We start from the raw sequence: 64553 nt of genomic DNA, 5'->3' as shown, positions 1-64553 counted from the left end.
GTCCATTTTATCATTCATTTGGCTTATAACCACAGACAGGAAGCCGTCCTTGAGCCGGGGGGTTCGCGCTTTAAGGCTTTTGTATCTCTTCCCCGATGTGGGAGCGGATTTGCAGCGAGGATGTCCAGGTTGTGAGGGTCTTTGAGTACGTGGCCAGCTTTTCCGAGGGAGGGGGAGTGTAGGGAGAGTCCATGGAGTGGAGGCTTGTTTCTCTGACGTTCACTGCTCTCCAAAGTTCTCTGCAGTTCCTTGCAGTCATGGGCAGAGCAGTAGCCATACCAAGGCGTGAAGTATCGACAAGAAGCTCAGAGACCTCGGCCTTCACCCTGCCTTGTGTAGCTGGATCCTGGATTTCCTGTCAGATAGCCGGCAGGTGGTAAGTGTGGGCTCTCTCACCTCTCTCTTTCTCTCTCTCTCTCTCTCTCTCTCTCTCTCTCTGACCCTCAGCACACATACCCCACAGGGTTGCCTTCTTCCTCCCTCCTTTACTCTGTGCAACCATGAGTTGTGTCGCCACCCACAGCTCCAATCTGCTAATTAAATTTGCTGACGGCACTACACTGACTGGCCTAATCTCACATAATAACGAGGCAGCCGACAGAGAAGAAGTCATCACTCCGACACAGTGGTGTCAAGAAAACAACCTCTCCCTCATTGTGACAAAAACACAGGAGCTGGTTGTGGATTACAGGAGGAATGGAGACAGGGACCAAATCCAACATTTCCATGTCTGTTATTGAGACAAAATGCACATTTTAATATTTGTCATGACACAATGTATTTTATACATCGCTAATGACTTAAAACATATTTACAGATTGTTACTGACAGAGAATCGTATAACTTATGTTCCGTGTGTTATCTGAATGTACTTGCCTGTGATGCTGCCACAAGACAGTGTTTCTCTGTACCTGTACCTTCCCGTATTGGTGCACTTGTCAATAAACTCAACAGGACCTGAGAAATCTCAGTGAGATTTGATTAGTGATGATCATCTTGGCAGCTCGGTAGGTCGAATGTATGCGACAGTACACTGTTAAATGCAAAACCCTGAACAGTGTTGATGATCAGAGGGATCTCAGACTCCAAGGAGGCGGGACTATGACGTCAGTCACAGGCTGACAGCGCTGACTGTGGACTGAACCATAAGAGAGAGAGAGAGCGATCTGCAGACAGGCAGTCGGCCAGTCTAAAGAGAGAGAGAGAGAGAGGGAAAAGCTGATCGCTTCAGTTAGTCGCAGCTGAGGATTGGAACTCTCCTCTGCCCACAAGAGTGGGTTGATCATCGGTACACGGAACCACAAAGAACGTCTGTGGCTGTCACTTCGTATAATCAATAGGAGTGGGTTGTGGAATATCTTGTGTTAACCCTTGCCTGGGCATGTTGTGTGGCAACCCCTGGAAAACGGTATTCCTGTGACAGGTCACTTTCGCTGATAACTCGTATGTGGACGGATTCAACGGATAAGAACTTCGACGGCGATTATTTTGAAGTAATGGCCTTTTCTCTACGTTTCACCCTGGATCACAAATATCTCTGTCCCATCATTCCGTGTATTACTGAACATTCCTACTTTACCATCTCAGGAATCTAAGCTTTGTCCCCTCAGGCTCGATAGTCTGGGAATTATATTTACACATATATACACTTAACACTGTCAACTTTCCTTTATTTCATTAAGTTACTATACACTAATAAAGAGAATGGTTTTAACATCAAAACCAGACTCCGCTGTGAACTCTATTGCTGCTGGTTCGTTTCTAAAACGTTGCAGCTCGTAACACAGTTTTACAAAACTAGTTAGACCACATCTGGAGTGTTTCATACAGTTCTGGTCTCCCCCATTCTCGGAAGGATGTCGGGGCTTTGGAGAGGGCGCAGAAGAGGTTTACCAGGACACTGCCTGGATTAGAGGGCATGAGCTATAACGAGAGGCTGGACAAACGTGTTGTTTTCTCCAGAGCGGCGCAGGCTGGGGTGAGACTGGATTGACGTTTATAAGATGAGGAGAGGAATAGATAGAGTGGACAGACGATATATTTTTCCTGGGGGTTGAAATGTCTAATACATTTAAGGTGAGAGGAGATGTGAGCGGCAAGTTTGCTTCTTTCCACAGACTAATGAGTAGTTGGAGTCTCTGCCTGGGGGGGGGGGGGGGGGGGGGGGCGGAGGGGTGTCACCAATCCCGACACGTGATCCCGTTTGCCCCACCCATTTAACCGCAGATGCCGCGCGTCTGTTTCAGAGGCCCCGCCTCCCGATGATGTAACAATCTCTTCGCGCATGTTCACAGTCTCCGGCTGGACGGTGTTATCCTCTCCGCTCAGAGCTGAAGTAGGTCGGCTGTGTTATCGGGAAAGACTTTCGTCTCTTCCGTCGGGATCACTATCTGCGGGCCGAAGATATCACTTTCCCATCGGTGAGTATTGAGACCGATCCCGAGCGGGGAGATCCGATGTTGGCCGTGAGCCCCGAACTGAGGGCCAGGAATTCATTTGTTTCCCAACTATCTGGGCTCGTCAGAAATGTGTCAACTCCACTTAATCTGCATTGAACGATCCAAACCAGGAGCCCAGGCTGTCTGTTTCTGCAGAATTTAAATGTAAGTCCCGCCGACAGGTCACGTGAGACTGTGTGCCGCAGATTCGCCCCGCCCTCCACTTTGTGATGCAAGGTCACGTGGTGTGATTTTGGCCACCGAGTCCCATCAACTTCCCGAACTCGCCCCGCTTCCAGAGGCTCCTCGCATTTGTCCTGGAGCTTTCTGGCTGTTGTGTCTTCTCCCGGACTGTGCTGGGTGAGAAAGGAGAACGTCCCAGGTTGTGGGAATCTTTGATTTCACTGCCTGCTTTACCGAGGACTGATCTGGATCCAAAGGACTGTGCAGATCCTCGCAGTTACCATGCAAAGCGTGAAGTGTCCGGATGGGAAATTCTCTATAGTGTGTTGATAAAAATTTGGTGAGGATCAAAGTATATATAACAAAGTGCTTGTTGTTTCTTCTATCTTTGTCATTTTTGTATAATTAATTCAGTAGCTGCGGTGTGTTCTGACGTCTCTGGACCGGCTTTTCCGTGTTTACAACAGTAGAAATAGACCCGTGAGTCTGGTGTTCAAACTGTCACCAGTTTGTCACTCGGTGGAAATCAGGCAGAATCTCAAGTTGCACTAAAAACTAAATGTTTGAAGTCATTCTGACGAAACGTCATTAACCTGAATTGTAAAGTTTGTTCCCCTCCCCGCAGCTGTTCCTTACCTGCTGAGTGTTTCTGGTAATTCCACTTTCTTTTTATTACATTTAACCTGGAAATGGAAATGACTCGATCTGTGATAGTAGATCAGTAAAGAAAGCAGAACTTTTCCCTATCAATTATCCTGGTACCAGTTTGTCTGTTATTGCTGGGAATGTGTTCAGTACAGTTGTTGCTAACGAGGTTCACATGAATAATCTCAGGAGTGATCGGCTTTATGTATGAGGAGCATTTGATGGTTCTGGACCTGTGCTGGATGGAGTTCAGAGGGACGGTGGGGTTTGTGGAGGCGAGCTTTGGTTAAGTAAATCTACCGAATGCTGAGCAGCCTGGATACAGTGGACATGGAGAGGATGTTTCCATTAGACGGAGAGTCTGTGATCTGACAGCACAGTCTCAGAATAAAGATGCTTCTCGTTAAAATTCAGTTGCAAATTTTTTTTTGCCATTAGGTGTCCGAAGTGTGGAATTTGTTTCCACAGAGGTTGGTTGAGGCTGCGATTTGGGTATATTTATGACAGAGATTAATATATTCATGATTGCTAAGTGGCTTCAGGGTTACAGGAGGAAGGCAGGAATATGGTGTTGGAATAAAAAATCAGCCCTGGTTAAATGGTGGGACAGACCAGATGGATCAAATCACCTAATTCTGTACCTTATGTCTTACCATGACTGAATGATGGCTCCTTTTTATCCCATATTCTTTTGTATCATGTGAGGGACAATAAAAGATTCTTCACTGAGATCATTATATCTGCCTTCAACGTTTAAATTTCAGTGAGTTTTGTTCTTAGTAACATTAAGCAGAAATGTTTGGTTCTGCTTTTTATTGTTAATGTACTTCATTATCTTTCATGTTAACGTTAGACCTGCAGTGAGAGATTTATTGGAAGAAAACCCACGACTGAAGATGAGGGAACAGCAACATGTGAACCAGCCCGAGGATTGAGAGCATCAACTGGAGAGGACCCATCTGACTCGGAGATTCCAGTGATTCAGTCAGGAGAAAGTTGTGTGAGTCTCATTCATTCAAACACTGGTCCTTTAGACATTACATACCTGTACAAGAGAAGGTAGGAAACAGCTGGAGTGAGACTGAAGGCCTCTGTCAGACCCAGTTGCAATCATTGCAGGTCTGGTACTGTTCTTCCAGCAGCCCAGCCGTTTGAAACCAATCCCATTCTGTGGAAGTCAAATCCGGAGAGAGTCACTCAGAGACTGTATTAGTACAAACTCTTTATTCTAAGTACCCGGGGCTTACTCAGTTAGCCACTCCAACAGGAATTCCCACCCAATCCACTAACTGACTAACAATTCCCCTTCACCACAGATATATCCATCCAGATACTCCGCACACAAGACAGGCTGGAACCAAAGTTATTTACTACATGACAGGCTGGAGCCCCTAAAGACAAATTACAAAATAGTCATAATGGCTTACACACGCAGAACAGACTGACGCTGTCCTATCTCTGCGCATGAACACACAAGGAGATAAGCATCCTGAAACCATAGCTAGCTACCCTGAAGAAGAAATATGGCTCAGCATGGCTTAGTACATCTATTGATCATCAGCAGTTTCTTTCAGAAAAACAGGCTGCTATTTTTTAATGAAGTGTTAAACCATACTTCATCATTCCCTCCTTTTTGATCATTACATGAGCAACAAAACAGTAATTTTTTTACAGAGAAAGCAACCAAGTACAGCTTTGACTTCTCAGTGAGAAAAACTGCATTCAACAGTAACTATAACAATGATATGTACAACTATTAGGACGTAATGCAATATCATGCCCCACATATTACAAACAGGCCTTTGAAGATCACCATTTCGACCCTTCCGTGAACCCGTGTAAATCCTGCCCTACTTTCTTGATGCTGTCAATCTCCTAGGCAGTGTGCTCGGAGAGAGATGTAGTGTTATTAGACACATCAGGGATAAAGGTGCAGCATTCTGTGTCAATAATAGCACAGGTTCCCCCTTTCTCAGCTGGGATGAAATCTAAAGCCGTACGATTCTGTAGGACTGTTTGCCGGATTGCAATCATTTCAGTGGGTATTTCTGTTACTTGGGCCTGTGTTTCTGTTAGGGCCCCTGCAGTATTGTGGCCAGCTCCTCAAGTGCTGTAGCCAAATTGACTGTCTCTTGTGAATTCCCGGCCACTCCATAGGAGAGAAAAACTATCATCAAAGATCGCTCAGTTTCAGTTATTCCTCTCCGCTGCTGGGCACCTGCAAGTACAGCCACGATGCATGTTTCCCAGTGTAGGAAATTCTGTTTGGTGGGGGCCTGAGATACACCTGTCAAAACACTGTGTCTGTCAGGGCCCCTAGTTCTACCCATTTGGCATAAGTGTGACAGAGACAGAAAAATCTTAACTGGATGCTGGGGTGAGCCCTCTCAAAGACATAAACACTAACACCACTATTACGCACCGGTAATGGTTTAAATGAACCAGCAGCTGTAGACAACACCTGGAGTCTAGTTTTGATGTTAAAAGCGCTGTCTTTATTAGTATCTACTTGTATAACAACTTAAGCAAAATAATCTAAAGTTAAAAGTGATATGAGTACACATATGTGTAAATATAACTCCCAAACCACTGAGCTCAGGGAATACCAAGCTTAAAGTCTTGAGATGGTGAAGCATAAAAGTTCAGTTAAGCCATGGAGTAAATGACGAGAGGGATATTTTTAATCCAAGGTGAATGTCGAGAGAAGGCAACTACATTGAATTCCTCAAATTCCATGGTGGTAAAACAGGATAACAGTCACTGTAGGTCTTGTCCATCATTGCTCTAAATCCACATACAAAATATCACCAAAATTAGCTTATCACAGGGATAAGTCTTCAAAGGGTATGACCACCCAAGCAAGGGTTAACGCACAGCTAGATTCCTCAAGGTACTCCCAATCCAGATCCAACACACAAAGTATTACCGACAGTGATTACCACAGAATATCCCTTCTCACAAGTGTTTACCACAGAACACACCCAAATCCTGCTAAGGGTTAACAAAAGTGGTAGCCGCGAGATACTCCAACAAATCCCCATTTGGATTATACGAATTATCACCAGCAGTGATTGATCACAGGGGTATCCTCTTCAGGTGAATTACCACACCCAGGCAAGGGCTAGCACGAGTGGTCCTCACAGGATACTCCCAAACCAACAGATCCACTCCAAAGGATCAAACAAAGTGACAATCCCACATTCGGTATACAATGGATGAATAATCCTTGCTTCAATGAAACAAACTGGGAAGTGTAAACACGCTGCGTGGTCAAATAGTTCCAGCGTGCGTTCGTGTTCTCTCTCTCCCCCCCTCTCTCCCCCCTCTCTCTCTCCCCCCTCTCTCTCTCCCCCCTCTCTCTCTCCCCCCTCTCTCTCTCCCCCCTCTCTCTCTCCCCCCTCTCTCTCTCCCCCCTCTCTCTCTCCCCCCTCTCTCTCTCCCCCCTCTCTCTCTCCCCCCTCTCTCTCTCCCCCCTCTCTCTCTCCCCCCTCTCTCTCTCCCCCCCAGAAAGCTGCCGGCTGACGTCACTCAGGCACTATCTCTTAAAATGACAATCCACGGCAAGAAACCTAGAGGTTCATCACTCTCCACTATCAACCAATACAATTTCCTTTAGTCTGAGAGAGTCCTTCTACTTAGTTCCTTCAGTAACATCTTTGCAGTCTCTTCAATGTATTGCCCCTCCAGTTTCACGGTCATCGGAGTGGTCAGTAACACTTCATATGGTCCTCTCCACCGAGGTCCAACTTTCCCTCAGTCCCAGTTCCTGATCAGGATAAATTCCCAGGTTCTATGGTGGGATAGTCACTCCTCTCTGCTGGGTAGTTCTCTTCCTTGTAAGCCTGTCATACCTGTGAATGTAACGCTTGGAAAATTTTGGTTAGTTGGCATATTTATTTCCCCATCTCTTCCAATATCTAATTTTGCTGGTAGGCTTTCTGGGAGCAATGGTGCACAAGGTCTTGGTCCCCAGGATATCCTCATGGGCCATCCATGAATGTTTTGAACAGGTGACAACCCCGCTTTCCCCTATGGGGTAACCCTCGTGGAATCGGGCTAACGGTAGGCCCTTCAACCAAGTGAGTCCAGCCTCCGCCGTTAGTTTGGCCGATTTACTCTTCAGAGTGTCTTTGGCTCTTTCCACTCTGCCAGCGGCCCGTGGGTGGTGTACACAGTGGAATTGTTGCTTGATAGCTAGTTCGTTACATACCCCTTCGTTTACTTTCACCACAGAGTGTGGGCCATTGGTAATTCAATAAAATCAATTTGTAGACAGAAAAACGTCCACCTGTCAAGGGACTCGTACCCGCTGTGCAGGGTGCAGGCTACCAACCATTCCCTCCTTTCCCAGGGGTGGTAAATCATGTATATAATCAGCCAATATTGGTAAAAACTGTGTAGGAACACAAACCTGTCCCGCTGGGGTAATCCAAAAAGCTAGGTCTTGGTCTTTCTGGCATCCCATCTGTGACCACAGTTTGCGCTCTTCCTCAGAGGCGTCCCCCTGAAAATTATTTACCTCCCACATGTCTGGCAAACCCATTCTGCTTTAGTCATGGAGGGTTGCTTGACGGGGAACCCGAGGAAGCTACAACTACTGAGGATAGTGCCGCACTTTTCACTGTTTGATCTGCTGGAGCATTGTGTTTAGTGACACAGTCGGACAAGCGAGTGTGGGCTGCACATTTCATAATAGCCAAAACTCGAGGTAGCTGTACAGCGGTGTGTAAGTTGTTTACAAAGGTGGCATTACTAATGGGGTGGCCAGAGGAAGTCAGGAATCTCAATGTTCCCAGAGAGCCCCGTAGTCATGTACAATCCCAAATGCATAACGGGAATCTGTGTAAACGTTCCCAGCAACAGAGCACGAGTCAGAGCAAACAGCTCAGCCTTCTGGGCGGAGTCAGATGCTTCAAAAGAAGCTTGCTGAACAATTTCACTGTCTGTCACTATCGCATAGCAAGAATATCGTTTCCCTGCTGGATCTACAAAAGAGTTTCCATCCTCATAAAATTGCTTCGGGCTAGAGGGGGTATTGCAGAATGGATGGGAGAGTCTGTCCTTCTTTCACTGTGATCCGGACGGGCTAGAGGGGGTATTGCAGAATGGATGGGAGAGTCTGTCCTTCTTTCACAGTGATCTGGATAGGGGGACAGTTGGTGCGACCGACTTCATGGCCTGAATTTGCTCAGAGATGTGGTACAGCATCTTGGGATCGGTCAATATTAAAAGAATGTCTTACCAGATGTCCCGTTTTCACCTCAGACTCCTTCCAGTATCGGAGTTGGACCACAGCCAAGTCTTGCCAGTCTCCCTCGGTGCTGGAGGCTTGTTTCAGCAAGGTGTAGGCAATGAAATCTGGGCTCTTTGGCTTGAACCCAGGGCAAACACTAACAGCGGTATGGGGAACCACCAGTTCTGTCTGTCGCCAAAGGAAATCCGGAAATTCGGCCAGTAATGCACTGCCCACTTCTCCTTTAACCTCTCCAATCACCATGACTGGGAACTTCTGTCCCTCGAGGGGTGCATAACATTGGCTTTCCTCAGCTGAGCACCCCGTAGGGTCATAGCACAGAGTCACGTAGGGGTCGACCACTGGCAGAAGGGGTTCAAATGCAGTGGAGTCCAGATTAGGTGCCCACAACAAGGGGGGTCGGAAATTGGGGAAGCTGTCAGTTGTTCACCTGTCACAGGGTGACACCATTGCCTGTGCAGGGAATCTCGACTTCCAACAGACAGAGCAAGTCTCACCCTGCTGGATTACACCCCCGACTGCGGGGTGCTGACTGTAAATGAAACCTCACAATGGTTCCCGTGGAATTCCACCTCCAGTGGCTGGTTATGTGAATACGTACATTCCATGCCTTCAAACCCAGACAGAGTGAATGTTGCGTCTGAGAACTGCAATCCCTTTTCCGATACTATTTCCCGATTGAGAGTGGTTGTAGGTGCCCCCATATGAATCATATACGGAACTGGAATAGCAGCAACTGTCAATATTACATTGGGCTCTTCCTGAGGTGTGGTACTCACGGTAGGAAGCATCCTTGCTTGTCAATTTCTAAATGGTTTGTTGTCCCCACCTGTCCCGTGGAAGGTGGTTGTTCCCATTTCTGTTCCGCAGATATAGCCTGCTCACATCCTTCTTCCCACTGAACATATTCACCTTTAATATTCTTTTCATATCTTTTTATTATTATTATTATTCAAAAATAGCACAAGAGCATTGAAGTAACAACACTTACAATGCCTCATAAAAGAGGAAATTATCTTAAGGATTGAAAATTTTGTAAATTAAAAGAAAGAAAAGTGAGGGGGAAAAAAAGAAACCCATTGGAGGTACAACCCCGGAGCCGTGCGTCATACAAAAAGCTTCTAAAAATAAACATCAAACCGCCAAAAAGAAAGAAAAGATATATCAAAAAAATTTACATTTAGATCGTGGAGGAAATCTATCAGTTAACTGAAATGATAATAATGAACAGATGAGCCCCATCTGTTCTCAAAATCAAATAAAAGTACAAAGGTTCGACTTCTAATTTTCTCCAAGACACAGCATCACCTGAGAGAGCCATTGTGACAAAGTAGGAGCTGATATATCCTTCCATTTCAACAAGGTGGCCCTCCTAGCTGTCAATGTAACAAACACCATGGATATTTTGAGGAATTATTCCAAAAAGCATAGTCAATTTATTAGGTTGTAAGTTGATTCTGAGTGCTTTAGAAATTGTCGAAAAGACTGACTTCCAAAACTGATTTAATATTGAACTTCACCAGAACACATGTGTCAGTGTGGCTATCTCATTTTTACATCTATCCCAATACTTGTCAACATTGGGAAATATTTTCGGAAGTCTCTCCTTCGTCAAATGGTAATAATGGACAATTTTAAATTGAATCAGTGAATGACTAGCACAGATCGAAGAAGAGTTAACCAGCTTCAGAATCCATGTCCAATTCTGCCATATAAAAGAGAAATTGAGTTCCTTCTCCCAGTCCCGTTTAATCTGAAGTAAAGGACGCTTATCCCTTTGTAATAATAAATTATAAATTCTTCCAACAGAACCGTTCAACGAGGGGTTCATATTCATAATAGTATCTAACAAATCAGCCTCCAATATGTAAGGAAAATTATTTAAATATTTTTGTAAAATATGTCGAACTTGAAGATATTGTAAAAAATGTGAATATAAGAGAGAATACTTATCGACAAATTGTTCAAAAGACCTCAATCTGCCTTCTTTAAATAAATCCAAAAACAAATTAATACCTTTATTTTTCCAAAGTAAAAAAAAAATTGCAACACTCCAAGAAGGTTTAAAAAAGTAATTATGATAAATTATACTACAAAGTTTAACCTTTTTAAGATTAAAAAAATTGCGGAACTGGATCCAAATTTGTAAAGAGTGCTTAACCACAGGATATAGGTTTAAATTAGCAACGTTAGCTAATTGTATAGGTAACTCCGAATAACGAAGTTAAATAAAACTGTTTCACAGCTCTCGGTTCCTGGTCTACCCATATTGGCTGTTCATTCCTATCAACCCAATGTAATCAGAAGGACATACACCGCGTTAACAGCCCAATAATACATTCATAGATTAGGCAAAGTGAGACCACCATCCTTTTTCAACTTTTGCAAATGACATTTACCAATTCTTGGTCTTTTATTATCCCAAATAAAAGATAGAATAATAGAACCAATCCGATCAAAAAAACTTCTTAGTAAACAAAAACAGGAATATTCTGAAATAAATATAAAAATTTTGTTGGGCGGAAGCAGACATTTTGCGTGCTTCTTCTGGAATAATCCCAAAAATTGCTGTAAGTGGATTAGGTTGAACATCCACATCTATAACTTTAGATAATATTCCAAACACATCCCTCCAAAAATTGTTTAAACTTGCACCTGACCAAAACATAAGAGTAGCTATTTCTTCAGTACATCTGTCACAAATAGGGCTTATATTAGAAAAAATATGAGCCAATTTATCTTTGGACATATGGGCCCTGTGTACTATCTTAAACTGAATTTAGATATGGCATGTGGAGATAGGTGAATTATTGACTAAATAATAAATTTTACTCCACTGATTATCTGAAAGTGAATGTTGAAGTTGTACTTCCCAGGTGCGTTGAACCCTATCATTAGGCGACATGCGAGCATTCATTAACTGTTTATAAAGGATTACTATTAATTGTTTTTGACAAGGTTTAAACTGAAAAATAGCATAAGCCAAATTTAAAGAGCAGGCCAAGGGGTAAATTGGTTAAAAAATCACGTAAAAAATTCCCAACCTGTAAATATCTGAAAAATGTGTATTAGAGATATCATATTTGTCCATTAACTGTGAAAAAGACATTAAACAGTCTTGTAAAAACAAATCTAAAAAAATCCACTAAAGGAGGAAAATTGGCTTTATAAAGATCCTGATATTTTTTAGTAATTATAACCCCTAAATATCTAAAAGAATCCATAACTTTAAAAGGAATATTATCATATATAGAGACAGATTCATTTAAAGGAAGTAATTCACTTCTACTAAAATTTATTTTGTATCCTGAAAGGTCTCCGATTTAGTCATATAATTTTAGCAAAGCAGGAATAGATTATTCAGGCTTGGATATCTATACCAATAGATCATCAGTGTAAAGAGAGATCTTGTGCATGGTCTCATTCACAAAAATCCCATGAATATTTTCGGCTTCACAAAGAGCAATAGCAAGGGGCTCGAATCTTAATTTACATAACAAAGGACTTAATGGACAAGCTTGGCTTGTCCCCCGTGATAGCTGAAAATAGGAGACCTACAGTTATTAGTGATAACAACAGCAATAGGAGCTTTATATATCATTTTTATCCAATTATTAAAATTAATACCAAAACCATTTTTTTCTAAAGTATTAAATAAATATTTCCATTCAATTTAATCAAATACTTTTTCAGCATCCAAAGATATAAGGCATTGTGGAGTTTTAGAAGAAGGTGAATGTATAATGTTATATAATCTCCGAATATTTGAGAAAGAATAATGACCCTTTATAAAGCCTGTTTGATCTTTAAAAATGATTTTACCCAAAATACTCTCCAACAGATTGGCCATTATCTTTAAGTGAATATTAGTATCAACATTCAATAATGAAATAGGTCTGTATGAGGCACAATCAGAAGGATCTTTATTCTTTTTGAGAATTAAAGAAATAGAAGTTTCATAAAAAGTAGAGGGTAAATCACTTTTCACAAAAGATTCTTTAAACATCTCCAACATATACGGAGAAAGCAATTTTCCAAATTTTTTATAAAATTCTACAGGATAACCGGCAAGTCCCAGGGCCTTACCAGATTGCCTTGAGAAAATAGCTTCATGAATTCTGGATTCAGTAATTTAGGCATCCAGAGTTTTTTGATCCTCAACAGAAATTTTAGGGAAAGCAATCATTTGTAAAAAAACACAACATTCATTTCAGAAGAGTCCACTGGACATTGAGATTTATAAAGTTCATTATAAAAGTCTTGAAAAATCTTATAAATTTCTTCATAATCCCGAGCCAGGGTACCATCTTTTCTACGAATTTTCAAAATTTGCCTCTTGGCTCCAGCTGATTTTAATTGAGATGCAAGTAGTTTATTATTTTTATCTCCAAACATATAAAATTGGGTCTTTAACTTAAATAGATCAACTTCAATTGAATGCGTTAATAATAGGTTATATTATGATTGAAGTTCCACCCTTTTTTTAAATGTCAATATTAGGGTAAGTCACATAGATATTATCTAAATCTTTAATTTGTTTTGAAATTTTATCTAATTTTGCTTCAGTCTGTTTTTTAAGTTTAGTTGAATAAGAAATAATCTGACCACCTAAAAATGCTTTGAATGTATCCAATATAATTAATTTAGACATACCACTTACATCATTAAAAAGTAAAAAATTCTTTAATCTGGCTTTTGATAAAACGGATAAAGTCAGAGCTTTGCAATAAAGTCTGAGACATGTGCCATGGTGGACGGCCAAAAATGTCATCATCAAATTCAAAGGACAAACTCAAAGGCGCATGCTCAGGTATAGCAATAGCGTCATATTCACAGTTTTTAACATTAGGCAAAAGACAGGGATCAACTATAATATAATCAATCCTTGAATATATTTTATAAACATGGAAAGAAAAACAATATTCTCTGTTATCAGGGTGTAAATGCCTCCATAATTCGATCAACACAAAATTGGTCAAAAAAGAGTTAATAACTGATGCAAAATGATTTGGAAGTCATTGATTAGTTGAGCTCTTATCAGTCATAGGATTTAAGCAACAGTTAAAATCCCCACCCACTAACAACATATACTCATTTAAATCTGGCAGTAAAGCAGATATTTTTTTTTTAAAAAAGCAGGATCATCTAAATTAGGACCATACAAATTAACCAAAACAACCATTCTATTACAAGTCACTCCTTTAACAATTAAAAATCTACCATTAGAATCTGACCTAATGAGGACCATTATCCTCTTGAGTAAATATATTAGATTTAATAAAGATAGACACACCCTTACTTTTGCTCTGAGAAGTAGCATGGAGCTGTTTTCCATTCCACCAGCGAAAAAATCTATTTTGATCTCCTGCCTTGTTATGCGTCTCCTGAGCAAAAATTATATCAGTTTGGAACCGATTAATAATTTTAAGTCTTTTTTGTTTAATAGGATAATTCCAACCACGTATATTCCAAATGATTACATGAATCCATTTAACTGCCATACTATAATTTTATTCTAATTTACTTTATACATGTGCAGAACACATACCAATACGGGATTATCAAAGATGGCAGTGATGAAGAATAAAGCCAGATAGAAAACACGCATGCTCTGGAACCACCCAATGGGGAAAAAAAAAACTCCTAACTTTAAACCCACCCACCCTCCCAAAAGCCTGAAAAAAAGGCAAGTGAACTAAGATAGATGCAAAGACATGGGCCACTCTGTTGTTCTCATCTCTGCCTCCCCCCAGCCAGTACATAAAATAAATAAAATGACCTTGCAAGAAAGACAGTAAAGTCTCAACAAAGGAGAGTGTTTACATTCTATCATGTGTTAAACAGTAAAAGAACCAAAATAACATAATCTCTTATAGAGAATAGCCAGCCCCATCTTAAGTTTAGCTTTAAATCCCTAAGAAAACTTTAAATTCAGTTATAGGGCGCTATAATAAAACAGATGAAAAAAAGTTAATAGTATACTTAACTGATCTAAATTGATGGAAATATTAATTAGTAAAATCATAGTAACTTAACCCTCCCAGATAAATATATAAAAAGAAACCCTGTTGGTAGAAAAAAAAACTACCAGTTAGTAATTTAAGAAATAACAAAAAAAATCAAACCAAATATTAGATAAAAGGAACAAATCCTATTGTCCTCTTTTCTCAGTCAAATATGTAATTAACCATTTAAACAGTCAAACTTGATCCGTAAATGTTCTTTCCAAACAAAAATCCAATAGGATGTAATGATGAGCAGGTTTTCTTTTCTTCTTTTATTAATCTGTCAATGAAATATCCAAATAGCCTTCATATATCTTCTTTTTGTAGTGTGAGTAATATACAGATAAACAAACAGCTTTTCAGATAGTTCATTCAGTAGTAATGTCAGTGGTGGTGACTGGTATAGCCTGGACAAAATCCAGCTCGACTTTTGGGTCAAAGAAAGTACATGGGGAAGAATTAGGAGGAAAAACTTTCATTCTTGTCGGGTAACTCAAAGAGGGGAATCGTTTCTTATCATATGCTTGTTTCATTACCAAAGCAAATCTTGCTCTTTGTTCCATTACTTCTTTTGGATAATCTTCGTAAAAACGGAGCTCAGACTCACTGAAACTGAAAACTCTGTTTTCTTCCCTGTCGCATTATTTGATCTTTTATTTTAAAGTGATGAAAACAAGCCAAAACAGATCTTGATCTGGTTGAGTCTTTAAATTTCGAAGTGGACAGCCTGTGTGCTCTTTCAATAGCAAGTAGCTGTGATGAAATAGTCAGAAATAGATCATGAAAGAGCTTACCAAAGTAAACAATTATGTCTCCATTTTCAGCTCCTTACTGCAATCCAATGATTCGTATGTTGTTTCTGCGAGACCTAGTTTGCAAATCAATAATCTTATTAACGATTTTTTTCCAAACAGGTTATAGTTTCAGACGGTTTTTGCTTAGTTAACTTCAATTCCTCTTCATGATTAGTAACTTGAGTTTCCATATCTTTAAGTTTTCCCAGAAATAAGTTCATTTCATTATATTCTTTTCCAGTTGATCTTTAATTGCCTTATTCTGATCTTGAATTGTTTTCAGTGTCCGAACAATATCTTCAGCCCATGATGGCATTTCATCAGATCTTTCCTTTGATGTCTTTCCTTTTTCATTACCTTTGTCAGTAGGTTCATGCAGATTCTTCCCACTTCTCGTAGACATAGACATGTCACTCCCCTTCAAGAATCAGCAATTAAAAATTTGAAATTCAAAATTTAAGCTGTGAGCGGGAGAGAAAACTAAGAGCAGCACAGAATTAGTGCTACTCCATCGACAGACAGAGACAGTCTCCATTCACCTGTAATATTAGTTCTCTTCGGGGTTGATAGGCATTTGAAAGCCCTGGTCCAATGATATGTCAAAGCTCATTGCATTCAATTTTGGTCATTGTCAGGCCAATCCATATTATTTGTTAATGCTGTTGGCTAACTTAGTTGGTAAGCATTGGAGCAGTAAGACATTAAATTGGGGGGGGGGGCAGATTCCCATCATTAAAGGCTTGGTCTCCTAAGAAAGTGCTTTAGCAGGCCACAAAACTCATACAGTGTCGATATGCCAGACATGGGTTCGGGATTCCATGTTTCCCTATCAGTTGTAACTTTAGACTGACATTCCTGCCTTTCTCTCCTATGTAGACCGGCCTTGGTTTGCTTACGTTGTTTTTCCTGCTGTTGTTTTCGGCGCCCATCCATCCATTCATGCTCTGTTTGTAACGTCTCCCAAACTTTGGTGTTCCTTCTGCAGTACTTACCTCTATCCTAGTGGTCGCCAAGCTGTTGATTGTGATCGACTAGTCTGCTTTTGAGATTTCCTCAGTAGATCCTGGGAAAAGGGAAGAAAGGAAGAAACTGTTGAGAGATTGTTCCCGGGTTGTGGGGTTTTAGTTCCATTTTTTCTACATGCGTGTAACTCCCCCGCACTACACAGTATACTTCAGTGGTCCCCAACCACTGGGTCGCGAGGAAACAACATGAGTCAGCTGCACCTTTCCTCATTCCCTGTCAGCCCACTGTTGAACTTGAGTGCACGCGAGGTCATCAGTCGCCGAACCGCAGTGACACTCTCATGCCAGAGATCACCAGTTGGCCTCGGGCGGCCGGTGGGAAGTGCCGTCACTACTGGCCTGGAGTGCTGCCTCTAAACCTGTTTAGCACACTGAATGTTCGTGGGGAATCTGGTGCTAAAATATTCGCCGTCGACCTAATTCGGGCTCAGCGTTTCATAGGTATCAGAGCAGCTACCATGCTGTGATCTGATGAAACAAACTTTTGTCGGCTGATAGGTCCTACAAGGGGGGGGCGGGCGCGTGCCCTGTTACACTCCTTGCTCAGTCGGTCACTCTCTCCAGACTGTCTACCACGGCCCCAGCACAGGGACCTCCGGCCCTGACATTGTCCTCTCAACCAACCCACGACCAACCAAACCAAGCCAAGGCATCTGGTGGAGGGCGGGCAGGAGGCTGTCCAATGAGGCAATGAAGCCCTCAAATCTGCTTCGGTACCCCGAGTCCAAGCACCCTGCACTTAAATGCAAATGTGTTGAGTTTTTTCAGCGGAGAAAACGTGAGCAGCACGGGACAGAAGCTAAGTGCCGAGAGGCGCGAAAACGATATTACGGAATAGACTGATCATAAGGAACCTGCTTCGAGTATCGCTGTATCCCTATCGTGGTTCACACCCCCACCCACCCCATCCCCCGTCAGCCGGTCCGCAAGAATATTGTCAATATTAAACTGGTCTGCGGTGCAAAAAAAGGGCGGGTGCCCCAGTGTTTATACATTATTTCTACTTCCAGGTTGTGGGGTTTTATTTCTGGTCTTTTCTGCCCTCCTGTGCATGCGTGTAACTAATTGATCTGGGTCGATCTTGCATTTTAGTAAGGCCAAGGTAGGGGATCTTGGGCTTAAAATGGTTGGTGACCATGACTCTATCCCTTTATCACATGCATTATTCCTCCAACTTGCTGATAATATACTGTTCCACTTTAAAGGTATGTCACATATGGAATTTATTCCAGTTAGCCAAGGATTTCCTTCTACGCCACTGTGTGGTGTTGGGAAATCATGTACAAGGCAAGTTACAGCAGTAGTTTGCCATTGCCTTCTGCTGGGTGAGTTGTTTTGTTCACCAGCTCTAACCCAGCACAGATGAAACAGTGTAAGGGAGTCGGCTGGATTCGAACTCGGGACCTCTTGCCTCTAAGTCCAACGCTGAAGCCACTATGCCACCAGTGGCATAGCCAGCAAAGTTCTGCTTTACAACTGCCTTTTCCTTCCATTCCCTTTTCAACAATTTCCACTTCTTTCCTCAATTCATTATCCAAATCAAATTTACTGCTTGTTCTCATGAGATAATAACCCAGGCTCCTGCACCCTCCCCCATCCGTGGCCACATTTTGTTCCCCAATTTCTTATTCAGCACTGCACTCAACATTCACAAATATTTTTCCTTGTCTGAAGAACTCTCACACAAATTGTGTCGGGCTGCTGCTGGCCCACTCGTATCAATCGTCTGCAATTGACCAGTGGTCTCTAAGTAATTTATTGGGCACAAAGGCTCCTGCTCAATAAACAATGAGATAAATGTACCCGGCTGGCACCTCCTGCTTAATGGATGAATTTACCTGGCATGTCTGCCTCCTGGCCACTTAGTAAAATTTTGCCTACCTTATACAAATCTCCCAACAAATTCTTTCCTGATCCTGTCAAGTTATGTGATCAGCCTTGAGTGAGGCACCGTACGTCCAAAGGAACTAACGGTGAGTGACAAATACCCATTGGGCTTCCTTTCGGTCTCCGCAGTCCCCGGAGTGGTCCAGATGCTTACTCAGCCCGTCTGCTTGGCACTACCTATATTGGGATGCTGTTCATGATGCCAAATGTTAAAGTTGAATCTGAATAAAACTCAGGAGACCAGCTTCTTATCGACGCCATGGTTTATTGTGCATTCAAATGCCTGCAGGAGTTTTGAGACCCAGTTGTCAAAGGGGAGCACTGCCACCTTCTGACAAGTCGAATGACTTGGGTTACAGCCATATATTTATAAATAGTACATCCCATACATTAATATTGCAAGATGTTATTTGAACTGGCACACACACTAAGTGTGTTGATGCAAAACTTAATTACTTAGATAACAGAGTTTGGTTTTAATTATAGATGGGTGGACTGTCCAGTCCTTATCAGTTATTCCCTTTGCAAGGCCCTGACTTAATTACAAACAGATGTTCATTCCTGTCCCTATCAGTGAGTCCTCCTCCAAGGATACTCACAACAAGGATACAATGTATAATCTTATCAGCTCTCAATGTGTCTCTCTGCAAGCCACAGAGAACGGGTAATGAGTCTGTCTTAGCTAAACGCTGAAGACGGAGTTCACCAGTTCAAAATTCCTATTCATTCCAAATTATTCTTTTACCCAGAGGTTACACAGGTTCAAAATGAATTTTTTATATACCCTTAATTCGTCAGGAGGGTTCAGGGGAAATCTTTATGCCCAATATAGAAACTGGTGTTACCTGTGTGTATTGTGGCAATGCAAGAGGTGCTGGAGAATTTGTAAGTGGGAAGAAGTGGAGTAATATTTGCAAATCTGACTTTTTAAAGCATAATTTAGCAAGCAAACCACATATGGGCAATATGCAAAAGCTTTGGTGAGAAAATCCTTCATTACCCGTTACAGGCCTACTACATAGGTTGTGTGAGAGTGCAGATGAACTCGATCAAACCCAGGGGAGATCAAAGTACTTATCAACAGTGATTTGCTAGCTGTGAAAACAATTACCTCTCTGTATAAAATTTACTGTGCACATGTCACCGAGTTAAAAATAGTGCACAGTACAGGATTTGAGTGCACAGTGGTCATTACAAATTAGAGGGGACATTGGTGGGAAGGTGGTGAGACCTCCAGTGTCCCTGATGTCCTCACCTACAAGATGTGCACCCTGTACGTTAAGGAGATGGAACCTGAAATGGATAAATTCCGGATCATCTGGGAGTTGGAGAGGGTGATAGATATGACATGAAGAGAGGTGAGTTACACCCAAGGAGCAGGACACAGGAAACTGGGAGAGAGTCAGGAAGGGGAATGAGGTTAAATAGCCATTGCGGAGAACTCTTGTGCCCATCAAACACAACAAAAGGTAGACCACTTTAGAAACTGGTGGTGAAGGGGATTACCTGACAGTCAAAGGGGTGATAGGGGATTCATTAGTTAGGGGAACAGAACAAGAGGGGACTGATATCCAAGTGGTAAGGCATGCTAGTGCTAGTGAGGGTGAAGCGGGTGATGTGGTTAAAATAAGCTGTAAGGGGAATGGGAGCCAGAATGACCAAACAGATAATGGAGAGGGTGAATTGAATTGAATTGACTTTATTAGATACATACTTCATAAACATGAGGAGTAGAAATCTTTATGTTATGTCTCCATCTAAATGTGCAATGTGCAATTTATGGTAATTTATGATAGATCGTTTGTACACAGGACAGTCAATATAACATCGAAATGCAATTGTATCAGCATGAATTAATCAGTCTGATGACCTGGTGGAGCCTGTTGCTCCTTTTGCTGTGGTACCATTTCCTGGATGGTGGCAGCAGGAACAGATTGTGGTTTTGGTGAATTTGGTCCCTGATTTCCTTTGGGCCCTTTTTATACACCTGTCTGTGTAAATGTACTGAATAGTGGAAAGTTCACCACTACGGATGTGCTGGGCTGTCCGCAACACTCTCTGAGGTTTCCTGCAATTAAGGAAAGTACAGTTCCCATATCAGGCAGAGATGCAGCCAGTCAGGGTGCTCTCAATTGTTTCCCTGTAGAAAGTCCTCAGAATTTTGGTCCCCATCTCCAACTTCTTCAACTATCTGTGGTGACAGAGGTACTGCTGTGCTCTTTTCATAACACAGCCGGTATGCACAGACAATGTAAGGTGCTTTGTGATGTTTATGCCGAGGAACTTAAAGCTGTTCACCTTCTTAACCCCAGATCCATTGATGTCAACAGGGGTTATCCTGTCTCCATTCTTCCTGTCGTCCACAATCAGCTCCTTTGTTTTTGTGACAATGATGGAGGGTTTGTTTCCTTGACACCAGTCAGATGTTCAGATCATAGATAGATTCAGCAGTTAGATGGTTGAGCCTGGTGCAATGAATGTGCTGAGCTGTGTATATCACAATGCAAGAAGCATCGTAGGAAAGCCAGATGAGCTCAGGACAGGGAATTATGATATTGTAACCAATATTGGGACTTGGTTGCAGCCAACAGTCTCAGGGATTTAGAGGAACAAATTTGTAGAGAGATTGCAGACCATGCCAATAAACAAAAAGGTTGATTCAGTAAGTGATTTTAACTTTCCACATATTGACTGGGACTCCTAAACTGTAAAGGACTAGATGAGGTAGAGTTTGTCATATGTGCCCTTAATCAATACGTAGAATTCCTGATGTAGAAGTGTGCAATAAGCTGTTAGGAAATGATCAGGGCTGGTGACAGAAATTAGTGATCATAATGCCATGAGATTCAAAGTAAATATGGAAAAAGAGAGGTCTGGACCACGGGATGAGATTCTAAAATGGAGAAAGGTCAATTTTGATGGTATCAGAAAGGATCAGACAAGTGTGGTTTGGGACAGGTTGTTTCCTGGCAAAGGAGTACCTGTAAGTGGGAGGTCTTCAGATGTGAATTTTTGAGGATGCAGAGTTTGTATGTGCCTGCCAAAATGAAAGTTGAAAGGTAACTGGTCCAGGGAACCTTGGTTTTGAAGAGAAATTGAAGCCTCGTATATATTATTCCACTAAATGCCTCAGACTGTTGGGTGCTACCGAGACCCATTAATGACTACAAGTCATAATTCCACGCACTGAGCTCATCTGAATTTTTTTGTTGTCTTTTGGTTTCTCAAAGCTTCCGAATATTTGTTCTTTTGTTTGCCCTCTCTTTGACATTTATGTTGGCTCTGGCTTCTCATTTTAGCCACAGTTCTGTCCTCCTGTCTTTCTGATGCTTCCACTTCTGTGGAATCACTCAGGTCCCAAATTGCTCCAGAAACTCCAGCCACTGCTGCTCAATTGTCACTCCTACCCTTTCCCTTCCAAACAAGTTTGGCCAGCTTCTCTGCCATATAAACATGGAGAAGTTCAGTAAAGAAACAGGCTATTTGTCCCATCTAGTCAATGCCAAAAAAGCATTTAAACTTGCAGTGCGATCTGGACCAGCTGGCAAAATGGTTTGAGAAATGGAAAAAGGAATTTAATGCAGACAAGTGTGAGTTGTTGCACTTTGGTCTGACCTACCGAGGGAGGTCTTTCACAGTGACTGGTCGGGCACGGAGGAGTGTTGTAGAAGAAAGGGACCTGTTGTAGAAGAAAGTCCTTAATTCACTGAAAGTGGTATCACAGTTAGATAGAGATGGAAGGGAAGATTTTAGCCCAATGGCCTTCATGAACAAAAGTACTGACAACAATAGATGAATGTTATGTTGACTTGTAGAAAACATTGGTGAGGCCTAATTTGGAGTACTGAGTACAGTTTTGGTCACCAACCTACAGGAAAGATGTAAGGACTTTGAAAGAGTTCAGAGAAAATTCACAAGGATGTTGCCAGGTCTGGAGTACTTGGGTTATAAGGAAAGATTGAACAGGTCAGGACTTTATTCCTTGGACTGTAGGAGATTGAGGGGAGATTTGATTGTGATAGAGGGGCATAGATAGTGTAAATGCAAGCTGGCTTTTACCACTGAGATGGGGTGGGAGTACAACCAGAGGCCATGGGTTAAGGGTGAAAGGTGAAATGTTAAGGGGAATATGAGGGGAAACTTCTTCACACAGACAGTCATCGGGGTGTGGAATGAGCAGCCAGCTCAAGTGGTGCATGCGAGCTCAATTTCAACATTTCAGAGGTTCATGTAGGTACCTGGATGGTAGGGGTATGGGAGTGGGCAGTTTAAATAGTTTAGCACAGACTAGATGGCCCAAAGGGCCTGTTTCTGTGTTGTAATTTTCTACAAGAATGTGAAATATTACAAAAATTCACTCTGTCTTTTTAACAGTTGTGCGGACCAACCACTCACCTCAACAGGAATTTTTAATATGGCATTAAAACTGTGGCACTTTACGTTAATAATACATAAAAGAAAATCCTAGATGCACATCAAGAAAGACTAATTGCATGAGACTGGTTTTGTTACTGTGGGGCCAGGCACCCATGCAGCTCAGCAGGAACAGGGAATAATACCAATGGAGAGAGTCTAACTCCACCAAGGTACAAATTGGAGATGACAGAAATGCCCCATTCTTATAGAAACAGGAAGAGCATCAAAGAATTGATGGTCATTCCAGATACCAGCACTCTGCCCAGTCAGGAGATGATTTCTCTGTCCAACTTGGGTAGAACCTCACTGAAACAGTGCGATACCAGGTCAAACCTTGGTAACTGAAGTAATCTCATCTGAAATGTTGTCCTACACCCATTGATGGATTTTGTAAATCTTTTTACAGGTTAAAAACAAGAAGGAATTTGTCTCCAGGAAGTTCAAACACGGCACACCAGTTTTGTTGTCTCTGTCTAGATATTTAAGGAGCAAGGGATTCAATCGACCATCCTTCCTGCTCAACTGTGGGGAGGGATTTATTCGGTCATTTGACCAACTGGCAACCCGTCATTTTACACAGGAGAAAGGCTGTTCACCCGTTCAGACAGTGGGAATGGATTCAGTCGGTTATCACAATTGAAGGTACATCAGTAATTTCACACTGGGCAAGGCCATTCACCTGTTCTGTGTGTGAGAAGGCGTTCAGTCGGTCTTCCCACCTGTGGACACACCAGTCAGTTCACACTGGGCAGAGGCTGGTCATCTGCTGAACATCTGGGAAAGGATTCACTCTGTCATCTGACCTAATGGCTCACCAGCGTGTTCACATTGGGGAGAAGCCATTCACCTGCCCAGTCTGTGGGAAGGGATTCACTCAGCCATCCACCCTACAGAGTCACCAGCGAGTTCACACTGGAGAGAGGCCTTTCACCTGTGCAGAATGTGGGAAGGGATTCACTAAGTCATCCACCTTACTGGTACATCAGCGAGTTCACACTGGGGAGAAGCCATTCAGCTGCTCAGTCTGTGGGAAGAGATTCACTCAGTCATCCCACCTACAGAGTCATCAGCGAGTTTACACCGGGGAGGGGCCGTTCACCTGCTCAGAATGTGGGAAGAGATTCACTTATTCATCCACCCTACAGAGTCATCAGCGAGTTCACACTGGGGAGAAGCCGTTCACCTGCTCAGAATGTGGGAAGAGATTCACTTATTCATCCACCCTACAGAGTCATCAGCGAGTTCACACTGGGGAAAAGCCGTTCACCTGCTCAGTCTGTGGGAAGGGATTCACTCAGTCAACCCACTTACAGAGACACCAGCGAGTTCACACTGGGGAGAAGCCGTTTACCTGCTCAGAATGTGGGAAAAGATTCACTGATTCATCCGCACTACAGAAGCATCAGCGATTTCACACTGGGGAGAAACCGTTCACCTGCTCAGAATGTGGGAAGAGATTCACTGATTCATCCACCCTACGGAAGCATCAGCGAGTTCACACTGGGGAGAAGCCGTTTACCTGCTCAGAATGTGGGAAGAGATTCACTCAGTTATTCAATCTACAGAGACATCATCGAGTTCACACTGGGGAGAAGCCTTTCACATGCTCAGTCTGTGGGAAGAGATTCACTGATCTATCCACCCTACTGAGGCATCAGCGAGTTCACACTGGAGAGAGGCCGTTCACCTGCTCAGAGTGTGGGAAGGGATTCACTCGGTCATCCCACCTACTGGCACACCAGCAAGTTCACATTGGGGAGAAGCCGTTCACCTGCTCAGTCTGTGGGAAGGGATTTACTCAGTCATCCAATCTACAGAGACATCATCGAGTTCATACTGGGGAGAAGCCGTTCATCTGCACAGTCTGTGGGAAGCGATTCACTGATCCATCCACCCTACTGAGTCATCAGCGAGTTCACACTGGGGAGAAGCCGTTCATCTGCTCAGAATGTGGGAAGAGATTCACTGATTCATCCACCCTACGGAATCATCAGCGAGTTCACACTGGGGAGAAGCCATTCACCTGCTCAGTCTGTGGGAAGGGATTCACTCAGTCATCCCACCTACAGAGACACCAGCGAGTTCACACTGGGGAGAAGCCGTTCACCTGCTCAGAATGTGGGAAGAGATTCACTGATTCATCCGCCCTACTTTGTCATCAGCGAGTTCACACTGGGAAGAAGCCGTTCACCTGCTCAGAATGTGGGAAGAGATTCACTGATACATCCACCCTACGGAAGCATCAGCGAATTCACACTGGGGAGAAGCCGTTTAACTGTTCAGAATGTGGGAAGAGATTCACTCAGTTATCCAATCTACAGAGACATCATCGAGTTCACACTGGGGAGAAGCCGTTCACGTGCTCAGTCTGTGGGAAGAGATTCACTGATCTATCCACCCTACTGAGTTATCAGCGAGTTCACACTGGAGAGAGGCCGTTCACCTGCTCAGAGTGTGGGAAGGGATTCACTCAGTCATCCCAACTACTGGAACACGTCAATTCATAGTGGGGAGTGGCCGTTGTTATGAATCCCTAGGTTTCGTTTGCTGTGGACTGTCATTTTAAGAGAGAGAAATTAAGAAGTCTGACTTGCAGCTTGTTTACATCGCTCGCAGCTTGTTTCGTTTTAACCGAGGACACAGACACTCAGAGTCAGACGGAGACGGATGAAAAATGAAAGGATTGAAACCAGGGAAATAGTGGCCAAAGGTCACTGTTTAGAACATTCCTATGCCCACAAGGGTGGGTTAATTATCCATTCGCCGTACATCGAATGTGTGGTTGTCACCTCATTTAACCCATAGGAGTGGATCTGATTTGGGATATCCTGTTTAGACCACTTATGTGTTAACCCTTGCCTGTGTGTGATGTGGTCATTCATTTGAAGATGATACCCCTCATGACAAGTCACATTCGGTGATAATTCGTATGTAGATTTGTAAAGATGATGGATAAAATCTACAGCAACTGTTCTCTCATTTTAACACTGTGGAACCTGCAGAACAGACAGACAGACAGACGTACTTTATTGATCCTGAGGAAAATTGGGTTTCGTTACAGCCGCACCATCCAAGGTAGTGTAGAAATATAGCAATATGAAACCATCAATAATTAAATAATAATAAGTTAATCTTTGCAAGTGGAAATAAGTCCAGGACCAGCATATTGGCTCAGGGTGTCTGACACTCCGAGGGAAGATTTGAAAAGTTTGATGGCCACAGGCAGGAATGCCTTCCTGTGATGCTCAGTGTTACATCTCGGTGGAATGAGTCTCTGGCTGAATGTATTCCTGTGCCTAACCAGTACTTTATGGAGCGGATGGGAGTCATTGTCTAAGATGGCATGCAACTTGGACAGCATTCTCTTTTCTGACATCACTGTCAGAGTGTCCAGTTCCACCCCCACAACATCACTGCCCTTACGAATGAGTTTGTTGATTCTGTTGGTGTCTGCTACCCTCAACCTTCTTTCCCAGCACACAACAGCAAACATGATAGCACTGGTCACCACAGCCTCGTAGAACATCCTCACCATCGTCCGGCAGATGTCAAAGGACCTCAGTCTCCTCAGGAAATAGAGATGGCTCTGACCCTTCTTGTTAACAGCCTGAGTGTTCTCTGAGCAGTCCAGTTTATTGTCAATTCGTATCCGCAGATATTTTTAATCCTCCACCATGCCCACACTGATGCCTTGGATGGAAACAGGGGTCACCGGTGCCTTAGCCCTCCTCAGGTCCACCACCAGCTCCTTAGTCTTTTTCACATTAAGCTGCAGATGATTCTGCTCGTACCATCTGACAAAGATTTCCACCATAGCTCTGCACGCAGCCTCATCTCCCTTGCTGTTCGACATAACTGCCTTCTCTTGACATTTACCCTAAATTACAAATATCTCTCCCATCACCTATTTTGTGGATAAACTGAACTTTCATACTTTACAATCTCAGGACTCCAAGCCTTGTTTCCCCTGAGCTCAATAGTTTGGGAGTTAAATTTACACACATATATACACATAACACTGTTAATTTTCGTTTAACTTGCTTAAGTTACTATATTATAAGTGGATACTAATAAGCATTGTGGTTTTCACATCAAAAACAGACTCCAGTAGTAGTCTGTTGCTGCTGGTTCGTTTCTGAAGCGTTACGGTTCTCCTGCATCTGGGTTATGATCAAATTTGAGGATTGATTAATTATCAATTTCATTGGGGAAAACTCTTTTGATTTATTTCTGTTTGGGAAATTTGCAGCAATGGATGTTGATCGATGTCAGGAAGCGCCAACCTCTGAGGCATTAGAGGACGCCAGAAGGGTTGAGTTGTTGAGTATTGCTGAAAGGTTAAAACTTGTTAAGGTGAAATTGACAATGAGGAGGGCACAGATGCAGAGGGTGATAGCTGAACATTATGTATCTGAGGGTGTGTTTAAAGTGGAGGAGTTGGAGGTGTTTCCTGGAAGTGAACCTCGTGAGCTTGAGCTCCAGTACAAGTGAGAAAAATTAAAGATTGAGGCTGCGGAAAGGCAGAGGCAGTTTGAGGCTAGAGAGGCAGAAAAACAGACAGAAAATTGTCTCATAAAGTGTGATAAAGGGAAAGGCTTAGCATGCCTATACTGCTTTGCCAGTTGATGAAGCAGCTGATTTTTTTTATACTGCACCAATCATCGCCACTGGGCTATAAACGTGCAGGAGCAGTGTGTGGTTCAGTGCTTTGCTCAAAAACACTCACACTGCCTCGGCTGAGGCTCGAAAACATGACCTTCAGATCACTAGTTCAACACCCTAACCAGCTGGCCACGCACCACACATTATGACCTAGTGAAGCAGGCTGTGCTCAAAGCTTATGAGTTGGTCCCAGAAGCATAAAGGCAAAAGTTTAGAAATTTGAAGAAACCTGTGAACCAGACTTATATGAAATTTGCTTATGAGTAATTTGTGTGTATTGCCCGCTGGTGCACATATAAAAATGTAAATGATGATTTTAACAGCTTGAACGAGTTGGTTTTAACTGAAGAATTCAATAAGAGTGTCCCTGATGACATAAAGACATATTTAGATGGAAATGCTGCTGCCACTATGCAGGAGTCTGCTAGATTAGCAGATCAGTTTGCTTCAACTCATAAGCGTATGGTTACCCTGAATAAGAGTTTCGAAAAGAGTAGCAGGGATGACCAGGGTAAACCAGAAATTAATGCTGGGATTTGTCACACTTGTCAAGTTTTGGCTAAACCTCATCAGGTCACCCCAGTGGCCCCACTGTGGTCTATACCTGCATTCTGTGAACCCTTTTCTAAAGTTATAGAGAATTATGTTGGCCCATTGCCAAAGACTAAAGCTGGCCATCAGTATCTGCTAACTATTATGTGTACTGCGTCCAGATTCCCAGAGACAATACTGCTCAGAAATATTAAAGATAAAACTGTGTCGAAGGCTCTTACTGAGTTTTTTTTTACTTTATTTGATTTGCCTCAAGAAATCCAGTCTGATCAAGGAAGTAATTTTACATCTGGGTTATTCCAGCAGGTAGTTTATGAACTGGGAGCAAAACAAATTACATCGTCTACATACCATCCGGAATCACAAGTGGATTTAGAAAGATTTCACTCTACCCACAAAACAATGATTAAGACATACTGTGTTGAAAATGGAAACGACTAGGATGAAGGAATACATTTGCTTTTGTTCGCAGTAAGAGAGTCGGTTCGGGAATCATTGGGCTTTACTCCATTTGAACTCGTATTTGGACGCAGAGTGAGGTGACCTTTGACCTTGTAAAAGGAGCGGTGGATTGATGGGGATGTACATGTTAACTTGTTAGACTATGTTTTAAATTTCAAAAAATAAACTACACCAATTCTGTGGTCTAGCGAGACAAAACTTAAAGATTTCTCAAAACAAAATGAAGTGTTGGTTTGATAAGCAGGGTTGTGAAAGAAAATACCAGGTGTGAGATAAGGTGCTTGCCTTATGTTGACGAATCCACTTCAGGTGAAATTCAATAGACCGTATGAAATAGTCTCTCAATTTAATGATGTGAATTATGTTATTACAACACACAACCTACGTAAACTAACACACCTGGCACACATAAATATGATAAAGCCTTGTTTTGACAATCAGGCACCATCTGTGAGTGTTGTTGTCAAAACATATGAATCTGGTAACACTGAGCTTGAAACAATTGACTCGTCTGAGACTTTTCACAAGCCAAACGTGGTCCCAGTTAGGCTAATGAACTCCGTTGTTCCAGAAAATATTGATAACAAGTTGGCTCATCTGCAGCCAAAGCAACAACAGCTGAAGGAATTAATTCTGAAGTTTAAAGATTTCTTTTGCGATGTTCGCAAGCAAACCACGGTCTCATTACATGATGCAGATATTGGTCAAGCCAAACCGATTAAACAACACCCATATCGCATGAACGTAGAGAATGTAAATTGGCTGAGCAATTGTTGTAAGCGTGGAAACAGATTCAGTAGGTCTCAGGGGCACAGATTATGGGAAGGTAAATGAAGTAACAAAAACAGATGCCTATCCTATCGCTAGGATAGATGATTGCATCGATAAAGTTGGAATAGCTAATTTCTTACAAAGATTGATCTGTTGACAGGGTATTGGTGTGTTCCATTGACGGACAGACATAGAGAAATTTCTGCCTTTGCGACACCAGCTAGGTTGTATGAATACAATGTTTTGCTTTTTGGAAAGAAAAATGCTCCAGGAACATCCCAGAGAATGATTAATTTTGAAATTCGAGGGTTAGAACACACAGATGCCTATATTGATGACTTAGTCACAGGGAGTGACACTTGGGAAGAGCATATCTCTGATTGGTAAGAAGGCTCTTAGAAGGTTTCTGGGAATGGATGGATATTATCGTAAGTTCTGTAAGAACTTTGCTGCTCTCGCTCTTCCTCTGACTAATCTCCTGAAGAAGGGTGAAAAGTTTGTTTGGACTGAACCTTGTCAGGGGCATTTGATCGATTGAAAGATATTATTTGAGTTTAGGCCAATCAATGTAGTATTCTCAGCAAATTTAATTAGCAGATTGGAGCTGTGGGTGGCAACACAAGTCATGGGTGCACAGAGAGTAAAGGAGAGGGCCAAAGTGACAACCCTGTGGGGTATGTGTGCTGAGGGTCAGAGAGACAGAGGAGATGAAGCCCACTCTTACCACCTGCTGGTGATCTGACAGGAAGTCCAGGATCCAGCTACACAAGGCAGGGTGAAGGCCGAGGTCTCTGAGCTCCTTGTCGATACTTCATGCCTTTGTATGGCTACTGCTCTGCCCATGACTGCAAGGAACTGCAGAGAACTTTGGAGAGCAGAGAACATCAGAGAAACAAGCCTCCACTCCATGGACTCTCCCTACACTTCCCCTCCCTCGGAAAAGCAGGCCATGTACACAAAGAACCTCATTACCTGTACATTCTTCCTGCAAACCCGCTCCCCAATCGGGGAAGAGATACAAAAGCCTTAAAGTGCGTAACACCAGGCTGAAGGATGGCTTCCTATCTGCAGTTATAAGCCAAATGAATGATAAAATGGACTCGGCCTCACAATGTAACTCGACGTGACCCTGCACCATATGTCTATCTGCACTGCACTTTCTCTGCAGCCATAATACTTTGTTACAGTTATTTTTTTTGTTGTCTATGAGCTCAATGTACTGTTGTAATGTATCGATCTGTGTGGATGGTACATCAGGCAAGATTTTCACTGTAGCTCAGTACGTGATGATAATAAACAAATACACCACTTTAATTGTGTGGAAATATTAGACAGACTGAGCTTCTGCTCCGGAACCACAGAAGGAAACTGACCAGTTGTCATTTCTGTGGAAAGCAAATATATGGAAAATGCTTCAATCTCACATTACGATCTACAGTAACTGGGATCAGGTGACCGGCGGTGGGTCTCCCATATCAATATCAGAATCAAGTTTAATAGCACCGGCATATGCCAAGAAATTCGTTGTCTCTGCGGTAGCAGTAGAAACTAATTAACAAAAGATCTTAACAATTGTGACAAAGTAAGTATATATATATATATATATATATATATATAGTACAAAAATATATAAAAAAAATGTAATAAGCTATTCTAATTGTGTAAATGTAATAATCTAATTTAATTGTGTGGAGCTATTTGATCCGGATCTCACTGCGTTCTCTGAAAGGGACAAAGGTGAAGCTGCATGTACACGTCGAGCAGTGACCCGCAAATGCTGCAGATCTGCAGAAAAACGTGAACAGGAAACGGGATCAGGTGACGGGTGGAGGGTCTCCCTCCTGAACTGGTGACTCTGCTCCTCGGCCCTAACATGCTGCCCGACCCATCCGCCGCATTCCCCACATTATTCCATATTTACACCAGATACATGTCTACTTTTCCACACCATATCTACCCCGATCCCTTTCCCTCCACCCCCAGGTCACAGAGTCACTGGCTCGATTCCCATCCCCTTTTTCAGAGACTGGGATCACTGGTTCAACCGGTAATGATGTTCTGCATTTCAATGTGTTCACCTCTCAGTCCTCGATTCTCTAAATGACATTTAGAGTTACCACATTTGATCTTTCTTCAGGTTATGACCCCACCTCTCCAGGGATCAGTCAAGTGGATCTTCATTGCACTCTCTATAACAAATACTCTCTAACCTCATTGTTTATGGAATTAATTTCCATCTTCTGCAGCTCCGTGTTGCCCCAACCATTGAGCTCCCACCCCTGTCACTATTTTCACCTTCCACCTCCCCCCTCACCTGAATCCACCTCTCACTCCCCAGCTCATGCCCCATCCCTACCCCTCACCTCTTTTCTCTATTTCCCCTCCACTCTCAGTCCAGAGGGAGGGTCTCGGCCCGAAATGTTTACGGTCCATCTCCCTCCACAGATGCTGTCCGACCCACTGAGTTCCTCCGGCAGTTTGCTGTTTGGTCTGTATAACCCGTGTTAATATGGGGAGCGGGATTTTACACCATATTGCAGGGTTAGAGTTAATGGACTTTTCGGTGAGACGACAACATTAATCAGGGGTTTCATCACTGAATCCAGTGTTGTGGGATGTAAAGTCCCCTGTTATGTGTACGGCTGTGCCGTGTTGTTGGTGGAGTGGGCAGCGTGGTGTTTGTCTCGATTCGGGTCACAACACCAGAATTGCCAGCGGGATCCACACACAGTGTATTAGTCAACAGAAAACCTCTCGTCCCTGCAGTCTTTGTCTCCTGGTAAACTCAACACCCTGACAGTGTGGACCATAGATACCCCTTCCTCTCAGAGTCAGGGGATCATTCAGACAGCTGATCGCTGAGAGGAATTATATTTATTGGTCATTAAAGTTCGCCCAGATTCGTTTGGACGGATTTGATGTGGAGTTCGGGGTGTCACAGTGACAGGGCCGGACGGCCGAACTCTTTCCGTTGTCCAAACATCCTTCCAGGTGAGGCGACAATTCACCTGTGAATCTTCCGGGGTCGCCGGTTGTGTCCGCTGCTCCCGATGCGGCCGCCTCGACACTGGTGACACCGGCTCCTCCGCAGTTGTGTCGGGTAGGAACGTTTTTAACGGGTGTCGATATTTTTCTTCCCTTTTGTGCGGGGGGGAGGGGTGGGTTTTGGGGGTTGATGATTGGGATGCCGTCCTTTTGATGCGGGGGGGTGGGGAGGGAGTTTCATTTTTTTTTCTCTGAACGACTAACGTTTTCTTTGTTTCGTGGTTCTCGGAAAAGGAAAAAAACTCAGTGTTATTTATGAATTCCTGCTTTGATAATAAATTAATCTTTCAACCATCCACTCCGAGCGGGACTTCCCGGTGTCCAAACATTTCAATTCCGATTCCCATTCCCGTTCCGACGTGTCATCCCATCCCTTGCCAAGATGAGGCCACCCTCAGGGTGCGGGATCAGCAACTTGTATTCCGTCTGGGTGCCCCCACCCACCCTGATGGCATGGATATCGATTTCCCCTTCCGGTGAACAAATTTACCTCACACCCCTCCGTCCCACTCCCTCTCATCCCCTCTGTCTTTGTACGTCCTCTCACCTGCTTATCACTTCACTCTGGGTCCACTGCTCCATCCCTTTCGCAATATATTGAAGTGTACCTGTGAGTGTCGATACACAAAATATCCTCACACGTCTGGTGTTACATGGTTCGACCTTTATACATCCAGTTTAGTGTTTAAATATATAAAAAGTTAAAGAAGCTTGAATCTTTACATAAATTATTATCGCAACTATACGTATATAAAACATTGTATTTTGGAAGTGACAAATGTTAACGGGAGGAGAGCAACCATTTAGGAGGTTTGGAAATGCATTTCATCTCGTTCATTTCCTCACTAAATTACTCTTTTTTCCTATCAACGCAAAGAGAAAAAGAGCCTCTTTTCAATCAACTACAGTTGGTGGAGCGAGGCCAAGGAGTTAATCAGCTACTAATGATATGAAATGACGTAAAACTAGCTTGTAGCCTAGAATTTTTTTTCCATTTGGCTTCCAAAACAAAATTAAATTTATCCAGGTGTTGAAGGGGATTTTGAATGATTAGCTTGTGTATCTGATCAAAATCAGGAAGAAGATGAGCGAGCACTGAATTTTTCTTTCATTATTTTCCACTCTTAAACATAGGTTTCGATGTTCATTCCGTGCTTATTATAGCTCCTTCCTGGAATCCAATGGTACCCATTGGAAAGAGCGGAAAAATGCTCGCATTTGTGTACAGGTATTTTCCAGCTTCATGGACAACGGGTCGAGCGAGAAGGAATTTCACAAATACCTAAATTAAAAACAGTCACAGCTCCAGGATTTCACCAAAAACGATCAAATATCCTAATGTTATTAGTGGTATTTTTCCCCACCAGCCAACACCCCTACTTCCCAACCCCCGCTTCTGTAAATTTCCCTCTATTTAATATCCGGGGTTGTTAAATTCCCCGCTTGTTTATTTTGACTGTTTTACAGAGGTGTCGGAGCGGCTCTCCGGTGAGCTCTGGTAGCACTGCACCCCTGAATGTATGAGACAGTACAGTGTTAAATGTAAAACCCTGAACAGTGTCGATGATCAGAGGGATCTTAGACTCCAAGTTCATCGCTCCCTGAAAGAGACAGCACAGATTGATCGGGTGGTTAAGAAGCAAATGGCATGGTTGTCTTTATTAGTTGAAGCACTGAGTTCAAAAGTCGGGAAGTTGTGTTGCAGCTTTGTTAAACTATTTAGACCACATCTGGAGTGTTTCATGCAGTTCTGGTCGCCCCCATTCTCGGAAGGATGTCGGGGCTTTGGAGAGGGTGCAGAACAGTTTTACCAGGATACTGACTGGATTAGAGGGCATGAGCTATAACAAGAGGCTGGACAAACTTGTGTTGTTTTCTCCAAAGCGGCGCAGGCTGGGGTGAGACTGGATGGACTTTTATCAGATTACGAGAGGAATAGATAGAGTGGACAGAGGGTATGTTTTTTCCTGGGGGTTTGAAATATCTGACACAGTTAAGGTGAGAGGAGATGTGAGGGGCGTCTGTTTATTTCCACTGAGTGCTGGGAAGCTGGAGTCTACGTCTGGGGTGTTAGACCCCACCGGTCACGTGATCCCATTTGCCCCTCCCATTTAACCATAGATGTAACGATCTCTTTGTGCATGTTCACAATCTCCAGGTGGGTGGTCATGCATCCTCCATGTTGTGTTGGGGAAATCTGATGTTGGCCACTGAGTCCCGTTAACTTCCCCCGAACTCGCCTCGTTTCCTGAGGCTCCTCACATTTGTCCTGGAGCCTTATGGCTGTTGTGTCTTCTGCCGGACTGGGGTGGGTCCCAGATTGTGGGGATCTTTGATTTTACTGCCTGCTTTACCGAGGGACTGGGAAGTCTAGGGGGGAGGATGGTTTCTGTGATGTGCTGATCTGGATCCAAAGGTCTCAGCTGTTCCTCACAGTCACGGGCGGAGCAGTTACCATGCAAAGCGTGAAGTGTCCGGATGGGAAACTCTCTATGGTGTGTAGATAAAAATTTGGTGAGGGCCACAGTATATCTGGCAAAGGTCTTGTTATTTTTGCTAATTCTGTCATTTTATAATCTTTTGGACAATAGTATGTACTATTCATTCAGTACCTATGTGTTGCTGGAGGACCATCAGTGATCGTCCTTGATCCCTTCTCCCACCTGGTTCCATCTGTTCATCTTGTTCAACCTCTGTCCAGTCTCCTCACACCCCCCAACCCCGCTTCAGTGATGTACACCAACCATCTGGGTCATCCTCAGTCCGCCTTGTATCCCACCTCCTCAATGTTATATATCAGCAAACTTTCTTCCAACCCTTGTCTTCATTGTGAAGTGTTCTTTTGTACCTTTGGCCTCGCTGAGTCATTTCCAGAATCGGTTATTGTTAGCTGGAATGCCGGAGGGTCATCAGGTCCCAGTTCTGTTGTGCATTGGTGTGGAGGTGCTAGTTTATGAACAGTGACGGGCAGACACACTGCAGCAAAGAGTACTGGGAGAGTTGGTGTTTCGGCTCTAATCCTGTGATCGGCATTCCAGGCAAATGGAACTGTTGGTGTTTTGGCTTTGACTTTGGTTTGAGCTTCTACAGATCGGGCTGGATGATCGTCCTGCAATGAAGCAGAAATTTCGGGCAGCTGGACATTGGTTGTGGGGAAATCCCGGATTGCACTACCCAGTGTGAGATGTGGGGACAATGTGTGAGACTCTCAGGGTCGGTGAGTGGCAGATTCAGCTGTGTGATTGTGAGGTTTGGTCCTGGGATGTAACAGATTTTGATCCAGGTAAAATCGACCCAGCAATCGAGCTGTTTGGGCTTGTGAGGTGTTGAGTGAGTATTGCTAACAAGGTTTACATAAGTAATCCCAGGAATGATCGGTGGAGCATTTGAAGGGTTTGGACCTGTGCTCAATGGAGTTCAGAGGGATGGAGAGTCTGCGATCTGACAGCACTGTCTCAGAATAAAGATGCTTCTCCTTAAAACTGAGATGAGAAAATTTTTTTGGCTAAAAGGTGTCTGATCTGTGGAATTTGTTGCCACAGAGGTTGATTGAGGCTGCCGTTTGAGTATATTTATGACAGAGATTAATATACTCATGATTGCTAAGTAGCTTCACCTAATTCTGTTCCTGTGTCTTATGTCTTACCATGATTGAATGATGGCTCCTTCTTATCCCATATCATTCTTTGATATGTGAGGGGCAATAAAATATTGTTCACTGAGATCGTTAAATCTGCCTTCAGTGTTTAAATCTCAGTGAGTTTTGTTCTTAGTAACATTACGCAGAAATGTTTAGTTCTCCTTTTCATTATTAACGTGCTCCATTGTCTCTCTGGTTAAAGTTAGACCTGTGGTGAGAGATTTACTTGAAGAAAAACCCCAACTGGAGGCAAACCACGACTGTAAGAGGAGGGAACAACAACAAGTGAACCAGCCCGAGGATTGAGAGCATCAACTGGAGAGAAACCAATCTGACTCGGAGATTCCGGTGATTCAGTCAGGAGAAAGTCTGGTGAGTCTCATTTACTCAAACACTGGTCCTTTAGACATTACATACCTGTACAAAGGAAGGTAGGAAATAGTTGGAGTGAGCCTGAATGTGCCCAGAAGAACCAGTTATGCCTCTGTCAGACCCAGTTCCAATCACTCCAGGTCTGGTAATGTGCTTCCAGCAGCCCGGCCCTTTGAAACCACTCCCATTCCCTCACAGTGGTCACTCAGTTCAAGGTCTTGCATCCTCTGATGTACCTTTTGGTCAGTTCTGAGTGGGGAGAGAGAAAGAGAGGGGAGTGTTTATACTGACTCTCTTTCAAAAACAGTATTTGTTTGAACTTGCTGCAAACTCTCTCCCCATACCCTGTACTTTCTCAACCAAATTATTGACATAGATGACAAGTAGCAATGGGCGTAACCCCAGGGAACGTCACTAAGCACAGGACTCGAGTCTAAGAAACAGTCTCTCACCATCACCCTCTGATTCCTACCACCCAGCCATTCCCAGACCCTGGGGCTCTGTAACAAACTCAATGTTAACAGGAAGATTAGTCCGTGATTAAGATGATGAGAGAATTGTGGACTCCTGAAAGGACATGCGAGCTGAGCTGTCTGATTCATTGGACCAGATCCACCTTCGTTGACAACGTAATTTACCCCTTGTCCATCCACCCAAGTCATGTTACTTCCGATAACCCACAGTACCCCGATCACCCTCCGCACACCCACACCCTTCTGACCATTCACCCCACACCGACACATAGACAGGCCCCCTTCACCCACGTCCACCCTCCCAGCTTGGGGAACCACAACAAACTGATCCCGTGATCCCGACACAGTGCAAAACTAAAACCAGGGATGCAAGACTGGCGAGCCTGGAGCCTCCAGCTGTCCGGCTTGGTCCCGGCCCTTTCCCACTGTACCCGGCCCTGGATTTACACAAACCTGAGATTAACCCCTTCCTCACCGCCACCTGAACAGGAGAAACACCCGCATCAGCTAGGGTTGAGCTGCAGTTGGTCCCCGTATGTGTAAAAACTCCCCGCTGTCGGATATGGAGACCAGAATCGTACCCGGTAAAACCATATAACAATTACAGCACGGAAACAAGCCATCTCGGCCCTTCTAGTCCATGCCGAACGCTTACTCTCACCTCATTCCACTTACCTGCACTCACCCCATAACCCTCCATTCCTTTCCTGTACATATACCTATACAATTTTTTTTTAAATGACAAAATCGAACCTGTCTCTACCACTTCCACTGGAAGCTCGTTCCACACAGTTACCACTCTCTGAGTAAAGAAGTTACCCCTCGTGTTGCCCCCTAATCTTTTGCCCCTTAACTCTCAACTCATGTCCTCTTATTTGAATCTCCCCTACTCTCAATGGAAAAAACCTGTCCACGTCAACTCTGTCTATCCCCTCATAATTTTAAATACCTCTATCAAGTCCCCCCACAACCTTCTACGCTCCAAATAATGAAGACCTAACTTGTTCAATCTTTCTCTGTAACTTGGGTGCTGAAACCCAGGTAACATTCTGGTAAATCTCCTCTGTACTCTATTGACATCTTTCCTATAATTTCATGACCAGAACTGTATACAAAACTCCAAAATCTGGCCTCGCTAATGCCTTCTACAATTTTAACATCACATCCCAACTCCAATACTCAATGCTCTGATTTATAAAGGCCAGCATACCAAAAGCTTTCTTCACCACATGAGATTCCACCTTCAGGGAAATATGCACCATTATTCCTAGATTTCCTCACACTGTCTACAAGCTTTCTCTATTTGTGAACTAACCACTTCTCTCCTAGTCTCTTCAATTTGATTCCCACCCCCCAACCATTCTAGTTTAAAGTCTCCCAGTAGCCTTCACAGATCTCCCGCCAGGATATTGATCCCCCTAGGTTTCAAGTGTAACCCATCATTTTTGTACAGATTACTCCTGCCCCAAAAGAGGTCCCAATGATCAAGAAACTTGAATCCCTGCCCCCTGCTCCAATCTTTCAGCCACACATTTATCCTCCACCTCATTCCATTACTACTGTCACTGCCGCGTGGCACAGTCAGTAATCCCGAGATTACTCCAGCCCTCCCTTCTTGCTCCCTCTCTCCCTCACTCTCAATTCCCCCTCACCCCTTCCTTGTCATCACAAGGATGTTGCCAGGTCTGGAGGACTTGTGTTATAAGGAGAGATTGAACAGGCCAGGACTTTATTCCTTGGAATGTGGAAGATTGAGGGGAGATTTGATGGAGGTATACTACAATTATGAGGGTTAGAGATAGGGTAAAAGCAAGCTGGCTTTCTCCACTGAGATGGGGTGTGACTATAATCAGAGGCTATGGGTTAAGGGTGAAAGGTGAAACGTTCAGGGGAACATGAGGGGAAACTTCTGCCGGGTGAGTTTCCAAAGAGATCACCAGCTCGTAACCCAGCACGGATGGAAAGCGTGCAGGGGAGCCGGCTAGATTCAAACTCGGGACCTTTCGTCCTGAAGTCTGGCACTGATGCCACTACGCCACCAGCCAGGTCAGGAGATATTGACATGGCATTGAAACTATGGCACTGTATATTAACATTACATAAAGGAAAACCCTAGCTACACGCCAACAAATGCTATTTAAGTGAGAGGGTTTCTGTTACTGTGGGGACAGACACCCTTTCAGCTCAGTGGGAAGAGGGACTAATTCAAATGGACAGAGTCAAACACAGCCAAGTCACAGATTGGAGATGGCATAAGTGCCCCATTCTTATAGAGCATCAGAGGGTTTGAGGGTCGTCCCAGATACCAGTACTGTGCCCAGTTAGAAGGTGATTTCGCTTTCCAATGTGGTGAACTTCACTGTAACAGTGTGATGTCGGATCACACTTTGGCAACTCAAGTGATCTCATCTCAAATGTTGTCCTTCACCCACTGATGGATTTTTAACTCTTTTCACAGGTTAAAATCGACAAGGAATTTGTCTATGGGAATTCAAACACAACACACCAGTTGTGCTGTCTCTGTCTAGATATTTAAGGAGCAAGTGATTCAATCCGCCATCCTTCCTGCTCTGACTGTGGGGAGGGATTCACTCGGTCATCTGACCAACTGGCACGTCCGTCACTTTACACAGGGGAGAGACCGTTCACCTGCTCAGACTGTGGGAATGGATTCACTCAGTCACCTCAACTGAAACTACATACTGGGCAAGGCCATTCATCTATTCTGTGTGCGGGAAGGGGTTCAGTCGGTCTTCCCACCTGTGGACACAGCAGGCAGTTCACACTGGGCAGAGGCTGGTCATCTGTTGAATTTGTGGGGAAGGATTCACTCAGTCATCTGGCCTAATGGCTCTCCAGGGAGTTCACACCGGGCAGCGGCTGTTCGCCTGCTCAGACTGTGGGAAGGGATTCACTTGCTCATCTAAACTGAAGGTACATCAGCGTGTTCACACTGGTGAGAGGCCGTTCACCTGCTCAGACTGTGGGAAGGGATTCACTTGCTCATCCACACTAAAGGCACACCAGCGAGTACACACAGGGGTGTGGCCATTCACCTGCTCTGAATGTGGGAAGGGATTCAGTCAGTCATCTGATCTACAAAAACACCAGCGAGTTCACACTGGGGAGAGGCCGTTCATCTGCTCGGACTGTGGGAAGGGATTCAGTCATTCATCCACCCTACACAGTCACCAACGATTTCACACTGGGGAGAGGCCATTCACCTGCTCAGAATGTGGGAAAGGATTCAGTCATTCATCCACCTTACAGAGACACCAGCGAGTTCACACTGGGGAGAAGCCATTCACCTGCTCAGAATGTGGGAGGGGATTCACTCAGTCATCTGATCTACAAAACCACAAGCGAGTTCACACTGGGGAGCGGCCATTCACCTGCTCAGTCTGTGGGAAGGGATTCACACAGTCGTCCAAACTATTGGCACACCAGTCAGTTCACACTGGGGAGCGGCCGTTCACCTGCTCAGACTGTGGGAAAGGATTCACGCTGTCATCTAATCTACTGAGGCACCAGCGAGTTCACACTGGGTAGAGGCCGATCACCTGCTCAGTCTTTGGCAAGAGATTCTCTCGGCCATCTCCACCAAATGTGCATGATTGTCAAGTCAAACTTGAGTTTCAGGAAAGTATCAAGGAAGAGCAAGAATTCACTCGCAGAGAGGACGGAACCTTCTGCCTGAGGGCGGTTTCTGCCCAGAACATTTGGGCGGACCCCGCAGCGTCACAGTGGCAGTCCGAGAGCAGCGTCACATCCCGCGGTAAAATGCCGAACTTTAAATAATTGTTGAGACTGTTTCAGGGAGAGGAGCACGGCTGTCACTGCGTTTGGGTGAACTCCGCCATCGGGATCATCGCACACAGGCACTTCTTGAAAACGGCGCAAGGCTTAAGAAGAGCTCGCGGACCTTCAAAAGGGTTCACCCAGTTTGGGATCATAACGATCCAGTAGAGAAACGGAGGTGCAGGTCCGAAATGTCTCCGAAGTTCGACAGGCAGCCAGTTTTTCACCTGATCCTAATGCTAATGCTACTGCCACTGCCTTATGACTTATGACTATCCTTGACTAGACTAATGACTGACTTACCGCTGGTTATTTATGACTACTGACTAATAATTATTAACTGCCACGCTTGCGAAAATAAAAATAAAAAAGGAAAAAGAAGGAAAGCTGTTTGGTCATTGAGTGGAATCCAGTTAAAACCTTCGGGTAGGCGTATTCAGTCCCTTTCAGGTGGGGAAGCTGCACATGGGAGCAAGAACTCCGACTTGACAGTGAAAAACTGGTTGACAACACTGTTTGACCAGGAAACAGAAATCTGGGAGCTTTGAGCAGGAACAGCAAGAGCAATAACCTGGAGTCCTGAAAAAGGAAGGAAATCAAGTTCAGATAAAACAACATCAAAGCATCATTAAAAGTTGTACTCTCACCTGTGAAGCGGTACAACATCCTTGAAAGTAATTTTGATTCGGATTTCCAGTATCATTCTTTAATTTTTCATACATCGATAAAACTTCCAGGTAGAGCTTAGTTAGTTGGAGAGAGAAAAAAATAAACACATAGCTTTTTTCCCGTGGCTCCGGAAGTTGATTAATTTTCAGCGTACATTGATGATCAATATAAATATATGTTCCTGCAGTGAGATTTGCTTTACTCAGCAACCGGACGGAAGTTGTGGCCACAGAGAAACAGAGAACAGAGGGAAACAGAGGGAAAGAAACAGACTGTGACGGGGCCTCGGGATGTGAACAAGGGTAAAGCCGGAGATATGCGTGGACAACGAGGGAGCAGGTCGAAGATGGAGATGGAGTTGAAAAAGAAGGAAAATAATGCACACAGGCTATATTTCAGCCCGATCACGTCTCCCTCACGGTGAAACTCACTAGTCTGCAATGAGATTAAATTCTGTTCAGAACGAGACCGGACGTGCGGACAGAGAGAAATAGGGAACAGAGGAAACAGATTTTCACGGGACCCAGAATGTGAATGGAGATAAAGAGGCAGATAGGAAAGGACAAAGCGGAGCAGTTCGGAGATGGAAAAAGAGTTGGAAAAGTAAAGAAACACACTTATATACACACACACACACACACACACACACACACACACACACACACACACACACACACACACGCGCGCGCACACACACACACACACACACACACACACACACACACACACACACACACACACACACACACACACACACACACACACACACACACACGACTCCGCTATGTTTCAGTCTGATCACGTTCCCCTCACCGGCGTGGGGGAAGGAGTGAGCGAGGACGACGTGAGAGGTATTGGGAGTAAAACACCGTGAGCGTCACTGAAAAGGCTGAATCAGAAACAACGGAGAGAATGGAGAAAAGGGAAAGGATTCTTCCGAACTGGACCAACCCAGAGTAAAACGCTGTCATATGTAACGGAGATTATTAAAATAAAACCGGCGGGGCCTGACTATAAACCCTCCATCGGGGTGAATTACAGCTGAGGTGACCGCTACATATTACACATTTGATGAAGGACACATTTCACCCGTACGGGGTAAACAGTTAGTGAAATATATCATCACAAAACGCATGCGTATTTCAGAGCGCTCAGTTGTTACCCGTGGTTCCACATATCGGCAAGTGGATAGATTTTGGAGGAAACATGGTGTTTGACTGAAATCTCCGGCAGAAACCAACAAGTCGCTCTATGATTTAAGGAATTTGGTTAACAGTTTCAGCGGGTATTTCACCGCGTTCTTCAGCTCCTCTCTGAACTTGCTCTGTGTCACGGCGTAAATACATGTGTTGGTGCAGGAGCTGAGGATCTGCAGCATCGTCGCCGTGGATTCTGCGATATAAATCGGATCCGTGTCCGAGTAACGAGTGATGTTTGCAATCAGTACGTAGATGTCAAAAACCAGCAGAGTTAACCACAGAAATATGAAACTACCGGTTATACTGAATAGTAAAACCACCGATTTCCTTCGGTTCTCCGTCTCCAGGTCCTTCTCATTCTTCCCGTTGCTGCGGCCCCGGAGCCCCATCCGGACTTTATTTGCGGACAAAATCCGTCTGACTGTCAGAGCATTGAACAATAAAATCAGAACAAACGGGAGACAAGGCATGAAAACGCGATGTATCATGCGAAGTGCGGCCCACGAGGGAGACGTATAGAAACTCTCTTTGGTCACACAGCCATCGAAAACTCCATCAATTATCACCAAAGGCTCCAATGTAAAGTAGAAAGTGACACTTTCTAAACAGCCCAGAACACTCACTGTCCCGATAACCACAGCCCCCGTTCTTTCGGTGCAATATTTTGTTTTCAGCTTTTCACAACAAATGGCCACAAATCTGTCACAGGTGAACGCGACTGTCAGCCAGACAGAGACCCCGGTGCTTGCTAAAAGCAGGCAACGAACAACCCTGCAAATGGGAGTCCAATAGAGGAAGGAAGACGGAAAGTATATCAGTACAGTCCACTTCAGCAGAGGGTCAGAGATAACGACCAGGAGATCGGCCGCTGCCATTCCCAGCAGGTAGCGAGTGATGCATTTGGAGAGACCGCACTTTCCTCGGGACAGGATAACAATCGCCACCAGGTTAACTGCAAGGGAGAGAGAAAGGAGCAGAGAAATTACTGACCTGTCTGGGCAATAGAGCAGAATATTATGATTAGACATCAACTTATGTTTTTTCTCTCCTACAAATGGTGGAAATTGGACCCAGAACATATGAACCCGCTGACGGTGTGCAATATCGGCGTGACAAAGAACTCTCCGCGAGTTTTGTAAATGGGTTCAATCTGGGGGAATTCCCAAACCAGATGACAGATGACAGCTGGTTAAACGCTTCCTGGCCGCAGTAAGGAATGGGTATGATATACCAACGTCACTGGCCTGAGCATCACAGGAATGAAATGAAATCCACATCGGCGGTTCCCTCTGCTCATATTTCTAACATAAATGAGCCATTCGCGTTGTTCCATCACCCAGTCAGGCAATTCACAGTCGATTCATACGGACAGAACAGAAGGTCGGCTGGCTCCCACGGATGCAGTGTAGCCCGGTGTCCTCGTGTGCAGACATTTCGATTCGCAATTATTACGGGATATCGAGACAGCGGAGAGGATTTCAGTCAAAGGCAGCATCTCGGCTCCAGTATGGAGCGCTGCCTGCTGCGACAGCAATGGGATTAACATTGTCAGCGCCTTCTGCCCATGAGTGAAATGCGGGGACTGGGCGGGTGACTGTGGAAACAAGTAGAGACAGAAACACTTCAGAACATCAGAATTAACTCTCAGACTCTGCCGTTTGCAGGAGTGACAGCGGCTTACCGGGAATTCCAACGGCTGAAATAACAGGGTAGTAAATTTTTTCTATCCGCCAGATTACTGGATATCCCATTTGAGTGACGCAGTGAACGCGATTGCTCTGAATTCCACAGCTCGGCAAGACACTCTGGGCTGACGTACTGCAACAGGCTCTGATTTATACAGGGGATCGATCTCCAGTGACAAGGTCCCACCTCTCACCATTGTTAGTGAACAAACAAATTACATCACCGGCAGTGTCTCAGGTGTAAATTCTGTGGGGATGTAACGCGAACACGTCAATATCATTAGCATTACCTCATTGAGATCCCTTTGCGCAGTTCGAGCAAATTGTGTAGTGAGACCAGTAAGTGAGCAATCAGCTTCATTTACCACATTCCACAGTTGTATTGACAGAGATTCCAACTGTTCCCATTTTCCAACCTGAAACTTTCACTGTGGTTCTCTTTTCAAAAGCATTCCGGAATCGATGTTTCCAGCATTTTTTGCAATTATCTGTGTCACGCCTGCTGTTTCATCTACAAATAGATCCGGTTTCCCCTCAGTGTTCTCTGGATCCCGGGACACATCAAAACCCTCCCAGTCTCCTCCTGCGGACTTCAGTCTAAAATTTTTCACTTTTTCTTAGTTCAGCAGTTCCACTTTGGCCGCTTAGACACCAAACCCTTCCCACCCCGTCCGACTATGTGTCAGCATTTATAAAACATACTCGTTCTGTACACAGACTCTCGGTCCAGTTCTCCTTCAACCCTGGACGACATCTATGTTTACGTCATTTTGATCACCTCCCCGAGTCCAGACCTGCCACGGTTCCCTCCATCTTTTAAACTCTTTTCCACATCTGTGTATCTATGTTTGTGTGTGTGTGTGTGTGTGTGTGTGTGTGTGTGTGTGTGTGTGTGTGTGTGTGTGTGTGTGTGTGTGTGTGCTTTTGTGTGTGAGTGTCGGTTTCATTGTATGTGCGCAGGTGTATAGATATTTGTGTGCAACTCTTATATATCACAAAATGTATATGGATAAAATTTGTTATTGCTGCTGTGGATTTTGAAATGGAAAAGTGACGGACAAAGCCGCTGTTGAAAATGCCTGAGGAACAGTTAGTGTGGTTTTCATTCTGTATCTGTCAGTCTCTGCTGCAGTGTGAGAGGGTGGGTGTTATTCCGCATCTATCCATCTTGGTACAGTGTGAGAGTGTGGGTTTCGTTCAGAATCTGTCAGTCTCTGTTACAATGTGAGAGTGTAGGTTTCATTCTGTGTCTGTCAGTGTCTGTTACAGTGTGAGAGCGTGGATTTCATTCTGTATCTGTCAGTCTCTGCTGCAGTGTGAGAGGGTGGGTGTTATTCCGCATCTATCCATCTTGGTACAGAGTGAGAGTGTGGGTTTCATTCTGTATCTGTTTATCTCTGTTACAGTGTGAGAGTGTGGGTTTCATTCAGAATCTGTCAGTCTCTGTTACAGTGTGAGAGTGTGGGTTTCATTCTGAATCTGTCAGTCTCTGCTACAGTGTGAGAGTGTGGGTTTCATTCTGTATCTGTCAGTCTCTGCTGCAGTGTGAGAGGGTGGGTGTTATTCCGCATCTATCCATCTTGGTACAGAGTGAGAGTGTGGGTTTCATTCTGTATCTGTCTATCTCTGTTACAGTGTGAGAGTGCGGATTTCATTCTATATCTGTCGATCTCTGCTACAGTGTGACAGTGTGGGTTTCATTCTGAATCTGTCAGTCTCTGTTACAATGTGAGAGTGTAGGTTTCATATTGTATCTGTCAGTCTCTGTTACAGTGTGAGAGTGTCGTTTTTATTCTGTATCTGTCAGTCTCTGTTACAGTGTGAGAGTGTGGGTTTCATTCTGTATCTGTCAGTCTCTGATGCAGCTTTAAGTCTCAGTCCGATAACTGTGAGCCGCTGATTCATTGTGAGCAGGAGTATTTTTCCCTTCTTTGCCGCTGTTCCTCAAATCTAGGAAATACTCTTAAAATAGATACTGTATTCCTTGAGCTATTTTTAGAACAATATTCTCCTGCAGTACATTTATTTTAAATTTGTGAGATAGACACTGCACTGATGAATGCTGACGGTTGTATTGATTGCTACATTCGGCTCAGCATCATTGTGCACGCCATTCGTTACTCAACCACATAGAGCCAATTGAGCAGCGGTTGATCTGTAATTTTCTGTGGCTTCGCAACTCAACATTTCAAATTTTGAATGAAATGAAACAAATTAAATAAATTTGTTAATTTAAATAAATAAATAAATAAGTTCAATTCAGTAAATTAATCAATTAACCGAAACAAAACGCAAATGCATCGCGATTAATGTTCAGCAGCATTTGTATGAATACATTCCCTCAGCCGTTTTAAATTGCTCCATTCACCGTGTATCTCTGCACTATTATTGCCGATTCTGTCACGTATTCCTCAATGTTCACCACAATATGAATTGATTCAAGTGATGTCCCACTCATAAATGATATAATATTAATAATATTAATTTCTTATAACAGCTTCTGACGTGTCTGTATTTTGCCATCTGTATTTTTCAATGTTTTGTGCTGCACTCTGAGAGCTTGTGAGCAGGAATGTGAGGAAGGCTCAAGTTTCACATTTGGAAGCTGGAGGTTATATCTCAATAGGTGACAAACCTGTACCATCAGTTCCCTTGGTGAGGTAAATATCTGAGAAGACAAGATAAAACATTTATGGATTTAAAAATGGTGAATGCTCAGTTTAGGACTTCCCAGGAAGGCAGCGGTGAGGCTGGTGAGTTAAGGAAACGAGAATCAAGTTGGGTGGTGAAATGGAATCCAGATGACAGGGCTGACAGAGAAACCACCAAACTGTTCACAGATAGACATAGTCAAAGAGGAGATAGAGGACAAAGAGGAGAGAATTCTGACGACTTTGGGAAATATCGAGGGATACAGGCACGGAATGGAACTATAATTAATAATGGTGAATTTGTTGTGCCAGAAAGTGGAAGAAACCAGGTGATATATTGGCACGATGACATTTGTGGGCATCAAGGAGCAGATAGAACTATGGGGCAGCTGAGGAATCTATCTGGTTGCCAGAATTGCGACGAGATACAGAACATAATTGTAAGAATTGTTTGATTTCTGCCCGGTGATAATCCAAGTAAATCGGCTGGTGAAGCAGTTTCAGGACAAGCACTCTCGTAGAAGGACCATGTGTAAAAATGCAGGTTTATGTTACTGGATCTTTATCTGCATCCGCTGGCGGACTGAAATAAATCATCAAGATGGTGGATACGTTCACCAAGCGAATAGAATTCTTCTCAACTCGATAATGAAGAAGGCTGAGGATACGGACGGGATTTTGTCCAAGAGATTTTATTACCCGTTAAGGGTTGCCAAGGACGTTGGAATCAGATGAAAGTCCCCACTTCACCTCACAGGTGATACAAAATCTAATGAAAGAGTTTGGGGTAAAAGAGAGGTTCCAGATCCCCTATCGACCACAACGCAGTGCGATTATTGAAGAGATGAGCAGGACTTCAAAAGCAATATTAGCTAAAATGTTTAACCGACACATGGGACACTGTCTTACCCTATGATCGTAAGATAGCTGCTGTCTGTCCCGTTCGGATATGATCGAAGCGCCCAGAGAGAGAGCCACTGTGATGCGGGTCAAGAGTTCTGAACCAAACTGGGTATTAAATATTACGCTCATAGTGGAAAACGAAGCCAACACTGAGCTGAAAGGAATAACTAAATGTAAGATGAACACCGCTTATCTTCAGAGCCAGTTGACTCGACAGCCCAATTTCTCAGGCAAAGCGGGACGCAAGCAGGCAGCAAAACATTGCTGAGCTTTTCTCAAGTATCGACGATAAGTAATAATTAGCTGACACATGCATATTCACTAGCCCAATCGCCGTAACTGCTGCGCCACCGTTACTGTGTTTCTGACAGGGAATGCCCTCCCTTGGTGAAGCCGCTGAGGCATCACAGACCTGTGTCCGCTGCAAGTCCTGGATGAGCGACTTGCCAAAGATGTCCTTCGTCAGGAGGCGCCGCACCATATAGACCAGGAAACCAACCATCAAGCGAGGAGGAGGGTGGGGAGCGGTGATTCGGACCGGGCTAATAACATCGTATACTAGGTATATTTTCAATGATGGTGATAGACATCATCTATACGACTCCTCGTTAAAAGCAGTTTCCACGAGAAACGGGTCACATATAACGCGGTGCCAATTTGCGGCTCCAAACTTTCATGTGAAGATCCCTTGATGCCATCCATAATCCCGCTCCTGGCTTGAATGGTCTTGCCTGTCGAAGGAGCGGATCAGCCTGCCGGATATGTTCTCACTGGGCGCGCAGCAGAGAAGCCCTGGCTCATCTCCAGGTGCGTTTGTGGCGCTGGGTCAACTGTTGAGCAGCAGGACCTCCTGCATCAGTCTGCTGCTCAGTGCAGAACGGGGGCTGAATCCTCCTCTGGGATTCAATGGACGACTGGAGGTTATTCTGGGCGATCTCTGCCTAAACTAATTGTGACCTCCAGGACGGGGGTTTAGAGGAGGCAAAGCAATGCCTGGCTGTCTCCAACTCCTGGTTCACTCTCTTAGTCTAGCCATTGGATTTGGAGTGGCCGCCTTCTGAATAGTCTGAGACAGGGTAGTAAAGTTTTGGCTCAGCAGGGCTGCGGTGAGAACAGCCGGAGGCAAGGTAAGTAGGTAAGTTCATCCCTTATTTTGTATTCAGATCTTGAGCGAGTATGTCTGCAGAGCCAGTGTTCTGTTCTGAGGTCAGATGTGGGATATTCCGTAGACTCCGAGAGCCCAGGATCGCCATATCAGCGCCCGATGCCCCGAGATGCAGCTCCTCAGAGAGCGTGCTAGGGACTGGAGCTCCAGCTCGATGCCCATCTGTCATGGCCCCGTATGGCAAAACCTCCCCTCCCCATCTTGCTGTTATCTCCTGGACTGAGCCTTAATCTCCTCGTCTGATTCCCAATTGTTCCCAATTCCATTAATTAAGGCGCACCTTGTGTCCATTAGCAAACCTAGGATAAAACTCAGGCGACACAGCCACGCTTTTCCAGTTCGTTGTTCGACTCTAGTGTGAGTAAACCTCGTTTCTTGATTCCTTAGGGCTGGCAGTTCCAAGCTCCGCACCATTTCCTGGATAGTCTATGTAAACCTTGTCTCCGTGTAAAGACTCTCCTGGATACCGGTTCCCTGTTCGCGACTGTGCTAACGCCTCACGACTCTGCCGCCGCGTCCGTGTCCTGCACTTGGGTTCGTCCCCAGCCATGTCCTTGCAGCACCATCGGCTTGTGAGGGGAAGTGAGGCAGTGATAGACAGGAACTACAAGGAGGTCGTCACAACTATGGTTCAGGAGACAGATAAATGGTTGACTGTCAAATGAGGGAATGGAGACAAGTCAGAGTGTGGACTCACTGCAGCCGTCCCTCTCAACATTAAGTACTGTATGATTAGTACTGTTGGGGGGATGAGCTACCGGATGGAAGCAAACGTTTGGCCGTGACTCTGTCACTGAGTCTGGCCCTCTGGCAAACAGGAAACACGGATTATAGTTTGCCTCGCAGGTGCCACGATCCAGGGCATTTCTGGACGTGTCCTGAAAATTGAGTGTGAGCAAACAGAAGTCCTGGTACATATTGTAACCACCGAAATAGGAAGAAAAAGAGAGATGGTCCTGATTATGAATGGAATATAGGAAGTTAGGAAAGAAGCAGCGAAGCAGAACCTCAAGGGTAGTAATCTCGGGTTTACAGCCTGAGACTGCGACAGTAAGGATGGGGATTGAATGAAGTGGAAGATATATGCGTGGCTGAAGAATTGAAGCAGGGAGCAGGGATTCGGATTTCAGGATAATTGGGAACATTTCTGTGGCAGGTGGGACCTCTTCCACAGGGAGAATTGCACTTGAATCTAAATGAGGGGGGGCATTATTCTTGCAGGCAGATTTACAAGAGCTGCATGCAGTGGTTTAAACTAATATGGCAGGGGGTGCGAACCAGGCTGATAGAGCTGGGGATGTGAGAGAAGGTTGACAACCATATGGTGGGTGCTACCTAAATGTAGGAAAGGACAAACCAAGGACTTACTACATATGCAGCCAGAGCAAAGAGTTAATTTGTACCGCAGAGACAAAACTCAAAATGGCGAAGAATGCAGGACTGAGGGTGCTCTGTTTAAATGCGCGTAGCATTTAGGATAAAGTGGGCGACCTCGTAGCGCAATTAGGGATGGGTGGGTATGACATTGTGGGCATCAATGAGTCAAGGATGAAGGAAGGCCACAGTTGAGAGCTTAACATCAAAGGATATACTCTGTATGGAAAGAACAGTCAGGAAGGCATAGGCGGTGGTGTGACTCTGTTGTTCAGAGTTGGAATTACATCTTCAGAAAGAGGTGACATGGGGACAGAGAATTTTGCAACTTTTGATTGCGTGGAGTTAAGAAATTACAAGGGTAAAGAAAAAAAAAACATGAAAAACATCTAAGACCTCCGAATAGTGGCCAAAGTGTGGGTTGAGATTGCCAAGGGTGCTCGAAAAGGCATGCAATATGGTAATGACTGAATTGTAACGGGGGATCTCAATATGCAGGGCGACTGAGAAAATCAGGTGGGTGTCGGATCGCCAGGGAGTAAAATCGTTAATTACCTACTGGATGGCTTTTTAGAGCAGCCTGTGCTTGAGCCTACTCAGTGAAAGGCTGTCTTAGATTGGGTGTTGTGTAATAACCCCGATAGTTATTAGGCAACTTAACGCAAAGGAACCGTTAGAAGGCAGGGACCAGAATATGATTGAAGTCATACTGCAGTTTGAGACGGAGAAGCATAAGGGACATGTATCTCTGTCCCAAAGAAATAAAGGACATTGTGGGACATGAGGACCTGGCTGCGACTCAGGTGCATTGAAAGGGAACAGTAGGGATAACGTCAGTGCAGAGGAGACTGACGTTTCTGCGAATAGCTCACAAGGCTCAAGATAGATATACCAAACAGAAGAAGAGGTTTTCAAATGCAGTGGTCAGCAACCGTGTCTGACAACGTTAAAGGGTGCATAGAAACCGCATCTAAATTAGGAAAATGGATAATTTCGAAACTTCTAAAATACAACAGAAGGTAACTAAAAAGCTATAATAAAGGTAAAGATGACATATGAGGATAGACTCGTCAATAATATAAAGCAGGATACCAAGCTGCTTTTCCAGTTATATAAAGAGTAAAAGGGATGTGAGAGTTGGTAGTGGAGAATGATCCTCGTGAGGAGGCAGTAGGAGACTGGAAATGGCAGATAATGTTATGGGCATTTTGCACCTGTCTTCACGGTGGAATATACTAGCCGTGTGCCAGAGTTCCGCGAGCGTCTGGAAGCAAGGGAGAGTGCTATTGCAATTAAAAAGGAGAACCTGCGAGACAAACTCAAAGGTTTGAATGTAGATCAGACCCCTGGGCCAGGTGACCTCCATTCCGGAGTTCTGAGATAGGTTGCTGATAGATTGAATACTGAAACCAAACCGAAGCATGATCTTTGAAGAATCACTTGATTCTGGCACGGCTGCGGACAACTGGAAGATTGCAAATGTCACTCGACTCTTTAAAAAGGGAAAAAGGCAAAATAAAATAAATGACTGGCTCGATAGCCTAAACACAAAGTTGGGGAAACTTTTGGAATCAATTATTAAGTATGAGGATTAGAGGTACTTGGTGACTAATGATAAAATAAGTCAAAGACAGTGTGGTTTCTCGGAAGGGAAATCTTGACTGTGAAAACTATTAGCCTTCTTCTAGGAAATAACTAGCAGGGTGGACAAAGGCGAGGCAGTGGATGTCATTTCAGAACGCGTTTGATTAGCTGCCACAGATGAGGCTGCTTCAGAAGAAGAAGATATGGTGTTGCAGGAAAGGTGCCGATGCGGATAGCGGAAAGGGTGACAGGCAGGAGGCAGCTGGTGAGAATACAAGGGCCTTTTCTGGTTGGCTGTCGACAAGTAGAGGTGCTCTTCAGGGGTTCAGTATTGTGATCAGTTTTTCAAGTTGTTTGTCAAAGATGATGGAATTGATGGCTTTGTGGCAAAGTTTGCGGATGATATGAAAATAGGTGGAGTGGAAAGTCGTGCTGACGAAGCAATGCGATTGCAGAAGGACTTTAAAAAATTGGAACAATGGCCAAACAATTGTCAGTTGGAATACAGTGTTGGGAAATATATGAGAATGCATTTTGGTAAAAGGAAAAGTAGTGCAGACGGTTATCGAAATGGGGAGAAAGTTCAAACGTCATAAGCGCAACGGGACTTATAAGTCCTCCTGCAGTCGCATTGCTTCCTCTGTACGACTGACCCGTCCACCCAGCAAGACTCTCACACGGTGAACTTACAGGCTGAGTCTGTGGTAAGGAAGGCAAATCCAATGTTCTATTTATTTCCAGGAAAGCAAGGAAATATTGATGAGCATTTAGAAGACACTTGTTAGGCGGCACGAGGAGCATTGTCAACCGTTTTGGTCACCATATCTCAGAAAGGAGGTGTTGTCAATGGGGAGGGTCAGGGCGAGCTTCCCGAGGAATGAAGGGGCTCGAACATGAGGAGTAGCTCGCAGATTCAGGACCGTACTCACTGAAATTTTGAAGAACGCGTGGGGATATCATTAAAACCTACGGGATGTTGAAAGAACTAGATAGGGTGGATGTGGGGAAGATCTCCCTCTGATGGTCTTTTTCAAAACTAAGAGGACAAAGCCTCAGAAATGAGGGGAGACCCCCTTTAAAACAGAGGAGGATTAATTTTAGCCATAGAGCAAAATCATCTGGACTCCTGAGGTGCAGGCTAAGTCCGCGTGTATATTTAAGGCGGAAGCTGATTTTTTTTTTCTGATCCGGCAGGGCACCGAATGATATGAGGAGAAGTCAACTGTATGAGGTTAAGTGGGTCCTAGATCAGCCACGATGGAATGTCAGAGTAGGCTCGGTGGGCTAAATGGCCTTATTCTGTTGCTATGTCTTATGGTCTTAAATGCCCTTGCAGTAGATACGGATCTGCGTGCATATCTGTCTCTGAAAACTGGATTGGAAGTTGGGAAATGTGAAGGGTCTGAGGGCAGAGAGTTTTTACTGATCAGCAGTGGAGCAGTACGGAGTCTGTGTAATAGATTGTTTTGGTTGTTATATTTATGATCTCACAGATCGTTACTGTGACGAGAGGATTGTTGAGGAGGAGAGTGAACAGGGAAGATACCCGGAGATGAGCAAGTCGGACAAGGTATCGGGAAAGTGACGTTGATGTGGTTTCCTGCGTCAAGGGTATAGGCAACCTTTGTAAGTGAGGAGTTTGCGTGGAGATGCAGCTTCCCTGGAGGTGGAGGAAAGAGGACACACTAACTGGTGGAACCAGTGGTGGGAAAACATGGTTTGCTGGTCTGACAGCGACCTTAATATACCATAACCACGCAGAATCAGAAAACCATATTGAGGCGATTTGAAATGTCAGAAGCAGGTGTGACGTGATCACATGTGCAGAGGGCAGGGTTTCTGTCTCCATCAGACCTGAGTTACAAGTTACAATGTGCAGGGATGAAAGCTCAGCGCTGGGGCCCCTTATTTCATCACTGATTCTGACACAGTGAGGTGGTTAATGAAGAAACGTTAATTGAAGACATATAAAGTGCATCAATTGCCAGAATGATATGTACATTAGTACACGCAGTAGGCGTTTCGGGTCGAGATCCCTTTTCATGACCGGATAGGGAGCGGGAAAGACTGGAGAGGACGAGTTACAAGCTCTCTCTCCTCTCAACATTGATACTTCAGTACGGTCTGGCTCTCTCGATACAGATATGTGCCTACGACGTCTGCATGGTTTCCTATGTTTGAAGTAAATAGGCAACTCCATGTTTGCCTGTCGGGTGTGGGGGTGGAATCGACACCACTGGCCTCAACGAAGATCTTTATATAGAAACGCAGAAAATGATCGAAGTGTTAAATGAAATCATCTCATCTGCATTTACTCCTGAGACCGACATAGTTTGTGAGTTCACGGGAGAGGACGGTACTGCCTGAGGCATATCAAAATTAGAATGGATGAAGTGTTAGAGTTTTTCATGAATGCCCTCAGATCCTCGCCATCCTTATCCCAGGATATTATGGGGAGGAAGAGCAAAAAATGTTGTGACGTTGGCAGATCTTTATGCCTTCCTTATCAAAAAGTATCGACCCGAAATTCCAGGAAATAGCTAAGTTATGCGGTCTTATAAGGGATGCTGAGACAAGCCAGGGATTCTGTGGAGATGAGATTTACACGGTGGCGAGTCAGCTAATGGATGGGATTCAGACTGGCAGAATTTACCTACAGAGGCAAATCGTGTCGCCAGCAGGGTGCTAGTTTGACCGAGTGGACAAATAAGGGACAGGTGGAATACAACGTATGGCCGTGTGGGGTGTGAAATATGGAGACATCGAGTAAAATCGAGAGAAGTTGCCAACAGAAAATAAAATTCAGAATTAAAAGATGTATATAGAGATATGAGTCTTTGTCTGGATTCCATGAAGGCTAACTTGCAGGTGAATTTTATGGTAACGTAGGCAAATTCAATGCTGACATTCATTTCAACGGGGGTCGAATTTAACGTGACAGAAGGTGCGGTAGACAAGCCATTGGATGTAGCGAAGCAAATGGTTGAAAAGTTCTTGACTGGTGTCGGGGTCAATGGCTTCTGACAACAAGAAGGATATTGTGGCTGTGCAGGAGAACACACGACAAAGAAAGGCTGAAGAGTTCCCTGGAATGAACAGCCTAATCCCGCTCCTGTGTCCTGTCGATTTGACCGTCACCTCATGCTAAATGACAATATGACTTAACCATCGGGCCCTCGCATAAAATCTTACTAAAGAGGCTACGGACGGCTTCGACAGTTGGTGTTCGTTCAACTTCTTTGTTAGCTCCTATATATATATTAAAATAAAACAAGAAATGAGAAATTACGGCGCCAACCTCACAACGAGGGAGCTAGGGCTTTACTCTTTGGAGAGAAGGAGGATGACAGGGGACATGATAGAGGTGTAGAAGATATTAAGAGGAATAGACAGAGTGGACTGCTCAGTACAAGAGGACATGGCTTTAAGTTAAGGGGAGGGAAGTTCAAGGGGGATATTACAGGAAGGGTTTTCACTCAGAGTGGTTGGTGCGTGAAATGCACTGCCTGAGTCAGTGGTGGAGACAGATACACTAGTGAAGTTTAAGAGACTGCTAGACAGGTATATGGAGTAATTTAAGTTGGGGGTTATATATGAGGCAGGGTTTGAGGGTCAGCATAACATTGTTGGCAGTAGGACCTGCAATGTGTTGTACTATTCTATGTTCCATGTCGTGGAAGCAGCCTTGTTACATCGACTTTCTGCAGAGAATAATTGGACCCTGCGCAAGCAAAACTATCATAAAGTTGATACCAACTCACTGGAGTTGAAGTTAAGAGCTCTGTAAAAGTACATGCAGTCTGCTCATAGCCGTTGAATAACGTGCCGATGTTGGCTGTAATCAGCACAATTAACTTGTAACGCTGCCTACTCAAACCGAGCAGGAACCAGTGACGACCTGCTCTCCGCAGCACTCAGTGTGACTTCCGCCATTTATTCTTATGATCGCAATATTTTCCCGAGGAAATTCGTTTCCTCTCTGGTACCGAGAAGCAACGGCTTTCAGGTCACCTGACCAATGAACAATCGCACTGGAGTGCGGGATTCATCGTGGAAATGGGGTGTGGCGGTAAGGAGAGAGGGCATATCGTGAGAAGATAAACAATTGAAAGGTAGGGTGAAAGGAGATGGAGGTCGCGGGCTGCGGGTGCTGAAGAATCTGTTTCCGAGCTGTGTCTCTATCGGGCTCTAAACCAAGTTTATCCTCGCCTCTGCCACGTTTCCTGATGTCCGCCATTTCTGTTGTGTCCAAATGGAAAACACCGCAACAGCCTCTGAGAAGATCTCAGGTATTTATTTTATTAATCAGTTGAATAATTGACGTGAGCGGATATTTCGCTGCGCTGATGAACTGCTCTCTGAACTTGGACTGAGTTACCCCATAAATAAACGTGTTTGTGCTGCAACTTAATATCAGCAACATGCCTCCCGATTGTTGAAATATAGTTTCCGATTCATTGTAATTATTTGGATCCCGTCCGGCGATGGTGTAATAAAGGAATTCGGCAACTAATACCGACCACAGGATGATGAAGCTTCCGGAGATGGAGAGAAGTAAGATCACAGACCTCCTCCTGCTCTCCATCTCCGGGTCACTGCGGTTCTCCGCCTTGCTCTGACCCCTCAGCCCCTGACAGAATGTCTGCACCGCACTCACTGATACACCAGCCTCACAACCCGGTCACTAACTGAAGGAGTTCAAAGAGCGCGCACACGGAACTGCAAACATTTGTTCACCTATGTTCTTACCGGGAACACCAGTAACGGCAATGGTCAAGTAATATATATTTCTCACACTGTAAAACGCTTCTAGCATGCTGTGTGAGATTCCGCCTGTCTTCCAGCTACCCGCGATCTCGCCCAAGGAACTCTGAGCTGATGAATCTCCACGGTCATTCATTTATACTCGCTCCTGCACACTGATTCTTCAATTCTACACAAGGATGACGTGTCTTCCAACAGCTGGGGTTAAAATAAAGATGATGCTATTCAATTAAATTCCCAGTTGTGATGAGGTATGGAGAGGTTGACACGAAATTGCAACATCTCAAAGATGAAGAAATGACGATTGGTGAAGTCAGTGAATGTTGTTGTGAAACACTGTCAGGCTCACCTCTCGGTTCTATGATTGTTATTGTTGATTTTGGCCATTTCGAGGATCCATGGACTTTGTCACCATAGACCAATGTTGTATGGTCAATGGGCTGTTCTGTTACACTCTGAGAATTGTCTCGGTTATAGATTTTGCAGTAGAAATATAGAATAAGGTATAAGATATTTGTACGTCCCTGTAACATAGTGAAGAACCTAAAACTAATATCATATTCAGGCTTACACAGATACTGAATGCACATAAACGATTAATCAAATTTACTGCAACACGCCCAAAATGCTGGAGGAACTCAACAGGTGAGGCAGCATCTATTGAAATGATTGACCTGTCGACCTTTCTGGTCATGAACTTACTTCAAAGTAATTCACACTTCGTCGCACCTCACCTCCATCAACAGAAGCGAGATTTCCCAGTGGCAAACCATTATCTTTCCGGTCTCCGTTCACGGTCTGATATGTCGACCCGTGGCTTCCTCTCGCGCCACAGTGAGGCTACTCTCAGGCCGGATATGCTACACCTCGAATTCCGTCCAGGTAGCCTGCAATTTCATGGCAAGCAAATTGATTTCCGTTGAGTTCAGCACCCGGACAGTTATTTCGCAAACCTGGCAACACCCATTCCCTTCTAGCTTGTCCTTCCGTCTCCCCAAGAGCTTCTTATTCTGCCATCTTCCTCCTTCCTTTCTACCCCCTAATGAAGGGTCTTTGCCCGAAACGTCGACTGTTTGTTCATTTCCAGAGATGCTGCCTGACCTGCGGAGATAGCCCCGGCGTTTTATATGTGAATACAATTGATATACATGCAGTATTTCCTGTAGCAAACCAGCGGCCACCAATGCTCGCACCGGTATGAAAAAAGTAATTCAACCTCCGTACACATGACCCTCGAATTTGTGTATATGTTTAAACCGACACAGCATCTGCATTCATTACATTTGTAACAACAATTGTTTGGCAGATGCGCGAAATTGCTAGCGTTGTTGATAGTGTTGTAGACAATGGTATTTGCCTATTTGACACTTGCATTGTAAACACAACAGAGCATTGTTTATTCTGTTTTTATGTCCCTGATATGCCACCTCGTTTTACTTACGTATTGAATGGTCTGAAGAGAATGGCTGATCAGAAGAGCACTTCACTCTGTCCAGCTACTTGTTGCAATAATAAATCAATCAGTCGTCGGATGTGGGATTAAATTAGTCATTTTGTCAACTAGTCAGCGAAGGGCAGACAGGGGTCAATATTGAGGTACGAGGTTACCTTCCATGGGTGAGTATGGCTGGGATATTCACAAAGAGTGACGGGGTTCTCGGGAGTGCTGATGTGGACACGAAGAAAGAAATGTAAGTCCAAACATCAATAAAGGTATGGAAGCAGATTTACAATGGGGCATCCAATACGTTCTGAACAGGTGCTGTCACGGAGGGGAAAAAATCATGATGCAATAATATATAATAGTAGCCTGATTTTCTGCTCCCCGTGAGTGATGAACGTGATTGCGGTGGAGCCGCTGCACAAGTGTTCCACCAGGAAATTGCCGAACATGGAACATTTCCGATATAAGCGGAGAATCTGTCATTCTCTCCTTGAAGCGGAGGACCAGGGGGTGTTTCACACAGAATCTAAACTATTATTAGCGACATACAGTGGCTTGCAAAAGTCTGGGGCACCACTGGTCAAAATTTATGTTACTGTGAATTTTTAAGTGAAGAGAAGTGGAAATGATCTCCAGAAGTCATAAAGATGAAAGTTTTTTTCATCATTTTAAGCAAGTTTAGTATTTTAGTTTTGTTTTGTACAATTTTATAGTGAAAATAGGAAAGGAGCACTATTCAAAAGTTTGGTCACCGCAAGAGATTTGAGCTCTGAGATAACTTTGACCAAGGTCTCAGACCTTAATTAGCTTGTTCGGGCTGTGCCCTGCCGACCGAGCCTACTGCACTTTCAGGGTTCACAATGATGTCTCCACTACATTGGAAAATAAAACACAACCTGGATTTGCTCGGACAGCGAGCATGGTTGATCCTGAGCTCATCACAATTTAATGCTTAATCCACTGATATTCGGACTTCTTTGCTCTATCTGGGGTCTTCTCCACTGCCAACGTAGGCATAACATAAATGAGGAGAACGGCATCTCATCTTCCGACTAGACACCTCACAACGATAGGGAACACACTGCTGTTTTTTTCTTATTCCGGCTGAATTACATTTTGTTGTTACTCCGATGATGCGCATGACTCCTTTTTGCCCCGGTACCGTATAATCCTAAATAACGGCCAGTATTTCGCATAAAGTTCCATGGCCTAATTGATCTTTCACCTCCCTGTCATCTCTATGGTGAAAATTGACACACTTGCACCCTTGACTGAGTCCCGTGGGTTCGGGTTAACGGGGTTTCACTTTCTATTGACTCTGCTACTTTGGAGGTGTTCTAACATTTTTTTTCTTTCACACCTTGGAATGACATCGTAGCGATACACAATTTGGGGAAAAACAATGTGGCCGACATTGTCAAATGCCTGAGGCCAAAACAGACCCATCTGTGAAAGGGGGTAAAGTTGAGGCATTGGTTGTCGTGCAAACAGGAGGAAATCTGCAGATGCTGGAAATTCAAACAACCACACGCACAAAATGCTGGAGGAACACAGCAAGCCAGGCAGCATCTATAGTGAGAAGCGCTGTCGAAGTTTTGGGCCGAGACCCTGGTTGACGTGGTGTAATGATAGGTGAATCACTTCCAAAAAAACGCGAGCGCTCATCGAGGATGAAATGCACATTGTGGAAAGCGAGTGTGTTATAAAAGAAGAGTAAATACCTGTGTATGCGCCCAGTAAGTTTGTCAACGCAAAGAGTCAACGCATGGGGAAGGTAATACTGGGGGAAAGTAATCCACACCGGCCGGGCGATCCTCGTCATCCTGATATAACCTTCAAGATCCCAAATTTGGGTCATTCACTTCCGCGATGTCTGGTCTCCACAGAGTTGTCGCTGCATGTACTCCTGAAAACCTCTATTCCTCTCTTTCCCTTATCACATTAATGTAATGGCTTTCAATTTCGTTGACTCAAACTTTATGGCCCTTTCTCCCTACATGTGATCTTGGTAACTGATTTTGTCCTTCCCAACTCAGACTGGTTCAAGCCACACACTCGGCGCAGACCACCAGGTCACAGGCTGTTCCTTCTCATCTGAAAATTGTTTGCTTTCGATCACCAAAAGCAAAACAACTTAATGTGTCCACCTGTAGTTGCTTTAATGAAGCCATCCGTGAGAACGGACCGCCATTCCTGCGATCACATGACAAGAACAAAGGCATCTTCTTTGTCTTTTTCCATTGCCTTTGCCTCGTTTCTGTTCACTGATTTGCAGATTAGTTTTCTGACCAACATATATGTTCGTCTGTCGATATGCGTGTTTGCACATCTACCTATCTATCCATCTATCTCTCTAACTATCTGTCTATCTGCCGGGGTGCCTGTGCTCTGCCTGCCTGTTTCTCTGCCTCTTTGTCTGTGTAACTACATATCGTTCATCTACTGCTTCCCAGATATTGTGACTTTGATCAAGCGCACTTCACAAGCAGATGGACAATGAGAAGCCATTTTGAATACTTAAATACTTATTTTCTCAATCTTACCGGATTGATATCCACAAGGTAGATCCGCGGTGACATGGGAGTGATGTCAGTTCATCATTCAATTGTCACTTCAAGGGTATTTACAAGGGTCGACTGAATTTCATGATCCAGTGGACAGCGAGTCGGCAGAGTGTAATCCCTCACTTGCTGTCCCAGTTTTAACTGTATTGATGATATATGGTTTTTTGGACATGGAGTACAGCAATGAAGTGAAGGTTCACGTGAACTGGCTGAGAAAATGAAGCACAGTGAGTGGACAATCAGCTCGAATGAAAATACAAGTTCTCAGTCCTAATGTGGCGTCTGGACATGCAACGTAATAATGTAAAAGAATGAATGCCGTTCTCCCTTATCAGACTGCCTATTATTGCTGTCATGTTTATTCATGGAAAGTCCCTGCATGAAGTCCTCGTACTGAGCGCTCAGGGCTCAATCGGAAGAGTTGCATTTTTCCTATTACTGTTTGAGATTTCGCCCATGGATTGTTTTTGTATCATTTTGTTAATTTTGAGTCTGAGTCTGAGCTAATTCCAGACTTTACTCTGCATTTCAGTTCATCCTGTTCCAAACCTCTCTCGTTACGTTCACAAGATCATACGACTCCTGTGTCATCCAATCTCAAGATCGTTGTGTCGTTCGTCCCATAACCGATATAAAATTTGACCTTGAAGTGGAGGACTTTTAAGTGGAACCTAATACACAAACTACTAGTGGCCGCGAACGAAGCAACCTTAACTGACTCCCCGAAAGTCTTTTGAATTTTGAATTTTGAAAATAAAATGCCCGTGAGAAACACAGACTACTGCAAGTCGAATACGCTGCACAGTAGATCTAATGTGATAACTGAAACTGTATGGTCGTAGTTTTGCACGTTGCGACATCCTGTCTCCACTATCCTTGTTAATACACACACACACACACACACACACACACACACACACAGTAGTGGACTTGGATCAATTATGTTAATTACTTCGTCAAAACACAAGACCGACGGAAACCATCACAGCTGTTACACGTAAACATGTAAAACCATATTTCGATAAACAATGCACAACTGTGACCAGGTTGCAAAATAACAAGGAGTCGGTCAACCTTGGGAACGAATTGATTGACCTGTCTGAGGCTCATCATAAACCGAACATTGTTTCAGCTAAACTAACGAACTCAAGTATATTGAATTCGATTGAAGAGAAATCTGCCGATTTACAGCGAGGCACTGACTGGAGATGAAACAGTTAGTTTTGAAGTTTAAGAATTTATCTCCCGATCGCCCAAAACGAACGGCAATAGCTTTCCTTGATGTCGATGTCGGTCATGCTAAACCGATTAAACAATATGCTTATCACATGACATGCAAAAATGTAAACTTGCTGAACAAGAAATTGTATATTTGCTGAAAAATGGTATTATTCGGCCTTCTAACTCAGAATGTTCGCCTTGTGTTATTGTGCCTAAACCAGGTGGTAGTGTTAGGTTTTGCACTGATTATAGAAAGGTGACGACTTTAACAAAAAAAAAACGCTTATCCTATCCCCAGAGTGGATGATTGCATAGACAAGGTTGGAAAAGCTAAGTTTCATACAAAGATTTGTCTGTTTAAAGGGTACTATTGTGTTCCATTAATGGATAGAGGTAAATAAATTTCAGCATTTGTCAGACCTTCTGCGTTGTATGAACACAATATTTTGCCGTTTGGAATGAAAAATGCACCAGGGACATTCCAGAGAACGACTCATTCAGTAATTCAAGGGTTAAAACACTCAGATGCCTATATTGATGATTTAATTACAGAAAGTAACACATGGGAAACACATACTTCTGCAGCGGAAAAGTTGTTTGAAAGGCTTTCGAAGTCCAATCTTACAGTTAACTTAGATAAGAGTGAATTCGGCCGTGTCGCTAGTTTAGGAAAATGTCTAAGAAGGCAAATCAAACGCTAATTAAACAACAAAGTTTGATTCTGTAGGAATATGATATCATGATAATTCAGATTAAATGCCAAGATAATATAATCGCCGATTGTCTTTCCAGATGTGAAGTTCACAATGTTCTTTGTATGACGATATTTGTATACGCTTCTGCTATGTATTGTATTAGTCTGTAATATGCTGTACATAATTACCAAACATGTACTGTATCTGATACTGTAATTTGCAATTAAAAATTTGAAAAATTTCCTTGAGGTCTTTAAGAGCGCCTGAGTGGGGCGGGACTGACGTCAGTCACAAGATGTCTGTGCAGATTAGAGAGAGAGAGAGAGAGAGAGAGAGAGAGAGAGAGAGAGAGAGAGAGAGAGAGAGAGAGAGAGAGAGAGAGAGAGAGAGAGAGAGAGAGAGAGAATGGAAACCGATAGGTTCAGCTTGTCGCAGCTGGGTTCGGAACTCTCCTTTGCAGTGCATAACGTAAAAGTGATTGTCACCGTATAATACATAGGCGAGTATTTTTAGGTTATCCTGTGGGACAACTTATGCGTTGATCCTTGCCTGGGTATGTTGTGTGGTAACCCCTCGAAGACGATATTCCTGTGACGTCACTTTTTGTGATAATCCGTATGTGGATTCAGAGCGACACGACAGGCAAGATCTTTAGTGACTGTTATCACTTAACCAGCGTGGAAACTGTGGAATTTGACGTGAATTGAACTGTCTTCATTCCACTCTGAAGAACAAAATCTCGCTCCAATCATCAGCTATTGCGTGCCTTACTGAACCTTACTAATTTGCCGTTTGAATCTTAAGACTTTAATAACTGTTCTTAAGGTTGATAGTTACACATGTATACACGGAACACTGTTAACTTTAATTATATAGTTAAGTGACCATGTCATGAGCAGATACTAATAAATATAGTAGTTTTAACATTGAAACCTGACTCAGTGCATAATCTATTGCTGCTGATTCGCTTCTAAACCCTTATGATTCGAAACAGTAACTACGTTGTTCTGTGCAGCATTGAGAGAGTTTGTGAGTAGGCTTGCGAGGAAAGCTCAAGTTTGACAATTGGAATCATCCAAAGGTCCACATTGCAGCAGGCGGTTGACTGATGAACTCTGGGAAATTGCTGTCACTGCTACGTCACTGCTCATTCGGGAATGTTCCGCTCGTCAGGGACATGGCTGGTGGGAGAGCTTGTTCCGGTGATGCAAGACACCATGTCCTATGTTATACCCGTCAGTGTAGAAGACATAGATGAACAACAACACACACAAAATGCTGGTGGAACACAGCAGGCCAGGCAGGATCTACAGCGAGAAGCGCTGTCGACGTCTCGGGCCGGGACCCTTCGTCATAAATGAATGTAGGTGAATGGACAGAAGATGATGAATAGATTGACATTACAATGTGAACACATCACCTGGACATGTTGGGATCACGGAACAGCAGAGAACAGGAACAAGCCCTTTGACTCACTACTTCTGCACTGAACAAGATACCGAACAAGACTAAACTCTGATGACTGTACATGACCCATCTCCCTTCATTCACTGGATGCTCATGTGCTTTGCCTGAAAATTTATCGTTATGGGAATGGAGAGGTTATATCCCAATAAAAGGCAAACCTTTATTATCACATTGATGGGTTTACAAGGTGGAGGCTCACTTAAAGACATCCCCGTAAGTGAGCAGGGGTGCTGGTGAGTTAGCCAAACTATAATCAAGTTAGATTGTGAAATTGAATCCAGATATAGAGGGAGGAATGACAGAAAAAACAGCAAACCGTACACATATGGACTTTGTCATGACCCAGCAACAGAATCAGGACTTAGCAAAGGCGCAACCAGGAGAGAATTCTGAAGATTACGGGAAATATCGATGGATACAGGCACGGATTTGGATTATACTCGATAGTGGTAAATTTGAGGAGCGGAATTCTGAAACAAACCAGATGCTGTATTGGCACCATGACATTTGTAGGCATCAAGGATCAGATAGATCTGTGGAGCAGTTGAATAATCTGTGTTGGTGGACAAAACTGCGAGGAGATGTACATTAATGTTAGATTTGCTTGATTTGTGCCCAGTGAGAACCCAGATAATTCGGCTAGAAAAGCAGTTTCAGGATATGTCCCGTAGAAGGACGATGTGTTAACTTGCAGGTTTATTTTGTTGGATCGACCGCTCCATCCTCTGTAGGACTGAATATATATC

At 44.0% G+C, this 64553-nt stretch overlaps 1 protein-coding gene across 1 annotated transcript; it reads left to right on the top strand.

Moving 5' to 3' along the window:
- Positions 1 to 20529: 20529 nt before the first annotated feature.
- On the top strand, positions 20530 to 40769 carry LOC132388660 (zinc finger protein 850-like). Its single transcript, XM_059961037.1, has 2 exons — positions 20530 to 25142; positions 39559 to 40769. Exons 1-2 carry the CDS (start codon positions 23454 to 23456, stop codon positions 40171 to 40173), a joined length of 2304 nt encoding a protein of 767 aa, XP_059817020.1. The 5' UTR covers positions 20530 to 23453; the 3' UTR covers positions 40174 to 40769.
- Positions 40770 to 64553: the final 23784 nt, after the last annotated feature.

This window comes from Hypanus sabinus, unplaced genomic scaffold, assembly GCF_030144855.1.
Source record: "Hypanus sabinus isolate sHypSab1 unplaced genomic scaffold, sHypSab1.hap1 scaffold_375, whole genome shotgun sequence".
Classification (NCBI taxonomy): domain Eukaryota; kingdom Metazoa; phylum Chordata; class Chondrichthyes; order Myliobatiformes; family Dasyatidae; genus Hypanus; species Hypanus sabinus.
This window is presented reverse-complemented; position numbering and strand designations above follow the sequence as displayed.

Excerpts from the sequence above, each read along its gene's own strand:
- LOC132388660 (XM_059961037.1), top strand. The coding sequence starts at position 23,454 with ATGGCTCACCAGCGTGTTCACATTGGGGAGAAGCCATTCACCTGCCCA. Across the intron at positions 25,143-39,558 it reads CATCCCAACTACTGGAACAC|GTACATCAGCGTGTTCACAC; the intron begins GTCAATTCATAG and ends TCTAAACTGAAG.